Raw genomic sequence first — 61288 nt, forward strand, 5'->3', positions numbered from 1 at the left:
TACTAAAAAAGGAAAACTGAAAATTCACATTGCTGTGGTAGCTCCGTTGAGACTCCGCTGGACTCAGTTATGATATCACGCTCCATACATCAAACTGAGCTTTAGATCTTTACTTCAATTTATCTCTGTCAGCTCTGCGTCTGTTCAAATGTTTTATTTGATAAATGTAGTTCAGCTCGCACATCCTGCCCTCATATGCTCTTCAAACCATGAGTTCACCTTCTCACTTTCACATACATGCACACACAGACACACACACACGCTGGGAAATTACTGAAATAAATTTGAGTCATGTGAAATATCAAGCAGTTACATTAATATTAAGGGTATTGAGCGGAAGAGTCTTGACTTGTTGCACCTAACTGTAATCTTGTATGTTTAGTACTAGTGTTGGATGGGCAGGAATACAGAAATATACTGATTAAAGAGGGTAAGACAGTTTTTTTTTTATTGGAGTCAAATAAAACTGATACAACAATAAGAACAATTAAAGATATTTCATGTATAAAATGTAGATGATTTTCCATAATAGTAAGCACTTCGGCATGAAGAGGAAGACAACTTCCATAAATGTTCAGCTGAACGATAATAATAAATAGTGCTTCTAAACTTTTCCATAGCCGTTTGCTAAATGTCCTACACACACATACATGCACACTCAGTTACATGCAACATCAACTTTAACTCCTTCCTAACGACAAACCCCGTAAAAGAAATCACCTCTGAGGAAACTAGCGTCACAACATTTTTCCAAACATGTCCAGAGCATTAGCCTCCAGTGAGCTGTTACACAGCTTTACACCCGAGCTCCAACCACCAGCTAATTTATTGTCTTCCATGTGGGTCCGCCAAGCTGAACAGGTTAGCAAGCCAAGCAGCAGGACCTGTAGCCCAGGTGGAGCAGGCGCAGCCCAGACTGAGTTATGGAAGGAGAGGGAGCTCGGTGGGGCGCCAGCGCTCCCTTTACTGTTTATTTACCCTCCTGTTTAACAAGCTCTATGATTCATAAGCCAGAGCTAACAGCCTTTATGGGGACCAAATATTTATGTAAGTTAGATCCCTGGTCACTAGTGAGGAAACTGGCTATCAAACACACACACAGAAACACAGCGATCTATTTTTCAATCTACCCAGGAGCTATTTCTCATTTTGAGCACGTGGCCCCAAAACACCTCAAAGCAGGCAACTGAGATTAGCTGCTGATGAATGACACTGGTGTGTGTGTGTGTGTGTGTGTGTGTGTGTGTGTGTGTGTGTGTTTGACTGACCAATGGAAAAACAGACACGACAAAAAAGAAGGGAGTATATAGTGACTCTGTGCATAAGTAGGATAAACGGTGAATGCAGCAGGAGCGAGCCGAGACTCATACGAGGAGAAGAAAGAAAAGAGAGAGTGACGGAGTGACACAGTGAGAGAGTGATGGTGCTGCCGTCTTAACTGGTGGCTGTGTGTGATTAGCTAAGGAAGCTCTGGTTTGCATTACCACGCAGTTCATTTCTCTGGATCTGGTGCACGGGACGATGACGTGGGCAAGAGCGGATTCAGTGATTTGGGGGCCACAGGCAAACTCAGACAGGAGGCACCTTTCAGCCTTTCCTCTAAATGAGAATGTTGGAACTGGCAGTTGAGAAATGTAAGAAATGAAATCAGGAACTTAACGTGTCAGTTTGACTTCAGCGGTACTTTTACAATTCATTCTCATTGCTTCCATACTGTAGTTGATGGCTTGAGCTCATTTAACAAATGTTTCCCTCAGGAGATATTAAAGAGCAACATGGGAGTGAATAATGGACTTAAATTCAACAGGTGGCCAGAAACACTACTCCAAATGAATAATGATATTGAATGATGGATGTGTAAATAAGCAACTTTGCCTTCTACATATGGACCTGCCTAAAACATTTCATTCCGTTGATCATGGTATTTGACTATACAAGTACACAGAGGTCGATTCAAGGGGCTGTAAAGTAAAATAAAAAAAGCATTGTCTAAAACACAATTAAGATTTTAAGAGTAGTAAATATTTTGGTTCAATAACCACTTAAAGAAAATATTATCCATATCAGTTTCCAACAAGGGTCGAGTCTCAGTGTTCTTTATTCTCTATGCACAAAAACAATATTATTTCTTCCACTACTGATGGAAATTTTCAAGTTTAGGTTGATGAAATGAAACAGGGTCTTCTCTTAATTTCAAATTGACAGTCTTCACATAAAGACCAATCACACATTAGATGTTTTGTTGTAAAGCTGTTACTTTCTTCCTTTATATTCCTCTTCACGACTAACGCTGCTATGTATTCTGCATAGTCAAAGTACAGTTGCAGACTTCTCATCCTGCCCATCTTCCAGATTTTACTTTCAAAGACAAAGCACTGGCACAAAGTTATTTACAAGTTTATTTACCTAACTGACGCCATGTCTGTCTGGTGTGTAAATCCGTGCTGTGGAATGCGAAGCGGTGTTGATTTGACTGGCGGTGTTGGTTAATCTTCTCCAGACCTGCCTGTATAAGCCTTTCGAGGCCTTTATAATCCCTCAATAACCTCTCACCAGATCCCACTATATGGCTTTAATGGTGATGGCGAGGGTCAATCCACTTAGCACCAATCTCTCCTCCATCACTTCCTCTTTACTTCCTCTTTCATCTGGCCATCATGAGGGTATACAAATAAGAGCCCTGGTAGTTCTCCCCTATCCGATTTCTGATCAAGTTGTGAGGTCTGTCTTTCTTTGCAAAGGTCTTTAGATCCGTGATAATGGCTCAAATAAATTGAAATAAATGTATCTTTATTCTACAAATAAAATAAGAGCTTTATTAAATTTGATCAAACTTAAAAAAAACCATGAATAGCAAAACACACGGTTTTCATAGAGTGGTCCTAAACATACCAGTACAGTTCAGGATGAATGTGGAGATTCCTAAAGCATTAACAGTAGATTTCAGTGATTATTATTAGTATTCAAATGCTGCTTTGGGATTATTACATTTACACACCAGGTGCACTACAGACCCAATGCATTACAATACCAATGAATGGTCACTGTGGATTTTATTTGTCCAGAATGATTTATTTTATTTTCTCGCTCTGCCAAAATCATTTACGTGTGATTAGCTTTAACAGAAAACACTCGGCTGTATCTGTAACCAGTCCAAGTTAGCTTAAGGATCATTAGAAACATCAACAAATCCATATTGTTTTAAGAGTTCATGCTGTGGTAGAGGAGATATAATAGACATAATGAAATAACCTAACAAATATGAACTTTTACACGTAAATAAATAGAAGATTATTACGTTTTTTATGTAGATTATTGTGGCAGTTTGTATCTTCTCTTATTTTTTCTTATACTTTTTTAAGTATTTGTTTTTGAGTCTTTTGGAAATGAACACCATCAGTGGGAGAAAACTCCCTCAGGCAAACTGCTCACACTTAAACACATCATTTACACTCCAGACAGCTAATGTTCACCCGTCCAGAGGAAAAAAGCCAAACAGAAAACAAATCTTAACGTCTCAATCACGGTGTCAATCTGTTTGAGTTTAGACTCAGTGTGTTGGGAGTCTCGTCATGTCTCCATGTCTGAGGATTAAGGGGTTTGTTGGCACACAGGCTCTGTACGCCTATAGTCTTCCATACTCTCCTTTTTTACACCTCAATAAAGGCCAGTTTGCTAGAGGCTGAAATCCCCCCCCAATGTGAGCCTCCTCTATCACTCTCAGATATCTACGACTTACCACTTCGCTGCCTGTGTTTCTCACTGGTAACTCAAGGTTTAATAAAAAAGTCAATCAAACATGTAGATTGAGTTAGCATTACCAAAGCAATGACTGAGCAAACCCAGACCAGTTAGGTCTTGTAAAATGAGTTCAACAGAAACTTTATTCCCCACTTGGAAAGACGTTAAAGAGATGCATGGACAGATCTGCAGCTACAAAAGGGAGAGACACAATGTTGTCATTTTATAAACAAATACATTTAATCACATCAGCAGGATTTTCCAGTTATAATTTCATGATAATTTTTAACCAGATTCTTCCCAGAACTATGTGAGCATGGTTCGTACAGGTGTATTGACTCTGTGGAATAACTGTCTATATACTGTTTCTTTGTGGAGCACATGGGTTCAGTAAAACAATCCACTGTGATAGAATCCTGCACTGGGTCGGGTGAAAGTTGTGTAGCTGGTAAAAATAAATAAATCTATGAATTTCAACGGACTAAATGCTTGTGGGCAGCGAGAATGATTGTGAATCCTTGTGAGTTGTGAGTATTTGTTTTATTTTGAAAGCCCATCTTTAACCCCTTCACTCGCACTCAAATAACCGTTACTCCTGACAGTAAACGAGCAAGTACATCAAAATCAAACACATAAAGACAAAGATAATACGTCAATAGGTGAATGTGTTCTCATTAGCCAGAAAGTAAGAGCTTTTGATAACCACAAGCTGTGCACGCCATCGATGAGTGCTGCGATAATTCACGGATGCTTTTCTAATAACACAACTTTACAACCAAAGCAAGAGGACAAGGAGGACATAACCCATTTGATGTAAGTGACTGTGTGTGTAGCATGTGGTTAATCATGGGGGACAGTTTAGTCTCGGTGCATTTGTTAATAGCGGTTCCTGATTTGAGTTGGAGTTGATTGTGGGTAACGATCCGGTACGAAGCTTTGCAGCTGTCGCTAGGAGCGGATTTGTAAATATGGACCCGTGCAGGTCTCTGTACTACGCCTGTCCCAGCACTCTGTGCCTTGAATATGTCTCAACTGTCTTAAGTGTCTTTATACTTCAAGGACAGCGCACTACAGATCAAACAGCATGATTGACGGATTATTGCAGTTCCATTCAACTTTATTTCACTGCAAAATTTAAAACTGTTGTGTTACCAGGCCACATGAGAAATCGAATCTCAAATCATGTAATAATGTCAGGTTGAAGGAATGTAAAGTTCACACAACATATCAGCAGTGTTTAAGTTCTCAATTCACAAACTGACACTGTTAGTTAGCTGTTAAGAATTGTGTTTCCTAATTCTTGTACAAACCCAAAACACTTGTTGACTGACACTACCTTGCGCACACAAGTAAAATGCATAGACACACACACACACAAGCAGAGAGTCAACAAGGACCACTTCACCACACAGAACAACCAACTGGAACCCAGGTCGCTCCAGAATAGCATTAACCCCATGACTTCCTGAGACAAAAACATTGGCCTCCATAGAAACCACTCCATAGGATGTTAGTTTTGTGAAGTCTCCGTGCAGATCACAAACAGGAGTCCTCTCTTGCCCTCCTTTTCACCACACATTTTTACCTCACACAAACGGACAGCCATCATTCAAAACCCATCTCGTTCCAGTGGCTGACCCACAAAGGCGGAGAACCTGCCATTCAGGGGTGACAACATTGCAGAGAGGGAGAGTTTTCATGTGTCTAAGTCCATGGTCAACCTTTGAGCATCGGACTGTGAATGAGCCTTTGGGGATGTTCAGGCTTTTGATGAATGTCATTAAGAACGTCTTGAGCTGCACCCAGGTCCAAAGGCTAGCGAAGGCCACCCCTATTCAATCTTTAATCATAAAGCGTTTTGCTTTCCCTCCCCTTGTTTCTAGATGACCAGGTTCTCTGTTTTGCGCCTGAGAAATGCGATTCGGAATCAAAGTAACTCACCCGCACAGTCGGTCCATCTGCCAAACATGCCTTTGCTTTAGAGTAACACTCAAACAACTGAGTGTTCGACTCACAGATGTCATCTTGTGACCGCTTTCCCATAAAAGGTAAACATGAGAGATTACGGTCGACTTTGTGCTGTAGTAAAAATCCACAAAGGGTGGATTCTGTTAGGAAATAAGCTCTGCAGCGCATCTGCTGCAACGCTTTAGGATGGTCTCCTTCATACCTCTGGATCTGGGCAACACAGAGGCAAAGAGCATCTCAGTAAAAAACTTAAAGAGGCACGAAACCCTGATGGTTTTGCAAAGCAGAGGGATTTCACTGGGAGCATTTCTCATTCAAGTCTTTCACTTATTTTGTAAGTGTGAAAACCAGCATGATGTCAGATTCTCTCGGCACATTACTTTTATAGACCAGGAAGTCCTTGTTTTCCTAAAGCAACTATCAGTTTATGTCCAATTTAATGAAATGAGTATAGTAATTTTGCTTGAAATGCTGTTAGGGGTGTGTTTAAATATTGATTTTAGTGCAGATAAAACAAAGGATATATGTGTTAAAGTGATTTTAATAGATGTTTGTAAATTAAGTAAATGTAAATTTACCTTAAAGTCTTTACTCTAAAGATAACTGTTTTGTAACTTTAGCTACATTTAGCATGCAGATATCATCTATATCATCCATTCATCTATTATCTACATCACTTATCCTTTTAGGGTCACACAGCCAATCCCAGCTGACATTGGGCGAGAGGTGAAATAAACAACTGATATACAAGCTGAGGAACATGGAGTACCCAGAGAACCTCCTGGCTGTGAGGCATAGATTGGAAATAAAGATGGCCGACATGACAACTCCCTAAAGGTGAAGCCAAAGTGCATTGATTACCACCGAGTGGCTGACTGCAGTACAAGTCATAATCCCATCCTCCTCCATGTTAGTGGATGGGACATAAACTAAGCTTAAAAGTCAAATTACACATGAAATACGTTTTTTCTTAAAGACGGTTCCTATGATTTTATGTCATGGTTATCACATTGCTGTAAGTTCAAGTGTTCAAGTTTGAGTTTAATTGATTATTTGATGTTATGAAAACAGGGTGAAACATTATGATTAACAGCTGAGACTGACTCATGATTGGTCAAGTGTGTGTATTAGCAGGACCTATGGCTCCATCCTCTGATGCTATTGCACAGAGTTTAAAGGCGCAACATGGCATCGTCTGTATCCAGGATATTTTAGCTTCATTTCTGGATAGTGGGAGGAAGTGGGGACACTTCGTACTGTAAGGCGACAGTCATCAAAATATTTATTATATTATTCAAATATTACATCAAATCTTTTGTAAGTTAGCTAGCTTTTGCTAAAGCTGTCAACTCAGCTGGTCAGATGATTGACAGCAGCTGACTTTGTTCTTGTTCAGCAACAGATACTTCAAGTGTGTCTTTCCTCCTCAGATTTCTACAAATCACAGCACAGCGATACACCTCATGTCCTCAAGTCAATATATGACCTTGTTTAAATTTGTAAATGCACTGCAAATATTAGTTTGTTTTTAATCCTGTGAAGCACATGAAGGTCAAATGTAATCAGCCACATTCAGCCTCACGGAAATTGCTTGATTTAAATTGTGACTTTAGACTACACATAGTTCTCTTTTGGGTTTCAGTGTACAACAATACATTTGAAGCATTGTCTCAGAAACATCTGGATGCAAACAATATACAGACTATGATCCCCAACTGTCTGTTTATATGTTGAATTAAACTTGATTGCTCTGGTCTAGTCCTTGACTTCTGGACATGCTCCGGACTCAAACTAATCCACGTAATTTGATTCCTTCCTGTGTGAGAGATTTATAGCCAGTTTAAACAAACCATCGCCTCAACTCATCACCTCATGTACTTAAACATCCTCAACAACTTCTCAGCTTTTCTCTCTGAGCTGTCTGTTTCACTCCCTCCTTCCTCTGTATCTCCGTGTCCTTTCATTCTCTCTTCCCAAACATGTTACCTCCCTCCATCAGCTCTTCATCATGTACATAGATCAGTGGAGCTCTCAGGCCGACAGCTCCATCTAATCTTATCAGCGAGTCCATCTGAGGGCCGTCTTAGATCGCTGTTATACTGTTGACAGGCTATGATCTGATCCCCTGTCGCCTGTCTGAGTATCCGTTTGTGTCTTCATCTCCAAATGGAATATGGTACTTGTAGATGTAATTGTAACAGAAATTGCATCTGAAGCTGTTTGCCAGTCACCAGCACTTTTTATATTATTGCTGATACATAAAAGACATATTCTAATAGGCATTAGAAACTTTAAACAAAAGTTCCTATTCGCCAGTCTCTTTCATCCCATTGCTCCATCTTTTCTTGTTGATGTTTTGTCTCACTTTGTGTCACACTTGTCTCATCTCACCAGTACATCATGTATCTGATCAACTTTACAGGGCTGCTCTGATTGGTGCAGATAGTGATGGACCTGACAGTGTTACATCTCCTGACCCCCTACAGGCTTTAAAGCCGACCAGACGTCTTTTAGATGAGAATTATCGTCCACTTAGAGGGAGCAAAGGGTCGGGGCTCAGGGACACACACAGACATTTAGGAAAGTGTTATCAGGGGCCTGGCATGTGTTTATCGAGGATTTAGTTAATGGATGTGTGGATTATGTTCTGACAGCAGAGGTGCTGGCATATCAGAGGCAGCTGTGTTTCCAGGTCTCTGTGTGTAGGGTAACAATTTGGGAAATGTCAGCGGCAGGACAGTTTATATATAATTGAAAATAAATATTGTGTTGAAAATCCAAACCAAAAGCCCAGAGGTATAGAGACATGGATTTGTTGAAAACAATGTGTTGTTTTAAAGATATGTAGCTGAGGGGCTGTGGTTGGCAGAGGCAGGTTTCTCCTGTTCAACACTTCTGAGAAATAAAGTCTGTTATTTTATAACCTTATTCAAATATGGCGTGTTGAGAGCTGACTTCCCCTCTGCAAAGTATCCGAGATTCAAATTTGACATGAACAAAATGTATTATATCCTTGTAATCTCTAGTGCATGGATATGTTGATGTTACAAGGGTATTTAATTCCCAATTACAGCTTTACATTACATTTGACACCATTCATAGACGTTAGGCTGCATATTAAAGGGATATGTTGTAGCCTACTTGAAGCTTGGATCAAGCAACAGGTGACAAAACTAAGAACATTGATGAACCAAATGTATCCTGAAGTCCATCCTGAATCAAGCAGCACTCACCTAGGTCTCCTCTCTTCATCAGTATTGTATCCACTTCAACTCTTTTTATTTTCATTAAGTAAAAGAGAACATTGTCCTCATCATCTTTCTTTTTGTGATGCAATATTCTCTATCCTATCTGAGGCGCGTTGAAATTTGCCTCAGAATATTTTGCTATATTTACGTCACTGTTGATGCGCAAAGACTTTTGCAGTGGATTTTTGTTTATTGCTTTCCTTATTTGGGAATTGAACCTGGGCCATTTAACATCACTGTCTCCTCTTCTCCAGCGGTTAGAATGGAAAAACGTTTTAGTTGCACAGTACATGCATCAACTACATCTGTCTTTAGCAGAGAGACAGTGCTTTTATTTTTAATATATACACACGAAGTAGTAAAAATGTTTACAGACAGCATCTTGAGGTTTGGCTGCAGCAGACAGCCTGAGATAATTCATTGAAGTGTTTCACCAACACAGGGACTGAAAAGAGGAAAGAGGGAAGAGTCCCCAAGCGTATAGCAGAGAGACGGTATCAAATAAATCAGAAGGAGGATATGAACCCATGGGGACAGTTTTTTCCTCATCATTTGATACTAACTTTACTTAAGACTTGGCTGTGTTCATGAGAAATTCATCCAGTGAATTATGTATCTCTTAAAAATACTACAAATATATAAAAACACAGTGGTTGTTGCATAAATGTAAGCAGGCCTCATGCACACAGTGCTGCATCTGTCCACATCCACGATCATTCTCACCTCTGTTCCCAGGGGAGCATGAATATCATTTGGAATAAATAGTCCCTGAGTTGAAGCCAATGCTTTGTTTTTACAGCTGCACATGAGTACGAGAACCTGCACGAGTGAAACAACATTAAAACATTGAATCCCTGCTCTCCTAAAAGCCTGGACCAAGGTCGCTTAGTGTTCCGAGGAAAGAGAAATGTGTTTCTGCTCCTGAATACAAAGAAAGCAGGTGAAGAGACTTCCATTTCATGCCTCACACACAGCAAAGCTACATTCTGTCATACTCACATTCAGAGAGTGTGAATTACTATTGAGCCCAAAAGCTCTGAACCTTTGAGTGTATGTAAACATGGACGACATGACCGCTCCCAGAAGAAAAGCTAAATCATCTTGATTGCCCCCTGGTGGCTGGCTTCAGTACAGGTCATAACCTTTGTATCCTCCATGTTAGTGGATGGGACATGGACCAAACTAAAAAGTCGAAATTCACATTAAATATTTTCTATTCTTTCAAAAATGATTTCTGTCATTTTAGATCGCGGATATCTCATTGATTTCTTTAGGTAATTTTGTTTTTTCAATTTGATGCAATAAGAAATGGCTGATACATCATGATTGACAGAGGCAGACTGACGTTTGATTTGTGGGTTGTGTGCATTGGTGAGACCCTCGCAGCTGCAGCTCCATCCCCCGGTCACTCCAAAGTCATTATTGCAAGATGGCATCTTTATTTATGGATAGTAACAGGAAATGGATTTTGATATTGAAAAAGATTGAAGAATGAAGTTTAGTCGAATAAAATTGAAAATTGCAGTTAAAAAAAGTGCAATAGTCATTAAGTGCATTCAAGTTCCTGAGTTGAAATAATTACAAAAATGTAAGATATGGGTGTTACGCTGCCACCGAGTGGCCCAAAAGTTTTCGGGTTCCTTTATTGTTTTTCTTCAATTTTTTACATTAAAACATTTCAGAATAAAACTGTAAAACAACCTTTGAAAACAAAGTTGAACTACTACCACAAGTTAAAATAAAAATTGAATTAAAACCTAATTAAAGCCAAACACATAGATGCACATCTCCAAACGATCCCATCCAAGCCAACACAACTCCCTGCATTGATGTATAGTGGGAGACATGTTGCTTTAGCAGTAACTTCCATCAGTCATATAAACCATAACCAGGGATGTAAACCCACAGTGAGGACCCCAGCAGCTTGGTTTTATGGATGCCTCCAACCACGTTGGCTTTCCCATCCAGATCTGTCACCTCCAATTTGCAGGCCAGCGAGTAAGCAAACAGGGGATTGTGTTTGCTTTGATGGACATTGTGAGAGAGGAGAGGTCAGCTGCTGTAAAGTTTGAACACCGAAAGAGATAAAATAGATCGTGAAAATGCAAAGCATAAAATGTCGCCATATGGAAAAATGCTGTTCGTGAATGTTTATATGTTTAGGGAAGGCAGAGAGAGTGGTAAAGAGGGAAAAAAAACAAAAAGGCAGGAGGCCTGATCCAATCCGATCCATGAATCACAGACCGAACAACCTCCTCACTTTGTTGTAGACTGATAAACTCTGCAGGAATTTAACGGCAGCATCTCTAGTGTTTGTGATGGATGTTCATTGGCATTGAACCATTCATTAAAGAACATGGCTGGGCATTGTCTCAGCCGCTTTTACTGCTTCGCTACAACAGACAAGACACTGTTTACATTTCATGTAACGTTTGCTCTGTGATGTGTTTGGAGCTTCCGAGCTTCTCATCAGCCAAGTTACCAATCTGATAAAACACGTAAACGCCTGGGAAATGTTTTCTTCCTCGTCGCTATTTGATTTTCTTATTGTGCTTGGATGGTTGGAAGTTATGTCAAGCAACAGTTACCGCTCTGAGAGGATGATATACAGAGGGAAAGAGACACAGAGAAACAGAGAATATTTTGGTGAAGGAACACAGCCCCACATAGAAGGGAGATAAGATCAGATGAGATGAGGTGCGATGAGATGCAGTCTAGCTGCAAGGGAAGAAGTATGTGTCAACTCAACAAGAATAATTTAATTAAAAATGAATTTGGCTCATATCATTCTACTTTGTATTGTTTAACCTGAATTACTAATGAAATAATATATATTTAAATAACCCAATTTCAAAATCATAATTTTAAACGTTTATGTGTTGGAAGTGAATTCAAATAAACCTCAAACCGAATGCGATATAGAACTGATTCACTTTGCTCTAAATCTGTATTTGATCCTAACTAAAAGTTCAACTCTACTATATCTACATGACAGCTTTGTGGAGATAGAACACATGGCCAACATCACCACAGAAAAGCCAAAGTGTTCAGACTGTAAATGGATGCAAGGGGCATATGGAGAATTTGGGGAAGGGTGGTGAGTTTATTGGGGTCTCCTCTAATCTTTGGTGGGAGTGAACTGGGGGTTGAGTTTGAAGATGGGAGATGAGTTGGGGAGCTTCCGAATCACAGCAGCGTTTTTACTGTCGCTCGTAAAACCCTGATGATCCTGGGGCGCGCAGGTTACCCATAAACCACCATTTAAGAGTGTCCGGGAATGCTCCGAGCTGAGACTGCAGCTAGCAAGGTAAAAGGACACCACTGGGTCCCAACAGGTTTATGAGACACCCTCCCTAACCCTCTTTAAAGGCTTTAAGCTGTCTCGGAGGAGCGAGAGGATTCCTTTCCTGTTGATCTGAACGGGGAATTCCAGACATTAGTGAACCAGAACAAGAGGGATCAACGCTTCTCTGCCTCCAACCAATAGGTTGGAGACGTGGAGGTGAGGTGGGGGTGTCAGGATGGAGTCAGGAAGACAGAGGGGAAGAGCGTGTTTACCTCCACACATGGCTGCACGACATTGTCGGCTTGTCAGTTGCTTGAGAGCGGTCAGGACCTCCTGCCAGTTACACACAGTCGAGCTTTACCATAGTGCGCTGCCTGTTTGTGTAAATAAAAACGACCCCATAGATTTATTTTGCTTTTAATCGGACAAAACTGAATGAATCAATTTTTTTTGCAGTAAATGTAGTCATGCTGATGGGATTCAAAGGAACAAATATTACAAAATCAAGGCCATTGTTTTATCAGCTTAATGAATACATCTGGATATTTGAGAGTCTTAAGAGGAAACTAATTGTATTCAATCCCTGTGTGTTTACATTTCCTGATCACCGTTGTCTCCGTCACCTCTCAGCACCCAGGCGTCACATCCACTCGGTTTCCCTTATCGGAGGCAGCGCACATTAACCTCCTTTTCCTCAGCGCGAATGAAAGGAGGAAATCATGTCACATCGAAGTGCTCTTAATGGATCTGTTATCTAGATGATCCACGCGTGATACTGTGTGCAAGCAGGCAACCGGCCATGATGAATGGTTGTGAAACATTCAGCTCCAGAGTCATTTAGCAGACTTATCCACACACTGCTCGTTTATCAATCTCTCACTCAGGCCAAAGCCCAAAACACAGGGAAATCACACTTTGCCCTCAGAGACATCACAACATCAACTAAATCAACAAAAAGGCTCAGCATTTAAAACATGTGATACGTCTCTGATTAAAGGGTATTAACACAAAAGTTCTGCGATTTAAGTTATTAAAACAGAATGTCACAGTGCTAGTGTATACATAGTGTCTGATTTGTTGTTGTATAACATTTCTCTCTGGAAACATGGAAAAGAAAAGAGCAGTTTAGAGGTGAAATTCTCCTTTTGAGAGTTGTCAGACAAAAGGCAGAAAAGCAACATTCACTGTATGATGAACATTTCCTCCTGCAGTGCTGGTGTGTGCAGTAGACATTTTTTTTGTTTTTCTTTCAAGTGAGGGAACCTGATACACAGAATGAAAGCAGCACTTTGGCCACAACGTCTGCCATTATTCAGGAGCAGCATTTACACCATTACATTCCTGCTCCATCGATAGGAATCAGAGGTGAAAGAGGTGCAGACTGCCCAAGAGTACAGGAGAAATGGAATCAAAATCTGAAATGTGCTGTTTCCACACCCTCCTCTGTTGTATCATAAAAAAAAAGAAAGATCTTGGTTTAAGTCCCAGGTTTTACAAGTTGGTTCGGGGACACATTGCACAAAGACAATCAAAATAATACAACATCATTTATTTTTATGTTAGGAAAGTCACGCTCAGGTTGTTCATATAATGTGATGAGTGATGGAGGTGGACCAGAGAGGACGACCTGTGAGTCAAACATGTGGGCTCATATCAGCAAATGACTGTGTGCATGTCTGTTTGCACACACTCATACTTTGGGAGTAACAGACAAGATAACTGAAAATAGATTTCTGATTTCTTTTTGTAAGTTTTTTAGGATAACCTTTCCGACTCCGGAGTAACTAACCTCTTTTACAAATAGTATACATTTTACAGTAGGTACACCATATTTAGATAATCTGAGTATTAGTACTGAGTTTCAGTTCTTTATTAATAAATTCACTGACACAGTAAGAGATTCAGCCTTTTGTAGAGATGTGTCGTAAGGTTTTGGACATACTCAATATTAGGGCTAACCCTACCCAAACAAATTGTGTTATTATAAGTTTCACAAAGGTTCATTCTTGTATTATAATTATTCTTGCATAATTATAATGATTATTATTTGATTGAACACAGGAGGGAAATGTTTCTCTTGGCTCATTCCGGACTGGAAACACAAGTAGGTCCAGTTGCCTGTATATCCTTATAGGACTCCAGAAAGAAGCCTGATTCTCTCCGGCCGAAGGATAGCATCTCTCACCACAAAGCTGCCACCAATAGGCTGCCAACTTGTAATATGTAAGGGTGCAGTGGGAGGATGTTTTATCACTTCTCCTGTGGCGTTGACGAGAGATCACAGAGCGCTCCTCAGTGGAAACAGAGCCACAGGCTGTTTATTGTCCCGTTAAATCCACATGAGCAAGACAGCAGACAGTCAGCACCAGATGGACACACACAGCACGGCCTGCTCAAGGTGACTGGATCTGATTCTAGTCCAGTCAGCAAGATCACACTGTTCTGTCAATATACTAAGACAATAATTGAACTATGGAAAAAAAACTGTAAATCAAAAAAGGATGTTTACAAAAAAACTACATATGAAGTGAATATATGTGCATGTTAAAGGTTAAGTGTTAAACCTTGAGTGGTTATATTTATATTGCAACCAACTGAATACCAGTCGCTTCACTTCCCACTTCCCAAGAATGGGCGACGCATCTGATAGCTGGACAGAGGGGAGGAGAGGGGAAGAAAGGGACGGGCGAGGGCAGAGGATCTGTAAGAGAGAGAGGAGGGATTTGGTGTTAGTGAAGTAACTTCAGGTTTTACAGGGGTGGTTCCTTTTTTCACCAAGTTCATTCGAAATGGTGACGACGAACATTGTTAAGCCCTTTGAGACGATTAGTCGAGCGTGTGTATCGGCTCCGATGACATCAAAAGTGCAAGATGGCAGAGTCCATAGTCATCTGTGTCTTATTACCTAGGTATGTTATTAGCTAGTTAATTAGACACCAGTATTCTCCTAGTTTCTCTAAAGAAGATGTTTGTGATCTATATATATTTTTGTTATATGTTGTTGTATATTTCTATTTCTTTCTACTTCTTCACCCAAGTACTGCATGTTACTTAAGTGATGTCTTCTGCTGCTGTAACATTGCAAATTTCCCCCATTACGGGACTAATATATTACTTCTTATCTTATCTTATATCCGTGATGATGGTGACAGAAGTCTAACCCTTTCAGATTTACCACCGCGTTGGTCAGTCAGAGGAAACACCATGTAGGGTCCTTCAGGTCTCGGTCAATACCTCATTTCCTAACACCTCTGCCCCCTCACCCCCACACTGTGGTCATCATGAGTCCATTCACTGACGGAGCTTTTAGCTTCAGGCCGATGGGGATATTTACACTTCCTATGAGGTCGGAGGTCAAGTCTAGCTCCCTTAATGGAAAGTTCTCCTGCGAGCTGCCAGTCACGAGTGCGTCTTTCTGAGTCAATCCTGACGTCCTGTTGTCCCCACTGGAACTGGAATTAGGTTCAACCTGAAGCGCGTATAGGGAGCAGTGAATGGACTCAAGCTGCTCGGGGTAATAAGGATATAATGAGTGAAGTGCTATCGCTGTGGAGACATGTGCTCATGGGAACACTTGCAGGATCTATTAGTGAGTTATTGTTATAGGAACATATTTGTCTCACCAGGTCATATCATGTGATCAAGGAGTGTTATGCTGTTAAACAAACCTACATTGTTTTTTATCCCATGTATTTACCTTATGTTATATCAACATCATACTATAGGCCAAGCCGCAGAGTCAGTACATCCCTGTGCTGCCTGCACATAAGCTTCTTACACAGAGAACAATAAACATCATATTGAAGCAATATTACGTCTTTGTGTAAGCTCCAAGGGGGGCTTTCCTAAAAAAAGATTAGCCGACATGCATTCAGTGCCAGGCTCAAGCACGGGTTTAACTTTTAATATGTCCAGAAACTACTGAAAGTCGGCCAAAGACCTGACGCACACGAGGATACGAATGTGTGTCTCATTTCACGATACAACAAATCTATCAGCTCACTTAAACAGGAAAACACATGAGAATAAATTAATATCTTACTTGATAAAGAAGCCTGCCAGAGTCTAATCTAAAACAATTGTTGCCCAAGTGTTTTCCCCCCAGCTGCAGGCTGTGATATGGAAGCTCACTATAATTCAAACAAAACAGAGCAGAATGACAGAGCCTATTTGAGTGTTTAGAAAACGTTTCACATTAAAATAAATGAATCAAAAGTTTGTTGGACAGATGTTTTTGAGATTTTTACAGAACTATTAATACAATGAGAGATTATAAATGTCAGAAGAAATTTGATTCAAACACAGACGTGGACATTTTAAAGAAGCACGTTTTCCCAGTGGTGAAGAGAATCAAACGCCCCTAACATCTGAATACACACAACCAAACGTGTGTGTGTGTGTTCTTTAGAAAGCAACAATTCCATCAATCATAATTTATGGCATGTGACAGATGTCAAGCAGCTTTTATTGGATCTTTTCAAAGTGTCCAGGATAAAAAAATATGTACATTTTCAGATATTTGTTGTACTTTGAAAAGGGAGAGATGTGTGGATAAAGTTTTTAAACTCAACTCAGTAACTAAAGCTGCTCTCAGACATGCACAGATAATCTCCAGGGGGCTGTACTGTATGTGAGGAAACAAATGTCCCAGTGAGAGCCTGCGGACTCTCCTCAGAGCTTCTCCTGCCAGGGCTCATGTAATAACTGTGGATAATGTCTGAGTCCGATGTGAGAACAAAGCAGGAAATCCTCTGCAAGATTCACAGCGAGTGAGTGGGTGTGTTGATGATGTTTCTAAAATGTGACTGCAAATAGGAAAAAAACTAAAAGAATAAAACTACAGCAGTGCCTTACCTAAAGGCCAGTGACAAAGTTGTCAAGTGAGCTTTTGGTGATATGGTGCCGGTGTCATTGTGCTGTAAACAAAAACATGTGATCAGCACAATTGTTATGATACCTCTACATGCTGCGCCACCCGTCGCATAAACGCTCCATAGAAATCTGAGTTGTTATGACGGTGTCTAAGTGAAGAATCTCCTGCTGCCTTGCAAGGAGAAACTCCAGACCCACCTCTGTGGACATCCCCTGGAGTTCATGTCTAAAAACTGCTTATTTCTAAAGTTACTGAAAATCTTTTGCATTATGAATCATTTGCCACTGATCTGGACTGCACCATATGGTGAAATCTGGAGAGTGTAAAATTGTTAATGTATGGACTGCTGGACTGAAATTATCAGTTTGGATCCCGATGAGGAGGTGAGACTCTTCATCAGACGACGATAACTCAAAAAACAAACATGTCTTCATCAATTCAGTGGTGAAATGCTCTTCCTGAAGTGCAGTGCACTAACAGTAGTTCCTGCTCCTTGATAGAGAGCAGCCATTGATGAATGATCTGTGGGGTGGATACACAAGAGCCTTATACCAACACAAGATTACAATCTGGGATTTCTGCATTAGCCAGAGCAGCGACTGTAAACTAAATAATTCAGAGCATTAAAACCCACTCGAACATTCAGATTTGTCTATTTACTTTTGAGCAGATGGAGAGCTCCACCTCGTCTGTTTGGTCTGATTTATGGTTGAGATCCGATCTTGTCTGCCACGCTGCTCTGGATTGTGTTGACGGCTGCTCCCCTCTGTGATTCCTGTGTTACTGAGCTCTGTCTCACTCCACTGCAGATCCGATTCTGTTTGGTTGGTCACAGTCGAGATATTTTATAAAATCTCCAAATCAGGTGCTCAGACCACAGTGCTGCATCAAAGTCTATAACTTTTGACTTCTTGTTGTGACTGGCTCGGAAAGCTCAATATACTGCAACTTTACGAAATAACTTTCATCTAGAAAGAACAAGCTAATTAATACATCTGAGAACAGATGCTGCAAACACATCAAATTGATGAAGACGTTTTCTGGATTTGTTTGTGTTTTGTCATGACTTACATGTTGAGGGTCATGTACAATTACCTCCGTCAAAGATGTTATGTTTTGTGTGCGTCTGTTTGTTTTTATCTGTTAGAAGACAAATTACCAGTTCTCAATAACTTGGTGGAAGCATGAGGTATGGTTCAAGGAAAGAACCGATTTAATTTGGGTTCAGATCCAGGATCTTTTTTTCTCACTTAATTTTCCCTTCCTCACTGTTACTCTCTACATTGCTATTATTAAGTTTTGAATAGGGACACTGTATGAATACAGAAGGAAATAAGAGGGAAGAAATTGCACAAACGAAAATAAGATAAAAACAAAAAAATCTGTAAATCTCATCCAAATGTTTATCACTTGTTTCTATCCAAAGGTCTGAACTTGCATTAAGAGCAGTGTCCTCGCATTGTAGCCAAATAATCCCAGTGAGCATTTTTCTCCTTTATCCAGTGTGACTTTTTTCTGCACAGATTTCTGCCAAAAAAGAGAGTGTCATATATTTTGTCACCAGTGTTGTTGATGGCAGCGGAGCAATTGGGAGGTGATCACGAGGAAGGACTGCAGAGAGGGAACCTGCCCCAGACAGTCATTTATCAAAGGGGCAGAAACATCATGACACCATGTCCCGAGGTTGAAGAAGAGGTCTCTGGGATATGTTGCACTAAACAGAAGGACTGGTTATTATGAAAGGAAGAACAGGAGAAAAACTAAAGCCACCCCCAAATTCTAAACTACTGCTGACTAGGAGCAGGAACAGTGTGCTGCATCATGAAAAAGAGCGAGATGGAAACCAACTGGCCCCAGAAGAGCCCACCCCTCTACAGAGCTGGGTCCACTGGGTCCGGATTCAGAACATAAATGTTTATCGACTCAATCAAATTAATACTTCTGGACCGCTGTGATTCGCCGGATGTTTTATTTCATTACTGTAGTCACGCACCCTCTTCTGGGTGTGTTTGCATTTTAATACACCAGGGCCAAGGTTAGGATGTATGCATATATGCTGATGTAAGGGAGCCGATATGTGTTTGCAAGTTAACATGATTGGATGGCATGTGTGTGGATGTGTGTTCAGTTGTGTGTTGCCCCTGTGTGTAGCCCCTGTGTGTGGCCAGTGGAATGAGGTAGGCAGGACAAACACCAGCTCTGGTTTATCTAGTGTAGTTAACATATGTTGCCGTGGCAATAAGAGAAGCCCGGTGGTTTATTTCAATGTCTCGACCAGTTTTCCCGCTTTCATCCCGGCATTATTTTGATAATGTGTAATCCCGTCACGCAAATTAAAAAAGACCCAAAATATGTCGCTGCAACTTAATATGCAGGAGTTCATTTAAAAGAGTTCCATGAGCCTGATTTAGGAAAATAAGAGAAATAAGATGAAGACAGAGATAGAGAGCAGAGCCAAGCAGCTCCCAGCCAAAGCCCCACCATCACTGATTCACAGGCAGGCTCAGAGGACACCTCCATTTTATCACATGGTCCTTCCATCAATGCATTTGTTGTCTGTGTGCACTGGTGTGACTGTTTTGCCATGCTACTGAGCTGTGGACTGATATTTAAACTGATCCACCCTCACACCCTCATACTCCTGCTGCATGTGCAACCAATCAGCGTCTTAGGGCTCGGACTGTCTACACGCCACATGGGATTCCCCTCAGTTTACTGTCAGATCTGTTATGCTGGTCCAACAGTTATGTACGGTGAGATCACTGAGATGCTCCTTTTACTATAAGATTGAAATCTTTATGTATATATATAAACCATGATTCCCAAATCCTTGTAGCCAAGATGGTGCTTCTGCAGTTGACAAGTGGGTGTGTTGAAAGACTTTGGAATAGCTCAGTTTGGAAAAACGTTTTATTGAAAATATCTTTGTGTTTGGGATGGGCAAATAAAGTTGGTGCTTTGCTGACATTTAGAGAAGTATTTACTTACTCACTGGTTTAGTATTTACTGCCTCTGTGGCCATCAAACTACCAGGCTGACTGCATGAAGTCAAGTTTCACATGAGCACTACACGCTGCTGCTGAGAGCGTGCGTGAAAGCAAGGGAGTAACATTGGTTGAAAGAAGTGTCATCGTTTATTTAGCATTTTTCTAGTCTTGATGATCACTGTCGGACATCACTCATACACTGCAGGTACAGTCAGGGGGAACTTGGGTTTCAGTATTTTTGCCGAGGGACACATCAGTACACAGAATGGGGAAGATCGATCTAAGCCACAGCTGCCCAATTTGCAGGTTACATATATAAAATGATGTAAATATAATGTCAATGATAAATATTGAAATCAATTATCCTCGGTCATTTTATCAAAGGGAAACTTGATCATACAGACGTGATCGTTTGAATTTCAAGATTTTATTTATTTTTAAACTTTTATTTAATTAAATCCACCTTGAAATGAATTTAAATGAACACATATGGAACATGTCAGATGTTGAGCGGTATCACTTGATATCATCCAATGGACTGTGATGGTAGTAGGCTGTTGTGAATTACTGGTAAATGTAAACATTTATAATAATTCAGAACATCAACTCGTTAAAACTAAATTTTCTCCTGCTATCTTAACCTAACCCACATGTAAACCCAGCCGCTTATTTAACTGTCTCCAAAGGCTCATTAACCATCACCAGGCAGAGTGATTATCATTTTAAATAACATTAGTATTTATTCAGATGTTAAAAATACCTTGTGGTCTCATCAGTGGGATTCCAGCCTGTTTCGTCCAGCTTTTATCAAGCCCTCTAATTGTTTTCTCTGAGGAGCCACCTATCAGAGTTTCACCTCCACAATAATCACTGCTGCTCAGTTTATTAGCCGCACAAAAAGTTTATGTTAACTTTTAAGTGCCAACCGTGCTCAGCTGGTTTCCATTAATGTGTCATGGTGTTTTTTTTTGCGTTTAAACACACAGATGCTGCAGATCCTGGCAAAAACGATACGTTATGACCAAACACCACGATAATTACTGGTGAGTACAGTTCTGGAGAAGATCAATATGTCCTCCACTTCCTCCTCGTGGTGGAGATGATTTTCATTTTCCATGTTGTGATTTGCGGATGTGACCGTTACTACAGCGACAACATGTTTCTGAAGCGACCCACCTAGTGGATGTATAGAACTTGATAATAACTTACAAAGCCAAGTGTCTGTCGGATTCCATCCTCGATTAGTCTGATAAGGAAATAATTAATGAGCCTCTTTGCCTTCCCCTGAATGAAATACATTTTGGTATTTGGGTGCGGAGCTATGAACGGGCCCTCCGGAGGATCAGGTTAAGCTCTAATTGAGTAGAAATAATAAACTCTCCCCAGGTTCAGGACTTTGGCTGAGGGGGGAGGTGTGGTTAAAGCTAACACAGCCCTGGGCGTCCACTTTTCAAGTTGAGCACAGTGTTCGGCACCATGAAAACAAGTTTGGGGCAACACGTCGCACTCGTGAGATGTACCGTGACCGGACTCCGGGCGTCTGAGAGTCCTTGTTTTTCCAGCGCGAGTGGGCTCCTGGTGAGGTGGGCCCCGTGTCTGAGCGATGTGGTGGGAGTGAGACCCCTCGAATGCAGAGGGTCACTTCTGTTTTATGTTCCACCAAAGCTGCTTGTGTAGACCTCATTGTATTCAGCAGAGGTGAGGATCCATGTGATGGCTCACTTGTCCAGAATGAATCATGTTCTGTAGCCCCTTCCTTCCATTTACAGCCCCTTGTGTACGTAGCTGAGGCACGTTTTATAGATGCTCCCCCCGTCTCCCTTGACAAGATAGCGACATGAATTCCCGTCCAATCTTCCAGTTATGACGTTTGGCCATTCAACTATGAACTCATGTTGGAATTTAGCCTTTAGAACCTGATGTGTGACCCTAGCTTCTCAAAACAAACCCTCTAAGTGGAGCTAGTCATCATGTGGGGCTGCGGCAGCTCTACACTTGTTGTTCCAGTGGAGTGTGAAAGGAGAATAGTTACGGCTAAACCAAACCACCTCAACTGAGCCCGCAAATTTATGATTTCATCTACCTCTGATAAATCAGTTTAATGTGCAGAGAGCACTCAGTAATGTACACAGAGTATTTCTCCCTCTATAACAATCAGAGTGATAAAGCATTTCTATTGCCACATTAAGCATGTATTCAACATCTTGGCAAAATAAGCCGGCTACAATCTTTGACTTCCAACAGTTTCCTCTCTGTGTCGACAAAAACACTGTTTACAATTGACAATTATGTGAAGGACTTGAACGTGGCCGTGGGCCAGATGGAGCAGGGGGCAGGAGGAAGTCACACACTTGGATTTACTCACTAAACTGTTTTTCTCTAAGAACTAAGATATATTCTGATTGCAGATGATATAAGTAGATATCTGCCAGTAATTGTAATTGTACTTGTAAGAGTACTTGTCTCTGTGGATATGACACAATCATATGACACAATCAAAAATGAAATGTGCTGTTTTCTAGAATAAAATTGGGGATTCTCTGGTTGTGAACATTATTGGAAACATCTTGGATAATTGGTACATGGTATATTATCTAAAGGACCAGTGTAGGTCTTACAGTCGTGGCATGAGGTAATGAGGACGCAGATTGCAACCATCTGAATAAAACAACCTTCAACCCAGCTTTTCCAAGCACATAGGAGAACAACCTGTGGCCGACAGGTAAAGGCCCTCTCTGAATCCCTCTCTGAATTGTCTGTTCTGGGCTACTGTAGAAACATGGTGCTTCAATATGGAGCTAAGTGCTTCTTCTTCTTCTTCTTCTTCTTCTTCTTCTTCTTCTTCTTCTTCTTCTTCTTCTTCTTCTTCTTCTTCACTGCATGTGGTGATTTTAAATCAAAATTCTCAAACTCACATAATAACAGAAATGTTATTCCTTGGATATTAGATGTTTTCATACTGCAGCATGAAAGCAATTATAATTCCACCGATTCGTGTTTCAGCAACCATCATCAGGCTGATGATGCAGATTGGGGCTAAATTCTCCATGAAGACAAATATGTTCTCAGGCTGCAGTAATTCATCATCACTGATTGTGATCACGTGAAGGACTCTGTAGGCAGCGTGATAACAGTGACATGCATTTAGAGGTGAGGGTTTAAAGGTCTCCCTCTGTTGGAGCTCTGCGATGATTATACATGTTCAGTGCGGTGAAACGTGTGTTCCTGATCGAAACTGTCACTAGTTAAGCTTTGCTCACCTCAATGCACTTAATGATAGAAAACAATAATGACTGAATGACTGATTGTATTTGAGTGTGATGGCGTTGAAGTGATGTTTAGGCCCAAAGTGACTTTTTTTGCAAAAAAATGTTCATAAATCAAAAAGAAAGGATGTGTTATCCACATTTATATCTGTTGACGACACCATTCATCATTACAGGCCAAATGACGGACTGTGACAATCTCCACCTGGGCCTCAAGGAAGGACACATACAATTCTGCATTGTGTTAATGTGGGTGTTCAGATTCTATGGCCTCCACCCCTGTTAGAGTAATGGACACAACAATAGTACAAGACTATTAAAGAATTTGATTTAAATTGATCTCATTGTGACAAACACCATGACAACTCTTCCCCCATTCCAAAAACCAAAGCATTCTTTCAAGTCTCAGTTTTCATGATCGAGCGCACTTAAAGGTTTTTCTTTCATTCATCTATTTTCTGTAGACGTCAATGTAGCAACTACCTTAAATTATAAATGTATCCCGAAAATGTAAATGAATTTAGAATTATTTCCAGACTCTTTTTAGGTGGTTTAAAGGCTGCTTTCAAAAGCTGTGTGTGTGTTGCAGTACATAATAAAAGATGTGTTACTACACACAGCAGTAAAAATACACAAAGACACAGTAGAGCGTATGCCTTCTTCAAGCCGAACAATCATACATGATTGTTTAGTACTTGTAGTACAAATTAAAATAAGGGTTTGGTCTGATAAACCAAATGATTTAAAACATAGTGAAATAAAACTAAAGCATCCACACTAAAGTTGAATGGGTTCTTCTCAGGCCCCCTACATCAAACATGTTTGGTTGAAATTGTTTTAGCAGTTTCGCAATTTTTCGCAAGATGAGAGATTATATATATAAACATATATATATATATATATATGTGTTATACTAATGCAATTACTACCATCTCCTATTGTTGAGCTAAATCTGCCTCAAATTTGTCCTGGCCAAAAGGTGGCTGTGGTGATAAACATTTTTGAATTGGACTAATTGAATTACTAAATAAATATATTACATTCTCAGTGTAGGCTCACTTGAGCCCCCCCAGTGTTCCAATCCGGGAGGAGAGGTGGATCTCCATCACAGAGGCCTGTACAGCTGGCTGAGACCTTACGAGCAGAGCGCCTCCGGTGCATCTGATCTCCGGGGAAGAGAACCTAATACCTCCCTCCCTCCTCTTTCTCCCTCCACGCTTGGACGAGTGCGTTCACTGTACCATGAGCCGCGGAGTATGTGATTTCACTGTTTGGGTTGGCAGCCCACAGCAAACTGTCTGTGTGTTAAAGAGCAGCCTGCTGGACTGCGAGGGGAAAGACAAGGCATCACGGTGGAGCTATCTGAAAAATCCCCTGTTTGGTTCTATGGAGCTGTGCATTGTGCCTTCAGGTACAATAGATGCATATTTCATAACAATCACTTCAGTGCCGAGGCATTTCGATGGTGTTGTGTCATGAGCTGCTCATGTTTTTGATGTTCACAGCTGAATCCAGTGAATGTAGCACTCAGGTCATGTCTGTATGTGGAGAGGATCAGACAGTTTTTCTTTGTAACGTGCTCAGGCCAAACAGCAGCTATCAGTGGTTTCACATGTTTTATCCCGTTGAAACCAGTCTACTTGAAAAAAGCTTCTTCCTCTACAAAGGAGGTTATGTTCTCACCCCTGCTCGTCCGCTTGTTTGTTGGATTTTGTGTTTGTTTGTAAACAGGATAACACAAAAACTTACCTAACCCTTCTTTTTGGGGAGGGCTGAGATGATGAAGATAGAGAATGTTTTGTATATTTGCATTAATTTCCCTGAGAATAATTAATTGATCTTTTAAAAGATAGCGTGTGAAACTTGGTTCAGATCGCTGTTTTTATTTGTCTACAGTCAGTTTATAATGCATTTATTCATTTTCTTTACCATCCAGTCTGTCCTGGTCACCTAACAAACAGCAACCTTTTATTTCAATAAACAGCCTCAGAGTACCACATCCACCTCAGAGTGTGTGACTCTTCAATGTTAGAGGTCTGGACTTCCTTCAACATGCAAACAATGAGGTCTTTCACAATGGACCTAGATCATATCAGCATCACAACATGATGACGATGCAGTTTTAACCAATGGATTATGTTCACTTTCATGGATGATTTATATGGGTCATCACAGAGTGAAATTTTACAAATTTGTGATATTGCGTAATCCCTCTATCTATCTATCTATCTATCTATCTATCTATCTATCTATCTATCTATCTATCTATCTATCTATCTATCTATCTATCTATCTATCTATCTATCTATCTATCTATCTATCTATCTATCTATCTATCTATCTATCTATCTAAAAAAAGAGGTTTTACAGTTGAACTGTTTTTAAATCAAGAACAGATAGTTTCTCTCTCCAGGGACGAGGCCTGGAGAAATTTCCCAAATTAACTAAACTTAATATGATGTGATTGAATGTGACTGGTGCTTCAGCAGGATCTTTGCCTTTTCCCCAACTCAATCCTGTGAAAATAAGTTGTTGGAGAAGGGAAGAGGAGGGGGGGGGCTGCATTCCTCTAACCATCTCCAAACAAGAGGTCTGTATTTATTTTTGGCACAGCTCCTGTGTCCCACACATGCACGATTCCCCTGGAGTGTCTGGCGACATCTTTTTCCCAGAGATCTATGTATATACACGTGTCCTGGGTCATCTTTACTTGTCATGAAGCCACTTCTACATCGAGTCTGTGGTTCCCAGAGACAAGGTTTACCTTGTGGGCCATGCAGGAGATCTGCAGTTAGTGTTTGCATTTAACAAAATCAATCCGCAAAATGTAGCTTCTGATTATCCTCAATCACAGTTTAGATACATTTAGCAAACTGAGCCCATTACAAGGCAAAGCAGAGACTTACTAAGATATTACTGACTAATCAGAATCAGATCTTGTGATCTGTAGAAAAAACATCAAATTCTCAGCTTCTTTTAGGTTTCCACTGTAGTTCCAAATCCACATGTGATGTTGACTAGTTTTAAACGTGACATTCACCTTATGGTTGACATTCATCTGACTGAGTGTCCTCTCCAGAGGATTGTGGTGGAAAGTGCAGCGAGGATCTTCTCCAATTAAATGTTCTGTTATAAAACACGTGTCTCAGATGCAGGAGCTCCATGTTTTCTGCTTCAAAGCACGATGAAACTGTCACAGATTTTCACACTAGTAGTAATTGTTTAAATTGTTTTAATTAATTTACGCATTACTGAACCTGCTGACTTAAAAGCATACTTCACCCAAAAATGAAAATTCACTCATTATCTACTCACCACTGTGCCGGTGGAGGGGTGGGTGAAGTGTTTGACTCCAGAAAACACTTTTGGAGTTTCAGGGGTAAACAGCGTTGCAGCCAAATCCAATACAACTGAAGTAAATGGAGAAGGATTCTTCAAACATAAAAAAATTAACATGAAATTCATAAAATGCCTCGATACTGCACCTCTGGTGTCATCAAAGCTTTCATAAGCACCGACATTCAAATTCAATTCGGAAAAGCATAATTTATGATGTGTTTCTGATCACCGCAGACATTTGGGCTAGAAACACGGTGTAAATGAGGCCATTACGAGTGGAATTTGAATGTTGATCAAAGTAACTTTGAGCTGAAGTTGATATATTGTCATTGAGTATTACATAGCATTTAATCTGATTAAAAAAAAGTACAATGCTTACTTTTAACCTGGGCTCCTTTGTCTTCAGATAGAAGATGAGTTGAAGCTCCAGGCACCACAGAAACCATCTGTATTGTTCTTTGCCTCTTCTGCACATTTTCTTCTTCCTTAGCACTGCAGACAAAATGTGTTTTCTCAGCCGACTAAGATAGGTCACCATTTTAAGAGCACTTAAAAATAAACATGCACTGCAAGCTGCTGCAGATGTTCAGATAACTGGACCGTTGAACAGAATAAGAACAAATCCACTAGCTCCCATTAACATATAGAGTTTCAGGTTAATGGTGGCAGCAGATTGTACATTTTTCTCCAGGGCTTGGTTGACAGGTCTGTGCATCATTTTCAACTCTCAACTCGGAGCCTTTCAGTGAGTCAGCAGTCATTTTTCGTACTTGCAGTCAAACATTTGGATTGTGTCTTCATTCTGGCCCTGAAACAATGAATTACTGAGAGACTGGTTTTTGGCCTGAATTTGATGTTTTATGGACTTCTTACTTTATGGACATTTCCCTTTTTTTTCTTGTGTTTGGATTTGTGTTCTGTTTGGTTGATCAACTCTAACTTTCTCTCCTTGTGTATGTTTTACTTTATTTCCTGCCTTTGTCCAGTGTGCGGTGCCGCCCTTGTGATCGTCTGCACCTTTTCCCAGCATTTCACCTGTTCTCAATCTCCCCTGCCTCCCTGGTGTTTAAAGTCTCTGTTTCCTTTGTCACTTTATCTTTTTCCACGTGCCAGCTTTTTAGTTTTCCAACTGTTTTCCTCGTATTGATTATTGGAACTCAGGCTATTCAGTGTATCCAGCTTGGCCTGAATTAAAAGACATTTTAGTTTTTCACTGAACCTGCAGTCTTATGCCTTTGGGTCCTTTGTTGAAACTGGCAACAGACTTTTAATTTAGTCTTTAGCCAACGCAAAGTTACTGGAAGAAAAAATGTTTTATTCGATACAAAAATAAAATCATGAATGAAATGATTATTCAGCTGAGTTGGAGTGAATCCAGAGCCCCACTGATTGATTAGGGGTTTGTTAAATAACAATATAGCTAACTTGTTGCTAGGTAGGGTCATTGTTTTGCAGGCTTTCTCTGCAGGGAAGATTGATTGTGGATATGATAAATAGTTTTCAGATAACACATCATAAAGAAGAATAATGACTGCATAGTACAAAGCAAAGAGAACAGTAGAATATGATTTCAGCTGCTTATTATTCACGGCCAGTCATTTATCAGCACGAGGGCGACAGCCAAGAGAGGAAAACAATTTTCTCGATCCAAAAACCACTCAATCACTCTGACTTGTTTCCTGTAACAATATGAGTTGTTACAAGTGATTTTGAATTGGAAAATCTCTCAACAAGCGATTTCAACAGAAGTGGTTGAAAGGGATGACAACTTAATGAAAAAAAGAGAACTACCGGCTGCAGCATACCTTGTTTTCCTCATCCTGATTGTAGAAACTTTGAGTGTTTGTAAAGTGTAACTGAGCAGCAGTGTGTCCTCCCGTCTCTGATACAGTACAGTCCCCCCTGACGTCATTCACTAACCTTTTAATCCCTCGGTGCCATTCAATTTGATTGCCTCTTTAGACATTTCAAACCTTTATAGGCCAAAGCAGGCAGCAGGTCCTGGTCTTGAATCCCTGCAAACAACATGGAAATGATTTCATTTGAGTGATTGATCCGGTTTAGTTCAATAGATTATTTCACTGAAGTCTTCCTCACAGTCACTGCAGCCTCCACCAGGAATTAACAGAGTGACTGGGGTGTAACAAAGTGAGTAAATGTCGTTAATGTACTAAGGTACATTTTTTGCATCTGTTCTTTTCTTAAGTATTTAGATACTTTTCCCTTTTCTCGACTACATATACCAGCAAATATCTGTACCTTCTACTCCACTACATTTATACAATGCATTGAGTTGCAAGTTCACATCGAGCTTCATTCACAACCCTCTTAAGAACAAAAAGTCAAATTGCTCCACTGATCCAATCATAGTGGAGAAGTAACATTCTGTAGCAGACTGTTGCATTAAGGAACAGGCTAGTCTCTGCAAGAACTTTTACTTTAATTCTTAAAGTATATTTTAAGAGGTACTTCACTCAAAAAGTAATGTGACACTTTAACTTTTACTTCAGAACATGTTTGACTATTTATTTGCACATGAGTCAAATGTTTGATTCCTTCCTCCACCACTGTTGAGTTGAGTTAGCAATATGAGCGCAGCAGCTAAAATGATTATTTGTCAGTTTCACACATTTTTAAATCATTTACTTATTTTCTCGGAGGCAGCCACAGGTTTCCTCAGCGACGTCTCAAAGTGGGGCTTACCAGTCAGCTCCGTTTTAACAGCAGCTACAGCATTCACATTTGGTCAAAGAGTTGGGAGATAAATGGAGCTTAGGTGGGTCAAGTGACACTGACCTGTGCTGAGTGCTGAAAATTGACAGCGCTGTCAGTCAGAGTAAACACAATGACTCTGATGTATTTCGTATTTACAGAGTTAACTTTGGGGCTTTCCAGTCACTTCACTACAGCAAGAGTTGTATTTGGATGCAGCTTCCAGAAGCCATGAGAGGAATTCATATTCACTGGGTTTACATCCATCGCAGATGTCACTTGTTGCACTTTGAGACTATGGCGTTCGAGATGTCCAGTACATGATCTGAGATTTGCAAAGTATTTGACTACTTTAAGGTCCAGTTTGTAAGATTTAGGGGAAGGGATCTATTGGCAGAATTTGAATATATAATTATTCTAGTGATATTTTCACTTGTTTGTGATCATCTAAATGTTACAATAGTTGTTGTCTTTACCCTAGAATGGTTCATGCCATGTTTTTTTTACATTAGTCCGAACTGGACAGGATACACATCTTTTTGAGTATGCTGGTTGTATAACAGATATTTAGCAACACAATGTGGTGCTATTTATTAACACTAAAATAACAGCTTTAAAATGATTTTTATTGTACACAAACTTATAATAGAGATAGTGGCATCTCTGTCATTACCACAGCACTTCTGGAACACCTGGAAGTGCACCATGTAACTCTGGTCATGTGTAAAATCCTGTAACATTACTTACTCTGTCAGTTTTCTGGTTCATTTTCCGTCTTGCTGTTCCCAACAACACTAATTAAATACGTGAATGACACCTTCTTCCTCCAGGGGGGCCCCGGGTGTACCCAAGAGCTATCCTTACATTGGGTTGCTTTATGACCCAGTCACCTAAAGACTAATGAATAGCATGGCGGTGAGTATAATGATGATTCCAATCTTCTAAACAGAGGTGGTCTGGACTGTGGACCTGCTGCGGTGTCACCAAACAGTTTGACATTAAACTGATCCATCACAATGAGGTGAGAGGGCGAGGACAGTGCTCCTAATACAGTGCTAATGTATAATACTGAACATGGCACAGTGACAGAATGACAGACCACACATTCTACTTGACAACATTAATGTAAAATGTTCACCGATTCGACAGTTATGTTTATATAGCCATAGTAATTTAAAGTTATTTAATAAGCTGATAGTTGAATTTGATGCACTATAAACTCTTTGTTCCATTATCCGTTTGTATAAAAGTGTTTGAAAGTCTAAATTAGTTGTGAATAGTAGAAAAATCTACTTGAACACAATATAATTCAAAATGACTGATTCTCAAAGGTGTTTTCATGCACAACTTGCAAGACTGCAGGTAACTTAGAGTTAAGTACCTTTTATAAGTACATTATACAGGGTATGCATTGAGTTAATGTTAATGTATCGTGCATTTTTTCTGAATCAAACTTTTATGTATTTTTGCTTCACACCACTTTTTTGTCTGAGACATTAAACAGGTTGCTAAAAGTTCAACATTGAAACCCGACTAACAACATTTTTCCTCACAAAGTGCACTGCTCATTTGTCTATCTTCAGACTGATGATAAATGATGCATTAATCTCAATACAATCTTCGCTAATGCTATTTAGATTGTTACTTCACCCTCACTGTACATTTTCCAGCAGGGTTTCTCCCCCTTATCTCATCCGGGAGCCGGTCAGAATGGATACCGTTCTTTGACTTGATGGACTGCAGATAGTGGTGGTGTTATCGTGCCCAGAGGTTAATACACTCAAATTAGTGGTGGATGATCAAGACAGACGCGGCCCACTGCCTCTACAGGCTTGATAAAGTCACATGTCAAATGTAATAAATGTGCTCTCTAGAGGAAAAGAAAGTATCAACTGAAATACTAGTGATAAAAGTTCAGAGAGGAAAAGTTATGATGAAGAGTAATAAAGAGAAAAACGTCAAAATCTCGGACTCTCACTGTCCTTTGTCAAACTTTAAATGTACTTTTCTACATTGGCAACATATATAAAAAATTACACTTCTTAATTAGTTGAGCTCATCTTGAGTCAAATTTTTGCCATGTGATGTATTTTACTCCTTTTCTCCAGAGAATGGATCTTTGGCCTCAGTTCCCCTCCGCAGCCACTCCGGCTCAGACGTCTTCTGTCCAACAGCAGCTTTGACAGAAGGAGTTTGTTTTGAAGAAACTGTTGAACTAAGACTCCCCAGCCTGCTCTGACACACACACCAAGATAAATAGATGTCCGATGGGTTCTGTTCAGATAACAGAATTGACTCACTGGGACCCTGCAGGGTCGACGCATACACACACACACACTCACTCACACACACACAAGTGCAACCAGCGAATGCACATGCTCAACATAATGATCTCTCTCAATGCAGACCACTTGTCAAGGATTGATGACACAAAACTTGTGTGCAGAATGAAAAACACCCAGAGCTCTATGACCCACAGAAATTATTTATGGCCGTTTTCAAGGCAAACCCTGTGAAAAAAGCATAGCGCTGGCAGTAGCAGCCACACTGCAGAACTGCAAAGCGTGAATTTAAAACTGAGAAACTAAATATTGTGCAATGAACAGATACTGTAAATACAAATAGTTTTGATTGAATCGATATGCCTACCGTTAATGTGAATATTGTAACAGAAATTGCACAAAAAAACTCCTATGTGTGTTTTTTGGATGATATGTTGAAGGTGGTAGATCAGGGCTTACATTTTTGAGGTTGAGATGGTTGGTTAGCACTGCTCTAATGTTAATAATACAAAGCAGAAAGTTAATAAGGCCAGAATATCTACAGTCCATGAGCCAAGGATACATGGAGCAGCTCAATCCCTGTTACAACAGCTGTGCAACAATAGACAATGCAGTCAGTAGGGTTGTTGAAAAATGTCTTTGCTTTGATTTATTTAATTATTAGATTTAGTCAAACTTTTCTGTCCCCAAAAAATTATAATCCGACAAAAGACAACCAATGAATACCAAACTACTAAATACTTTAAAATAGAAGCGCTAACCGTTGTAGTTACTGCACATAAACATTTTGTACGTATATGTCAATATATCAAATAAAATCAACAAGTACAATAATCAGTCTGCTCTCCAGCATTGACCTCAGTCTTTTCAACTGACAGGTTATTTATATTATAATGTTGCTTTAGAGGCTGAATGTTGCAGCCCCCCCTCTCTCTGTAGAAAGACAGTTGGTGGTTTATGGGAACTATTAACTATTTTGCTCATCTTAAACTTGCACAGATCAAAGTGAGCAACATATATGGATGAGGAAAATCTTCAGGTGACCTCTGCTCTTCATTCGCTCTGGCGTCACAGTTACCTCAAGTATTGGATCACTGTCGAGGTTTTATGGAGAGCAGCCGCTGAGAGCATTTCTAACCTGTTTCAATCAGTTACTCCCCAGTTGTAAAGCAACATAGCTTAGTAAAGTCTGAACTTGAACCAAATGCTTCAGGGTTTAAGAGACATGAGAAATGTTGGGGGTGAAATCTTTTTAACTTTTGGACATATTATGGTTCTTTCCCCCCAGTTGTTTCCCTTTCCTCTAGTGTCTTATGGGGTTTTTAGACAACACTGCTCCTGAAGCTCCTGAAAAACCTTGTCAATTGCTCGGATTATACTTCACCCTAATATAATTAGCATAATACACACCTTGCTATTAGTCTGGATTTCCCCCCATCAAAATTCTAGTAAAGCAAGTGTGGAGACATTACCTACATGTGCTGGAAGCAGTTGACCAGAGAGAGCCAGCTGGCCAATGAGAGCAGAATGGGCTTTAAAGGGAGGGAGGCCTTAAAGAAACAGCAGCTTAAACCAAATGTTTCAGACAGAGGCTGAACAGAGGAGCTGCAGCAATAGAGAGCATGAAGTGTGTTCTGAACATTAGAGCATGGAAACCGTTTTCACGTAATAACCCAAGTAAAAAAAAGTGTAGCCTGAATATGTCTCATTTAAATTTTTGACTGATAAGGGTACTTTAAAACAGCCAAATAGTTAGCACCATTCATAAGCATAACTCAGATGTCCCCCATGCTTCCATGTCATGTTGAACATTTTTCTCCTCTTACTTTTTATATCTTCACTTGCCCATTATCTCAGTGAAGATTGTTACAGCTCCTTTCCAGCTCCTCTTGCCTGAACTCCCAGCAACAGTGCTTTACAAGTGAGTTTTTTTTACCCTTCCTTCCTCTTCATGCCTCATGTGTAAACACTGAATTCCCTCCTTTTACAGACATCCAGCATCTCCCAACAAGCACTTGTAGATAACTGTCGCTTAAGACTTAAGACAGAAACAGAAACATTCAGCAACTGTGCTGCAGTTCCCACACACAACCTCCAAGGCCCGTTTGCCAAACTGTATTTTACTACTGGCAAGCAGAGCCTCCGGCCTGGATATCCTCAGTGGTGCAGCAGCTTCTTGGTGTCGGGCCAATGGTGCACAGAGCCTAGCTGAAACTGAGGAGCGAGGTGCGGGGGATGGCGGACCATCCTGCACCGTCATGTTGACTTACAACGGTTTGATTTGGTGACAGCTCTGTGATTTAAGTGACCACTGTGAAATAGCAGGTGGTAGTTTCAGGAGATAGGCCGTGTATCAGTGTGGGATTATTGTTGAGTTCCTCAGCAAAGAAATTCTCCAAAGAAAATCAAGATGTCAGCTACACAAAGTACAGTACTTATTGCAGTACAATCTTCCAACAAAGATTCATTTATAAAGAAATGGTTTGAAATTCAAGAAAATATGTTTGTTTGTTTCACAAATAATCTCTATGTTTGTAGTACAGAGTGTTTAACCTAGTTTAAATCATAGGCTACGAGGAAGCAGCAAATCTGTCAATATTTAAGAAACAAGCTAGTTTTGAAATGTTGAAGCCGTTCCTCAGCAGCTGGACACTGTGACTGAACACAAGGCTCCTGTTGTCGGGCTTGACAAAGGGTTGTGCCGACAGGAGATGGATAGTCCAAGCGATCAGCAATGGCTGAAGGCTGCGCCAATATTGAGACGATATTTAGCTGGGCAGACATTATCATCCCTTCGAGTCTCCTTGTACCGTGCAGTATTACCCTGCTGCATGTCCCCCCTCCTCACTCCCCCACAGACCTGCACTCACTTTACGTGTTAACGATAAACACCATCACTAATCAGAAGTTAGTAGGACTTGTACAGTACTTGAGGTTTACTTTGAGTTGGTTTAATCCGATTCATAAGAAACAACTCGTTTTGCGAGCACACAACTTGAGACTTTTTACGAGGTACATTATCACAACCTCCTTCACCATCGTTCGTTGTCAGAAACTCTTGTCTCTTCTAATATTTTCAGGTTGTAAAGGCAGCGTAAATTAGCCTGTTAAGTGTGTTTGTTCAGCTTCTGAATAAAATAACTCATCAGAAACTGAAATTCTTTCTTTTTATTTTCCCCTGGTCTTTTCAGTTTTTTTCTCTAATTTATTTATAATATCAGAATATCAGATTCAGTAACCCCCGAGGATTCGTGCAGATTTGCTGCTCAGGTTGAAATATTAAAGATATGCGCCTGTGAATTTCATTCACATTTGACTGTGGTGATCTAATGTCCAGCAGCAACCAGAAACAAATATGAACGTGATTTTTTTTTTTTAAAACAATCTTTTTACTAATTGAAACTCATAGTCTCCTTCTCATACTGTGACAAGTTAAGCCAAGCCAGAGGCTGTAAAGGCCACCACATCATAAGCCAAGCTTTGACTGCACCAGGAGGCCAACAGGCTCAGGATCAGTGAATTCCTGTATGGAAGAAGAGATTTTATATACCCCTTAAATAATACTGTTAGATATTAAGAGAATACCTAAAGGCTACACTGGCCATGGCAAGAGTTTGTTTTCATAAAGGAGAAATAAAGAATGTTGCGTAAATCTCTGCTGTAAATCTTTGACTACAGCTTCTACATAATGAACCTTTAATGTAAACTTTGAATGAGGCACCAGGTCAGAGGGTTCCTCAGAAAAGTTACAGCTTTAGTTCTCTGATAATTCGTGACAACCAATGACAAGAGTAGTCTGTGTCATCAAGAGAAAGTGTGTGAGAAGGTTTTCTTTGAAACAAAGTGTGGGTGCCCCTGAACTAATTATTTACATCCCTTTCGAATGTAACAACGTGCGGAATCAAACTATTCATCGTGACCGTGAACGGCCACATCTCAATAGATCAGCTGCTGTGGCCTGTGAGGTGCTGTCAGTAACAGCGGAGTTAACTTAGATATTTTCCATTTGTTTAACACATTTAAATCAAAAGAGCTTTGGGTCTCTCTGTGTTAACGGTTTTGGAAAATGTTAGAGCCATATAAAAACTGTGAACCCATTGTTAAGAAAAATTATCTGCTGTGATGAAGATGATGATGAAGATCAAGTGGAACCAGTTTCATCAATTGTGAATTAGCAATTTAGAAAAACGGTAGGGATGAGAAGTATTCATATAGATCTCTTAATAGAATAATATTAAAGTTTTGTTCTTTATACAACAGCATCAGTTGTAGTCTAAGTTCCTCAGTGCTTTAGAGAGAATATCTGAATTCATTCTCAGTGGGTATCGAGTCACTTTCAGAAACTGTGTGAAGTAGACTAAAACTCAATTAATCCTCATTCAGATCTGAACTTAGTGCTGATTACTGAAGAATCACTCAGGGTGGATGTTAATACCTTTGGAGGCCCCAGCTTAAAGGCCCCAACTCTGATCCAAACCAGAAACATGCCAGTCAAGAAAACATAGGATACCAAACCACATGATGTTAAAATGATTCTTTAATGATCAAAATGAAAAACAAAGTGCATACTGTGCATTTAGATGTAAGTACAAACAATATCTATTATATATAAATATATATATACAGTATATACATTCATGCCACTGCTGAGATCAGGTGTTTCATCAGGGTTAGGGGGCAGTGTTTATTTCAGCCATGGGTGAAGCTGCAGCTCTGTCAGGGTGGGACGCAGCTTAGGGTCCTCCTCCAGACACAGCTGGAGGAAATCCTTGAGGTCTAGAGTGACAAAGAGAGAGGGAAGATGAAGATGACCATTGAAGTGTGTTTGCTGACAGGTTTGTGTACCTGTGTGGTTTTCTTACCTTCGCGTAGTTTGCTGCTGATTTCCAGTTTTTTGCTGAGGAAGCATTTGGTTTTGAATATCTTTTTGTGGAGCATCTCATATAGGACTGTGCCAAGCTGCCACACTGTGCTGGGACCAGCCCTGTAGACAGAGTAGCTGCAATACTCTGGAGGGGCGTACCTTTCAGTGCCTGGAAAAACACAGACATGATTATGAGACAGTGAGGATGATGAGGAGGAGAAGCTTTGTGTTCATGTTAAAGTCACAGATTAGTAATCAGAGTAGAAACCAGGCATCTTACCACAAAATGCTGTGTAAATTGTCCCTTTCTTCACAACACAGCTCAGCCCAAAATCAATGAGGCGAACCCGTGGGACACTTTCGCCAGTCTCAATCAGGATATTTTCAGCTTTGATGTCCCGGTGAAAGACTCTGTTCTGCTCCAGCCCAATGGCTGCGTCCACCAGCTGCTTCATTATAGTCTGCGAGACAGAGAGAGACAGCAGTTGAGATGTTGAAATGCAATGAGTTTATAATGTCAGTCAGAGGGGATTATAGAGAGAGAGAAAGGGAGTTACACAGATCAACCTGTTGACCAGCTCATGCACAGTGAATAGGATCCTGCAGCAGCTTACCTTGGCCTTAGACTCCCGTAGGCAGCCTCTTTTGCGCTTTATATATGTGGACAGGTCAACGGCAGGGACAGGTCTCTCCATCACCACGATCAACTCATGGCCCAGGTCATACCAGTCCAGTAATGCTACTGGTGCTGACGTCCCCACAGAGTCATTTTTTGCTGCGCTTAGTTTCATCATTATGGCCACCTCTGTTGGGAGCATCTTTCCATTCAGGCACTGAAGGGTCACAACAAAAGCAACAGTTCATCCATAATACATTCAGAAAGTGAGTGAGGTGAAAGCCACAGTGGAGTAATCGGTGTTGGTCACTTACCACTTGTTTGGATAAAAGATTTTTCCGCGGTATGTGCTTGATCGCCACCTACAAGACAACAACACATGTTTGGTTATCACTTTCTGGCCCTATTGTGTGTGTGTATGTGTGTATGTGTGTGTACAACTGTGTATTACTTACCGGAACAGAATCTGATTTGCGGAAGCCAGCAAACACTGTTCCAAAGCCTCCTGCACCGAGCAGATCTAGCTCAAAGTATTTGTTCTTAAGTTCAACTAGACGACACAAATATTTAGTGTCAAACACACGTCGTCTCTTCCTCTTTTCTGGTTTTCCCTCCTCATCCTCTCTGTCTTTCCTTTTCCTTCTTCTCACACTGCCAACCTCCTCACAGGGTCCACCTGCAAATGGGATAGTCGCTATCATCAGTTTGTCTGGATTGAGATACAAACTGAAACACTTGCCATTTTATCTGATCAATAACATTGGTGAAAGCAGGTTTTTGCCTGAATTTACTCACCTTGATGTTTCCTGGGGACAGTATTACAGACACTATTCATCTTGGAGGAGTCAGCACACACAGTGAAATGAAGTTTCAATGAAGTTTCAATCACAAATATAAATCCAATGCTTGTAGGCGATCGATTTTCTTGGACTTGTGAATGCTCTCAAACAAGAGTGACTGATTTGGGACTGATATGTGCCTTAGATCCTTTAATGTCGGCTGTGAGTAACTGTTGTTTGGCTTTAATCCTTTGATGTTAGGTCAGTTACCAAATATCATGTCAGATCTTTGTGCATTATTTGAATAAGCTTGGTTTAACCAATAAATGTGTTGAGTTCACATCTCAAGCTATTTGTACAATACAAATATATGTAATGGGGGTACGATTATTTAAGGTACACCGCTCTCTATGTAGCGTGGTGTGGGCACAGCAGCTGTGGACCCCACTTGTGTTGTTGTAAAAGACATTATTAATGTTTTCTACTTCACATGACACACACACACACACACACACACACACACACACACACACACACACATACAAATGCACACAAACACTCACACACACACACACACACACACACACTCACACCTTGTTTTTACTTGATGTTGTTAATTTAACTGGGGCTGTATTGTGTTTGTTAGTAGCGACTTTTAAATACACTGAACTTGATCTGACTCAGAGCACATTTCAAGATTCAAGATTCAAGACTTTTTATTGTCAAATGCACAACAATAACATTAAGCAGTCGCAGGCAGTGAAATGCTTGAGTCTCTCTTCTAACAATGCTTAAGTAATTAAAACCTATAAAATAAAATAAAATAGAAATAGTATAAAACAGAATAAAATAGAATATCAACATTTAAAATAGAAAATAAAGTATAAATATATATATAAATATATATATAAACAGCTGATGAAAAAATAAAATAACAAAAGTGCAAATATGCAGATATGTCACGGAGAGGAGTTTAAAAGTCTTATGGCCTGGGGGATGAAACTGTCTCTGAGCCTGGTGGTGCGGGCCCGGATGCTGCGGTACCGTCGGCCAGATGGCAGCAGGCAAAAATGTTTATGGCTGGGGTGAAAGGGGTCTTTAATAATCCGGCTGCTCTTCTTCCTGCACTGCTGGGTGTAGAGGTCCTCTGTGGATGGTAGTGCCATCCTGGTGATGTGCTGGGCAGACTTCACCAACCTCTGTAAAGCCTTACGGTTCATGGCGGTGCAGCTGCCATACCAGGCGGTGATGCAGCCAGTCAGGATGCTCTCTATGGTGCATCTGTAGAAGTTGCAGAGAATCCTGGAGTCCATGTGGAGCTTCTGCAGCCTGCGGAGGAAGAAGAGCCGCTGTCTGGCCTTCTTCCTGATGGAGTCTGTGTGATGGGTCCAGGTCAGGTCATCAGTGATGTTCTATTCATCATTCATTCCTGTGAAGTACAGTTTGGACGTTAAGGGTCGGACAGAAGAAGGTAGCAGGTTATCATGTTTTATGGGTCATGCACCATGTACGAGCCTCGGTCTGATACGACTCGGTAAAGGCTCACAGCCGTTCACTGAGGGCCACACGAGCCTGGGTTCAAGTCCAATGGGACGAGAGTGTTGAGAGCAGGAATCATTAAATCACACTTGATGTCTCCCGTCTCAGAAACTGTAAATCCATCCTCCTCACGACCAAAAGTTTCACCTTCATGCTGCCAAGAGAAGCAGATCATTCTAAAACCCTTTTTTCCCCTCAGATTCAACCTGTAAGACTTTTCACAGAAGTAGAATAAGTACGGTCAGTTTCAGTGTAATTTATCTCATTGCAGAATGTTCTTTTAAAACAACCTGAAAACACCTGATCGACGTGGCGACCGTTTGATGTTTGAATTTGTCCCACTGTTTTCTTGTCAGTCACAAACAATACAACAACCGATCAGATCAGATCATGAGGGAAAAAACAAACCAATATACGGCACATAGGTTTTGTGTCTTAAAATTCATCTCCACGTGTTTAACTGACAAGTGCAATAAATCAAGGCGGGACCTTCCCGCTGAACCACATCAGAACAAATGGACCTCGCCAGAAAACTAATTCCCCCCCAGCCTCTGTGTAAACACCAAGAGGGGGAGGCAGAGGAGCAGATTGTACCAGAGGGTGAGGAAGGGTGAGGCCGGGCGATGAGGGATGGTCAGGAATTCACTGACCAGTCAGAAAGAGATGGGGAGGGCTTTGCAGGAGATTATAGGAGAGATGATTGATCAATGCATTTTTATGAGAAAAAGAAAATATGAACTATAAAGGATTCTCTTGAAAGGTCCAATGCAGAAAAGAGCCCCCTTAGTGGAGCCTCTCTCTGAAAGCATTCGCATGGTCAACCAAGAACTTGTAACACCATTACAAGAAGCCAACATTTAATTTAATGGCGCCGATCACTGATTGTGTTGGAGCGATTCCAATGTTTTCAGTAGAAGTTAACACGAAGAGGAGAGAGGAAAGAGATAGCGTGTGAGGAAATGAGTGAAGGAAATAGTGACTTATGGTGAGTGTGTCTAATAACTGTGAGTCATAGAGCAACCATCTCACCCCTTCGTCACTCGAAGTTGCAGAGGATAGAAAAACCTTACAACGCATAAACCCTGGATATAAAAACACAGAATATTGATTCTTGTCCTGACAAGGGACCATAGGTTGTGTATGGGAGAGACTCAAAGTTGTGAGGCAGCATGTGAACAGTGTGTTACGCTGATGCATGAGGTGCTGGCTGTGGATGGGCTGTGAGAATGAAAGCATACATTAACGCTGACGTTAAATATTTTATACACTGTGTTTCCTGATGCTGACACGTCACAGAAGCTCTAGGTTATATAAACAACATAAATATCTCCCTCCTCTATTCTGGATTTCTGTCCGTCCCATAAATGCAAGCAGCTGGCAGATGTGCCAGATGTGTAGTGATTGTGAAAGGTAGTGCACTAACATTTTTTATTTCTATTTTACTGCATTATAACTGTTTTTATGTATTTGTAGCACTTTATATTACTATATAATAGTTATATAAAAGTACTATGTTACTACAATTTATAATTATTAAAACATGATGAAGTTTTTTCATTTAAAAAAAAAAAACTTGACTCATTGTGACTAATAAAATTATCTGAGGATTTTATTTTATTTATAAATTTATAGATGTATTATCTTGTATTGTGTTTCTTTCCCTTTTGCTGTCATTTTATTTATTTTTCAACTCCAAAAAGTGCAGCAGGTCAAATTGCACTCATTAGATTTATAGACTTAAATGTTCAAATAGTAAAATCTAGTTGGATCTAACTGCTTTTTCCCGCCTTTAAAAGTGCAGGAGGTTCCTGCCAACCATTTTAATTGAAGATCAATTCAACAATGTTTGCAAAGTAAAAGCACATGACTGTCATCAGTTTAAAACTAAAGAGGAGTTTCCCAGCACCAGTGTTCACTTCATGTTGGGTCAAAGTCAAAACCAAATACCAGGAAAGGAAAAGAAAAAGTAAAAATAAATAAATGTTTCTCCCACCACAGAAACGGGTGAATTCCGCAGGTTTAAACTTTGGTTCGTGGGTGAAACTCAGTTGGGAATATGCCCAGTCTTGTAGCTGCCACTGACAGAGTTGGTTTATGCAGACTGCACTGCTCAAATAAACCATACCCTCCTAATGCCACCCACATGCCCCTCAAATCAAAACAGCTCCAGTCTGCTGAGAACCAGGATGGATGTGAAAATTACACAGACGACATTCAGGAGGTTAATAAATAGATATTTCAGTATGTGTGTCATTGCTCATTTCCCATTCAGTCAATCTCTCTGTCTTTGATTTGGACAAATACAACATCCTTCACCGAGTTACACTGTGACTGTTGACTGAGGTACAGTCTTACAGGCGAGTGCTGACACCTAGTGGAAGGATTTGTTAGACAGAAGCGAGTATGTTGCAGTTATTGAAGTAATAGATACTTAGACCTGGAGTTGTCTGCGTTGAAAAGCTGTATAAACTGTTAGTTTAAAGTAATTTGGTTCTGTAACGCACAGATCTTTACAGTATTTCTCCAAATTAACATAATTTTCAGAGTATCTATTCCAAACAAACACATCATAAATCAATCCACTGTGCAGCAACAGGAAGCAGACCTGAAAAGAGAGAGACTCAATACTTGTGTTGTTTTGAATTAGTTATATGCTTTATTGATAATGTTTACGATATCATGTTGTTATGTTTCAGACAAGCTTGATGTTAGCTGCCACCTGTCAATAAACCGAAGAGAAGAAGAAGAAGAAGAAGACTGCTCTGTGTTTCCCCTCCTAATTAGGTGTGGTTACTTTGTATTTGTCTGAGTCTGCTTGTTCCTTGTTTGTAACTTTGTAATTATTCAATATATGCTGACCAGTACTGACCAGTACTGGACACAAATTTTTTTACCTCCTTGTTATGCTGGAAAAGTTATTTGTACCACATATGCACCAAATATTTACAGCGATTCACTCAAGACTGACTTTGATCCACTCAGCAGAAAATAATGTCTGTAAGTGTGTGTAGCAGGTGATAAAAATATCAATGAGTCTGAAGAAAAAGACTAAATGTTAACACTAAAGTTGCAATACACCGATGTTTAGTAGCTTATCTTTGCCTTGTGGCCTGGACCACATATAAATGCCAGATTTGTATTTTAATCAAGATTCATGAATTAGTCCCTGGGAAACTGGAAAAAACGTGTTCTTTCTTGGCCCATGTCCCATATTTCACCAAGTTTCATGGAAATCTGTTCTGTCATTTTTACGGTCCTGCTGCCATGTAAACAAATCAAAGGACACAGGCAAAAACAAAACCTTCTTGAAAAGGTAAATAAATATTCTTCTTTGTACAAAAGTAACATGTCTTCATCAGGACTGGCAGATTTTTATAGAAGTGCTCTTTTGGACTCCCCTCCTCTTATCTGAAGCCTATAGCCCACATAGGGAATCAGCCTATGTACTAACTCCTCCCAAACACTTCTAGTGGGACACAAAGGTCGCTCAGAATTCAATTCCCTCTAAGTTCCCTCTATAGAGCCGCTCGTCTCGTCCAACAAAAAAACAAAACTCTTAATTAGATTCTCCACTAATTGCATAATATCTCCCATGGTGCTGTGGGGTGAAGCGAGACATGGGGGGGGGGGGGCAGAATGATGTCTTTGTTGCTGTTTTACTGGCTTCGTTTGTGAAGGCACTGAAAATATCATCTTGTGGAGGTGGTCCTGGTTTTCTGTTTAGTGGGTTCGGTGTAGCCCTGTCCTGAAAACACCCAGAGCGCTCAGAACAACGACAGGTTTAACAACAGAGCAGACACGACCAGAAGGGATTCACTGATTATTATAGGTGATGATCAAAACTTAGGGCTTCCCATGTATGAGGGTGAACAAACGTTGCAACACTTTCGTCTACATTATTCCAGTATGGGGTGCTTCTTATGATATTGCAGTTTTACATCTTCATATGTGGTTTGGGTTGAGTGGTTCATTTGCAGAGATAGGTTTCCAGAGTATATGCTATGCTTTAAAGGTCATGAGCCACAAATGTTAGGGTACGATCAGGTCTTGGCTTTACATTGTTATTTTGCAGCTCGTTGACATGGCTAAACTTATTTATTCAAGTGTTTTGTAAAGGGGCAAATGGCGCGAATAAAATGTCATGTTATTACATACTTTCTTTTGTATTTCAGTATTGTATTCTTTTAACAGGTTCACCTAAAAACTACCTATGAATTCCTCTTTGTTTCCCTGGTGGTCTCAGCTGAAAGCCTGCACCCTCTGTGGTTTTGGGTCACCACTCAGCGCTTATTACCGGCGCAAATGAAAGGCCCAACCACCCCCACCACCCCAAAAAAGCTGCACAGAATAATGAGCAGTAAACAAGGATGACTGGCGAGGAGGGAGACGGGAGGGGAGGGGGGGCTCTGTGCCACTCTGGGGGAGTAGAACAGGGGGTGACAAAAGAGGGGGTGTCTCCGCAGCAACTGAGTCAGGCTGCTTCGAGTCACATGGGCCCCGAGTTTCTATTGAGAGCAGTGAGAAGAGGCTGGAAGCTCCTCGGGGCCCTCAGTGCATGTTTTGTTTTTGTTGGGGGGGTGGAAGGGGGGGGGGGGGGGGATGCCAATGGCAGCAACATGAGCGGAGCCCAACAGGACCGAGCCCTGACGGCGGGCAGCCTCGTGAACGGGACCACCGCTTTGGGTCTGCGCGACGAGGGGATGGACACGGCCCTGTTTGGTGTGTTGTGATGGTCAAGTTTCTCTCCTTTCACTTTTTGCAGACAGTGGAAACAGAGTGTCTGTGTGTTTTCGACTCAGGAGCAGGTCTCTCTGCGCACTGGTTTGCCACATTGTCTGAGTGTCATTGAACAGTTTCTCTGAGCTTGCCGTGTTTGAGTTGTTCTAAGTGAAACATGATGTGTTGTTTTCTCTTCTGCCTTTCAGAATTCAAAGTGTTTAATATTGTCATCATCGGTCTGGCCGTGTGTATCCTCACCATCACCGGGCTGTACTGCGTCACTGCCTGCTACAACCGCACCAGGTGAACATCACACTCCATGGTTCGATTTGTGTTAAGAAGTGGCACCGTCACTTCTGAGCTGTTTCCTCACTTTGAGTAGAGTCCATGGAGGTCGCTATGTTGGTTCATCCCCTGGTTTCATATTTTATGGGATAGCTCCATCACATACTGTAATACTGATGTGTTGGTTATTAGAGAAATATATAAATATAAATATAATAACTCTACTATGAATTAAGAAGAGCCGTTTTCAGACATGATCTCTGATTGTCAGTTTGTCTTTCACACATGAGACAAGAAGCAGGAGAGTCACAACATCAGACAGATCTCAGGTGAGTTGTGGTACCGCAGGCAGAGGCAGGATGTAACATAATAATTCCAGTGTGGAGGTCACATATTTTAGTTTACAGCATATCCACACCGGAGTTGAGCTTCATCACCAAAAGCTCTCTTGACATATTCGGAGGTGTGATCTGGGTGCGCGGCTCAGCTTTTTCAGCCTGAGATGTTTCTTTTCTTTTGTTTTCTTTCACTTTTGAATCGGGGCGGTGTGGCCTAGGGGGTAGAGTGGGCGTTCTCCAACATGAAGGTTGCCAGTTCAATCCCCACTCTTCCCCATCTGCATGCCGAAGTGTCCTTGGCAAGATTCTGAACCCCCAAATGGCCCCTCATAAATGTTGAGTGTACTAAAAATGTAAGTCGCTTTGGAAAAAAGTGTCAGCTATATGACATGTAATGAGTCGCGTGTTTGAAACATCATTAACACGCCCACTAGCCGTGAATCCTGCAGAGAGTCTCCTGCTCGCTCCTCACATCGGCTCATTCAGACATAATCTGGAGTTCTTAGGCTCCGGAGAAAGTCCAGAGGCTCTCACTCGGATATTAGCGGTCCCACATAGAGCTCCGGATAATGTCGAGAGATTATCAGTGCATGTCTGAAAGCAGCTGTAGAGTACAAACTGATGTGGAATTCTATTCAATTCCTCATACCAATTAGTGCCATATCCTTCATCAGGCAGTCAAAGCGAGCCCACGTGTACGAGAGCGCAGTGACCCGAGGGGTGCCGGCCGACCCCGTGGCGGTCAAAGCAGTGAAGAGGTCGACCAGCTTCCTCAACCCTCTGACCTTCTTCAGGAAGCCGGAGGCAGCGAAGGACAACTCCAGGATCTATTACATCTACAGTAACCCGCTGCCCGTGGGCCTGAAGGAGGAGGAAGAGGAGGACACTAAAGTCCAACAGAGATTTCAGGAGAAATGTGCAATGTCGCTGCCGCTGTTGATCCAAGAGTACGCCAGCGATCCGGACAGTGGCGTCCTCCTGGACCCTCCGATGTTTTACATGCAACTTTAGAGGGGGGTGGGGCTTTTCTCCAGGCTGAGATTTGCAGCTGTGGCCATGGGATGTTAAGTCACCATTTGCAGGGCCATTAAAGGGGCACTCCACGGATTCTTCATGTTAAGTTTATGTGTCATAGGGAGAATTAGTAAGTATGTGAAAGTGGTTGTATGATGTCTTCTGGGGCTTTTCTGGAGGTTAGGAAAGTCTAATATATGAAGTCACATCCATGTCCTGAGGATTAGCTCTCATACCATAACATAGCCTAACTTTATGAAAGTTCAGAAGTGAATCGTCGGAGTACACTACTAATCTGTCTGTTTCTTTGTTTATTTAGCAGAATTACGCAAAATCCTTCCAAGTTTCAAGGAAATCGGTTCAGTAGTTTTTGTGCAATCATCACCATGTGCACAGACAACTTGACATGCTTCTGTTGTCTCTGTACAAATATACACAACCTGAAGATACCGTGACCTGGATCAGCACAGACACAGTTACTCATGAGTAGTTTGTAGACAGTGAATGGTTTACAGGCTCAGCCAATAGGAAGTAGTTCAACATTTTGTAATAATAGAAGTGGATGCATAACTCAATTAAATAGATGCTAATATCAAGTAAAGGTTTAATGCCATTGATAACAAATAGGCCCTATAATTTTGCATATGACATATAAGGGTTTTAATGCATGTTAGGATACTGTGTGTATACTATGTCTAGGCTCTTTTATAATTGAAATTTGTATTTGTATTTCTGTTTTGTCTACAAAGCCCCTTGTAACCTCACTGGACTCTCATACTCCTTTCAAAACAGTTTTTTTTCCTGACAGAGTAGTAAAGACACGCTGTGGATTCTTTAGTTTCACTGATCTTTAATAAAACTGCTGATACAATGTGCTTTACAAAATTAAGCCGAGTGTGAGACAAAGAGAAAGATGAGAAATACAAACAATTATCACTGCAGAACAATCCATCGCACTCCTTCGCAACGTGATCGGATCCGTCCTCAGACGATTGGCTGGGTCTCTCTGACCAGCCACTCCAGCGCCCCCCTCTTGCCCTGCCTCTCCAGCTCTGCTCCAACCACCTCCCGGCAAGTCCTGTGGTACTCGTTCACCCAGTCGCGCTGCAGCACAGGGAAGGGAACATTAGACCATGAAGAGACTTGTGTTTGAGTATGTGCACCGTGTACTAGGAATAGCTGGATATATTATCATACTTTCAAATCCATAGTTAATGGTTTTAATGTAGGAAATATTGAGCTAAACTACTCCTATTGCTCCTACACAATGTTATGTAGGCTACATTCAATGTGTTGCTGTATTTGAAGTGTTTTACCAATAAAATGTATTTTTGCTGGGTATTCTTTACCTCCTTCTGGGTGAGCAGATCTGTGTTCATCATCTTGACTTGGATAGGGACCAGGGTGAGGGGCTGAAACGTGAGACTCCCTCTGTTTCTGAAGTTGTACTGCACACAAATCAGAACAAACATTTTTTATTAGATTTGAATTTTCAGCACATTGGGACTTAGATACAACAACAGATCAAACACAGGAAAGAAGATCTTCATGAAGCAACATGGCTTTAAAATAGTGGTTATAAAAGCACATGTGGATCGCAAGAGAAAAAATATAAATATAAGTCATCCTTTTTGACTACTGAGGAATATTCAAATTCATGAAGTATCAGAGTCTGATCAGCACTCTTTCTCTTCTATGTTTTTGAAGTTCCCTTGTGATTTGGTTCTCAGTGTAATGACTTACTTTGGGCTTTGTCGGAACAACTAGGACCACGTTCTCGATACGAACGCCAAAAGCTCCATCTTCATAGTACCCAGGCTCTGGAAAGAAAGAAAGAAAGAAAGAAGGTCAAGAAATGTGATGAAGATGTAAGTTTTGGAGAAATTAAATGTTTTTGTGTTAAGGTGTTTATTGCTTCCACTAGGGCTACAGTGATTCAAACATTAAAGACAGCTGAAATATTAGAGGGACAGCATTTTTGGGACTTCAACAGAAGCTGCCTCAATGTCTCTTATTTTATAGGAAAATGAACACATGTGTCCTGTTCTTCAGTCTCTCACTCCAGCCACTGACACCACTCAGCCTTTTGTAATGGTATTATTAAATTACAGCCTGCTCTCAGGTCACATGAAATGCTACAGAAGCCTGTGGCGACTCATCAGTCAGACCTGATGTGAAAATGGAATCAATGAAATGAAGAACAAACAAATCAGTCAGTTGAAATATTAGGCTAAATGTTTAGCTAAAGTCTGTTGCATATAAATTGTGGAAAAATATAAATATTAGGTAATGGTCATACCATCGCTGACGATCATGCCGGCTTCCAGAGGTTCATCAGCGAAGGTCTTGTAGCTGATGCCGCAGGGCCCCTCGTGGACGTTCAGGAAGCAGCCAACGCCGTGGCCGGTCCCGTGGAGGTAGTCCAACCCCGACTCCCACAGCGCCGCACGGGCAAACGAATCCAGCAGGTGGCCTAAGAAGAGCCCAGAGGTTAAGTACTCGAGATCACACGGTAATACACTATAATGCAGATAAATAATATACTAACATATGTTTAAAAAAAAAGAATCCATTCAAAACTTCCACATTTATTTATATGGCACAAGATTATTCAACCATCATTTTGCCTATATATGAAATAAAGGTAATGTGGTTAGGCTGTTCTGGCACCCTGCTTCCTGCCCTTAGTCTAGTTCATGCTGGAACAGTGACAACAAATGCATGACTGTAAAATACCTCTTTTATTTCTCTTGATCTATTGGAAGAGCTATGATTCGTCTCCATCAGATCTAATGTGTCAGAAAACATGTTGGAGATTTGACTCAACCTCTGTGACTGTATCTGTGTCTTGACCCCGTGTTTCCAATGTTCTGAACTGATTGCCTCATGTGACTGCTTGAATTAAAAGGTCGTCTGTATGTTCAATTATATTAGCTCAAGGTTTAAAAACAGCCCACTGTCCTCTCCTCTGAAGAGTGCTTGTGGAGGAAATTGTCCTCCGAGAGCAAGAATGGTTACAAACTTGTGAAAAGGACACTTCTATTACTCTTGAACAACAACATGTTTACTGTTTTTTTTTACTGAAACTGAGAATAAAACAATACTTAAAATATTTAACACAAGAAACAAAGAATCAAGGAATACTGTATATCTGTAACACATAAACGTGTTCTGATACAATAACAAAAAGCACCTTTAGTTCCATTGGGGAAAATAGCGGCACTGACAGCTATGTGTCCCTTCAGAACATAGGTAAAGCATTCCTACACGGGGAAAGAGAGAGAGAGAACGCACTATTAAAAACAGTTTGTGATCAATTTCACACGGCACTGATTCTCTGAATAATTTTTACTTAATTAGACAACTCTGGTCAAATGTGAAATAAGATATAATTTGCGATCACAGAAATGTACCTTCTCATAAGCAGATGGTGTCCCAAAGTGCATGGTGCGTGTGACGTCTGTGGTTCCATCACTGCCAAAGACACAACGTGGATATAAATGGATGGGTATAATGCAGCTGATAATGTCTAATACTGGATTTAGTCTAAATGCATTTGTTGTATATTATAAGTATATTATTTACACATATTGAGCTCCAGAATCAATCAGGTAAACTTCATTCAGGGTGAGAGTCCTGTTGGTTTCAGGCAGTGGTCTAAATAAAAAAGGTAAAAAGTCAAGGATGAAAGATTAGTTTGATATTTTTTAAAAGAACAACAATAAAAGGCAAATATAGATACAACAAAAAAATATATATACATATATATATATATATATACATATATATATTTTGGCCACTGACCTGTAATGTATGATTGCTCCATTTGGACCAACGCTGGAGATTGTGGGGAAACTGAGGCCGACAAAATCTTTCTGTCGACTGAGAAAGACACACACATGTCAACAAAATGAATATGTACATTTTGTTATGTTTTTGACATTGCTCTTTCTCTAAAGACAGCCCCGTGAAAAAGTAAAATATTGAAACTGAACAAAACTTGGGTCAAAATTGTTTCAACTGCATGCCCAGCAGAGGGAGCTAACACTCCACAATAGTCACAATCAGAGGGAGTGCAGCCAGAGTCCAGACAATGGATCTGTTATCTTATGAAGATTTTGAAACCTGATTACCCTTGTTAGCCAAATAAAATAAAACATCATGGCTTGAAAAAACATCTGTGTAAACAAAACCTACCTGCGTAATTCCTCAGCCTTATCAGCAGCAGAGATTTCTGTCACGGTGCCTTTAGGGATCTGTAAAACAATAAGAGCAGCAGACAGTCACGCAACCGCTTGTTGTAGCATCACACTATGGGTCAAGTTAGAGCAAGAGTTTCCACATTGACACAGTATGCCAAGACTATAAGAATACAAAACAACGATTACTGGTCTTTTTAAAATGGTGAATCAAAGTTCTGATTCATTGATCATTAATTAAACATTGCCTCTAAAAAACGGTTGTTGTATCAACACAAACATCTATAAACAGAGGTTTCCTCAGATTTTCCTTTTCAGTCTTTAGAATCCAAAACGGACAGTACCTCCTTTTCCAACCAAGCAAAGAGTTCACAAAGAGCAACTGCATCCTTGATCTGTTGGGTGGAAAAACACAGAGGGTATAAAGATTTGTTTTTATTCAACGTCATAAACCAAATAAAAGATTAACAGATATTCATTAAAGATCGGAGGTTTATAGGTTCTTACGTGGGCCATTTTCATGCCTTGAACCTCAGTGGCATTCTTCACAGCCTTGGCGAGGCAGAGCGGAGTGTAGGGGATCGGAGTCCTGTGCTCCTGAGGAGGTTACAAGAAAAACTCTCTGCTTAAACGATGCATGTCGTAGATGATTGAGAAAGTGCCTGCTTTGAACAGTGAGAAAATGGGCATTCATATTATTTGAAACTGAAAGTACACATCTCTGTTTCCCACACACAAAACTGTTCTTCACGCATTTATTTCTTGAAGCTTAATTAAGATAAAGTCACGGTCAAGCTATTAAATTCTCTGCTGTGTAAACGCTCTTCTAAATGCTGCTGCTTCATGAGTCCGCTCTCTCACCTTGGGGATGACCTGTGTGAGAGCACAACTGGCCTTGTCGCAGATCCACACTTTTTCCTTGGGGCCGAGTGCCGCGCAGATGGCCTGGAGCTCGGTGTGGACCGACTCGTACGGGAACATCTGGATGCTCAGCTCAGGCAAGCTGGGAGTGTCCAGCTGCAGGTGGTCTCTCACAGCGGGACCAGAGAGGCGGCTGAGGTCCAAGAAAAGCCTGCAGAGAGGAAGACGTCGGTCAGTGAGGCGTAAAAAGAAAATAAATACTTGCACCAGTTTTAATGGTTTTAATAAATTACTAGAATTATTTGTGTTTCCATAGATTTAGGATGTTTTAAACAATTTCCCATAGAAAAATACATGTAAAGACTGTAAAGGTAAATGTTACTTAACTTTTGTGCTCATCATTATGTACAATAAAAAATATTATGTATGGTTACGAATTTAGAGGGGACTATAGCCTTAAAAGTTAAGAAATAACACAACTTTATTTTCTTATTTATTATATTAAATATATATATAATTTAGACTAAAAAGGTAATTATCAAAATAAAAATGAATGGAAAAAGTACAGAACAGTAATATAGAAAAGCAATCATCACACTTTACAGATCCTTGTGGGGTTAAAATATATTCAGACATTTATTTAAATGCTCCCAAAAACAAGATAAGTATCTGTCACTTATTGAAATATTTATGAATTTTTTTGGAGAAGTACTGAAATTTATCATTGCAATGTATTCCTGAAGCCCTTCCCATCAGCTGGTAGCATCAATGTAATTAATAGAACACTGATCAGTCATGTTGTGTTATTTTCTCTTACCTCAGCGAGTTCATTCCCACGATGGAATATGCAAAGAAAACTGGGTTGTACTCGATGTCGGCACCACGGAGGTTATAAAGCCCTGAGAAAAGGAAACATTAGATTATAATATTTGAACTAGAAGAAAAATACTCGTGCAGAAATAACTGAATTAATAATAATTAAGAAAATGGTTCATTCCCCTAACAGCAATGACAATTTTAATTAGCCACTTGACTTTCCTACTTTGCCTTAAAATCAATTTGTATGATTCCTCTCAAACCTGCATTCACATCAATTGGTGTTAAATATCAACGTTATTATTAGACTGTCACTCCTCCTCAGTAGATGCCTCAGCAAATCCCCTTCATTTTAACGCCCATTGAAACTCTCGGCTCTAAACGCTACTTGATGACAATCAAAATCAGCATCACTCTAATTAACACAAGCTCTCAGACCAAACAATCAGAAACAGGAGCTCATTAGACAGAGTGAACGAGGTGCTCAAGCCGACCTGTAGAGGGACACCCGTGCATCCCATGGTCCTTGGATCGTGATCGTGTATCAAAACGGACTTATGTAACAGACGTGACCGAGGGTACAGCTGCCACTAGTTTACACCAATAACCAAATACTGCTAAAACCTAACACAATAAATTCTGCACATGAGTGATCACAAAGGTTTTTAAGTCTGTGTTCAGTTTTGATACAAGGTTTGTCCCCGAGTTTTAACACCAGTGAAGAATTAGGATAATTGGAATCCGATGGGTTTAAGAGGTATCACTCAAATATAATTTTAAATAAAAAAAACTTGTCTGTCTTCTAAAGATATAAAAGGCGGAATTGCTGAAAACATTTTGTGCATATTATATATATATATAGATATTATATTATTTATCATATTTCCAGATGGACAGTAACTAGGTACATTGGCTCAATTACAGTAGTAGTGGATATAAATGGTTAAAATGGCACTTATTTGACATAATAGGTTAAATCCTACCATTTTTGTAAAGTTGTGGAGAGCTTTTATATCCATTGTAGGTACAATACTAAAGTTCCTGGTAAATACATTATATATTATATCCAATATATATTCCTCACATTGCTCTACTACAAATTCTACAAGGTGTTGCTGTGAGTTAAGTGACTAAAACACATCATTACTGTCTTAGTAATTGACAGCAGTAGTTAATCTAATATGAAATATTGAAAAATGAACCGTACATGCAATCTCGTCCAAAGCCGTGGCAACAAACCAGCTGATTTTCCTCTCTGCCATCTTGGCTCGCAAAGTGGTGACCTTGTCTTGCCAGGACCAACCTACAAATAGAAGCATAAACGTGAAAAAGAAGATAAGACCAGAAGGATTAAACAGTTGAAGGCAGTAAATCTGCAAATTTCACTAGAATTAAAACAAATGGTGTTTCATGTTTTAATATCTCTATCTCTGAAACAAACCCTAATTAGCTACAATAACAAAAACGTGTATGTACTAGTGTGGATAAAGCAGAGGGGCACAGACCAGTGTAGTCTAATCCCAGGGTGCGGAGCTGAGTGCTGGGTCTTTTTGGACGTTCGCTCCAAACGGCATCGATCAGGTTGTCCTGCACCGCCACCAGAGAGTGGCCTGCACTGGTCAGCGCCTTGGACATAGTCTTCCACTGGTCTAAAACAAAACATCAGAGGAATGAGTTCAGATGCATAAACTATGGTTTAAAACACAAACATTTTGTCACCAACAATAGAAACGATGTGAATCACAGCATGTGAGCAACCGTTGGGAAATCGTGAATTTTCTATGTTTTTCAATAAAGTCAGACGAGGAAGAAATGAACAGGAACTGGGTTTTTACGAAATAGATACTTTTGAAAATAGATACTTTCATACCGAACATTTAAAAAATGCACTGAACACACAGTTCCTGCAGTATACCAGGAAGAACAGAGTGCTCACACTGCTCTAATTGTTCTGTGTGTCGTTTCTTCTTAATTCTGCTGTATTCAGGGAGACATGTGACCACAACCTACCAGCGCCGATGATCCAAGGATCTACTCCCACTTTGGAATTCTCCGGCAGGACGCTGATCAGCCAGTCCTCCTGAGAGGGTGTCTCTTTCAGTCCTATATGCCATAAAAAAATAAACTTGTTAACTGAATCACACACCGAAGACAAAAGGATGTAGTACATTACATTACATTACATTTCATTTAGCTGACGCTTTTATCCAAAGCTACTTACAATAAGTGCATCAACCCCGAGGGTACAGACCAAGAACAACAAGAATCAAGAAAGTACTATTTCTTCAAAATAAAACAAAACTATAAAGTGCTATAATTAAGTGCCATTTAAGTGCTACTATAGTGTTAGTTTCAAAGAGTTGTTAGTTTTTTTTTTTTTTCATTCATTCAAGGTAAAGTCGGAAGAGGTGTGTTTTTAGTTTTCGGCGGAAGATGTGTATACTTTCAGATGTCCGGATGTCAATGGGGAGCTCATTCCACCATTTATGAGCCAGGACAGCAAACAGTTGTGTTTTTGATGAGTGTTCAGCTCGCAGTGAAGGAGCAACGAGCCGATTAGCCGAAGCAGAGCGGAGTGAACGGGGTGGGGTGTAACATTTGACCATGTCCTGGATGTAGACTGGACCGGATCCGTTCACAGCATGGTATGCAAGTACTAGTGTTTTGAACTGGATGCGAGCGGCCACTGGTAACCAGTGAAGGGAGCGGAGGAGAGGAGTAGTGTGAGTGAATTTCGGTTGGTTAAAAACCAGTCGAGCTGCTGCATTCTGGATGAGCTGCAAAGGTCGGATGGCAGTAGCAGGTAGACCTGCCAGGAGGGAGTTACAGTAATCTAGACGTGAGATGACCAGAGCCTGGACCAGAACCTGCACTGCCTTCTGAGTGAGAAGGGGGCATATTCTCCTGATGTTGTACAGCATGAATCTACAGGACCGTGTTGTTGCAGTAATGTTGGCAGTAAGGGAGAGTTGGCTGTCGAGTGTCACACCCAGGTTCCTAGCAGTCTGAGTGGGGGTTAACACAGAGTTGTCAAGTTAATAGTCAGGTCGTGGATGGGAGAGTCTTTCCCTGGAAGGAAAAGTATTTCAGTCTTGTCAAGGTTAATCCTGAACAAGCCTGAATCATTCCACGGCAGCAAAGACAATAAAAACTTTATTTCACCCAGAACTCTTATCGTCACTACTCTGAAACCAGTTTGATGCAAAGAGTGCTAAGGATGTGTGTTATGTTTGAAGACCAACTTCAATATAACATTTGTAGCTGGGGAACCTATGAAAATAGGAGCAAGTTACTCAAAAATAGCCACAACTTCTAAAATGAGAACAACAACAATCAGTTTGTATTCATACTTTAGACAACAGGACTGAGGCAGTTATCATTTTCATCATGTGCAATAGAGACACCAAGTGGGACTTTACCCATCTTCATGACGGTCCAGTTGTTGTCCATCTGCTGGCTGGCCTGGAGGAAATAGCGCCCATCGGTCCACATCGCAGCATACTGCTCTGTGACGATGGCCGTACCTGCACATCACGGCACAGAATTTCCAATTACAAAAAAATGCGTTGGATCTTATTTGTACAATGGATGAATGTGAAAGAATTCAAGAAATTTGCGTTGGCCTTGAGATGGTGGATAACACTGGTCTATTACTGTCTCTTACATGTCCGATGTGTCAGTTGTATTTGTGCTAGAGGTGTTCCAGTTTTTCCTTCCCGACACACTTTGCGTATCAGCTAATACAAAGTACAATCCCAATACCCATGCATAAAAAAAAAAAACTGTATATTATGTATTATAACAGCCTTTGATTATTGTATGTGGTGACACCCCTCAAAACTGAAGACTCGCAAACAGTACATGTCACGGTTTTACTTCAGCATGAAATATTGGCAAAATGGTGACATTTTAGCTCGCTCTGGCTAATGCTACACTACCGCAAATCACTTCTGTTGTTTTGGAGCTGCAAGGAAGAAGAAGAAGAAGAGGAAAATTGCAGTTGTATCTGCGTAACACCAATATGCTTTAAAGACGTGGTATGAGATCGGTACATAAATTTGCGTACTTTCTGATGCCCACCACATTACTAGAATTATCTGAGGCATTTCCACTGTTTGTATCTGAACATTGTGGACAGTAAGAGACGGGGTCAAAAGTTGTCTGATCGGTGCCAAGCAGGACGTACTTCTAAAATTACGGCAGTGGACAACAACAGCCTGAGAGTGAGGAAGTTCTCCATCTCTCCTTTTCAAACTTTACTTGTGTCATCGTGAAGCGGAAGTTTTCCCACAGTGATTTATTACAAAAGTAGGTCATCTTGGCCAACATCATAAGAACCTAGGTCATGTACTGATGCAGCTAAACTGAACATGAGATGGGATGTGGTTGGCTTGCCCTGAATGGGTGAACATGATAGAATCTGCATAGTTGCTTATCAAATAGTCTACGCTAGAAATGAGATCTTTGCTCTTTGCCCAACTCTCAAAGTTTGATACAAAATTGTATGAGTTCCTTTCCATCCACACCCATGCAACATTTACCTGCAGAGCCATTAAATCCACAGATGAATTCACGTCTGCAGTCACACGGTGCGATGTATTCACTCTGAGAGACACAGGGACAGAGAGACAGGTAGAGATAAGTAAGTAAAAGTAAGTAAAATTTATTTATAGAGCACATTTAAGTACAGCATAACTGACCAAAGTGCTGTACAATGACAATAAAAGGCAAATAATACAATATAACAATACAAATTGACCATAAGTACTAAAAACCAATACAAAGTGCAATAACATTCAACAACATTCAATAACAGGAGGCGAACAGTTAGGGGGAAAGGAAGGCCAGGGAGTAAAAGTGGGTTTTTAGCCTAGATTTGAAGGCAGAAATGGAGGGGGCGGATCTAATGTTCTGAGGGAGCTGGTCCCACAGACGTGGAGCGGCGACAGCAAAGGCCCTGTCACCTTTCTGCTTGAGCTGTGAGCGTGGCACGTGCAGAAAACCTTTGCTAGATAAGCTTCATTAACAATCAGCGTGGAGTGGCCATCAACCAGTCAGCCATTTTAAATGCCACCTTCTCTGCTCTTCTCACACAACTACTGGTGCATGGAAGAGGGGAAAGGGAGGAGCAGTGGGCAAAGGGCTACAATTAATTGCGAAGGTCAGACGAGACGATCAGGAGTGACTTGACACACACGCATGAACTAAGACCGACAGGAGGAGTAACAGAGTTGATACGTGGCTGTCGTTGTTTGGATTTTAAGGTTCAGTGTGTAAGATTTAGTTGAAAAGGATCGATTGGCAGAAATGAATATAAATAATCCTAGTAATGTTTTCACTAGTGTGTGATCACTAGAATGGTCCCTTTATATTTAAATACTTCATATTTACACCTGGGTCCTCTCTACTGTTTTTTGCAGTCGTCCAAACTAGAAAAACTTAAAACATTTAGATTTGTAATGACAACTGAAGGCTACCACAGGTTCTCTTTCATGTTTGGAAGTTGGGGGTTATTCAGCTGCAACATGCAACTTCACCACTAGATGTCACTAAATTCTACAGACTGTACCTTTAAAAATGTATCGTATGTTGTGTGTGGTCTCACTCACCTGGTGGGCATCTCCAGAGGGAACGATGTAGGCCTGTATAGGCTCAGAGAAGTATTTGCAATTCTTCAAAGCGTGGCGAAGATTCCTGAGCAGCTCTCCAGTGATCTTCGGAGACATCGCTGTATCTGTACGGACAATGACGAGTGACATCATTCAAAATGACAGTACACTTCAAATAGGCTGATGTCACTTGATACCAAACTTTGCCTGAAGGAGGTAAAGTGTCGTTAATATAAAACAAAACGTATGATGTGGAGTACCTCATTGGCTACAGTCAGCGTTGCCGATAGGTATTTTATGATATGAAAATAATATTTTTTCTTTCCGAAGGCCGCAAAATGCAATTACAGACAAATCAACCATTAAAGCAAAAAGCAACGATAATTCCCACATTAATAATCCACAGATTACCTGACTTCTGAGAAGCCATGTTGACTTCAGGTGACTGCAGCTGGACGGTGACTGACAGTGACTATTAACGTGGAGCTCACAGTCCACACCTGGATCTTTAACCTGTCGTAACATGCTGATAAAGCAACCACCGCAGGAGCCAGGGTTAACTATTAAAAGAAGAGTGTAATTGGCTCCAGTGGGGTAGCACAGAGATATGACGCATTTCCAGAGCAATAACCTCCGTAAAAAAAACTGAAAGGGACACAGAACAATGAAAACACTGACAGTCTACAGCGGTGTAACTCCGACCAATCACATTGCAGAGATCCTCATCGATGAGCTCTCCCATTGGCCAAACGCTCCAACGAGAATGTTGTTTACAAGTTGGCTTCAGATGAATGTTAGATGTTCACAATCTAACCAACCAGCTGGCTTCGCAGCTGCAGAACCATTAACCAGCTGCTTCTACTGTATGTTAGATAAAGTAAAGGTGGTTGTTCAAGTGGACGGACATTTTCTTTATTCACACATGATTCTTGTCAACAGGCCGAGCATGAATAACTGATTCATTGAGTGGTGGGTGTGGTGGCGCGACGGTGGAATGTGTGTGAAGTTACTCGCTGCATTGAAGCGTCTCTGAGCTCCATGAGACGCCCCTCGCTCAGTTCAGTGACCGAACAACACGCTACAGGCGCAGGCGTGAGACGGGCAGCCGCTTCCCCCTCGACTGGAAACCGTCAACATCCCCCCCGAGCTCGCTCCGCATCGCCGGGAGACGTCAGCTCCACAAGCCGCTGAAACCCCCCGCAAGACCCGTGTAGCCCGTGAAACGATGGATACACACCCGCTGGTTCCGCCTGGTCAAAGCTGCAACTCTTGGGGGGGTAAAGAGGAGACAACACGCGGGGCTTCTCCACCAGCTCGGACCTTGTGTTAAATTACAAAACAGGGGGCTGCCATGTCACTGCCGACGTCAGAGCTCACGTGACTGAAGCTTCTGCCACTAGACGCGCAGCGCTCCAGACACGCCCCCTTATCTGAGCAGCCACACGGAGCCATTCATGTATAACCCTAACCCTAACCCATGTTTATAAAGAATCAAATGATCACCTAAAACAGATATCAATGATTTACCCTTCTCTACATGGACTTCATGTAAATCATTAAACATATATAAAAGCTTCAAAACTGATTAAATTGTTCACTACATGGATCATACATTACTAAATATAATGAAAATAATGATATATAACAGATAAATAACATATTTAATCAAATCGATAATAATATTTAAATGAGATATTTCTGATTCAAGTATTGGCAATTGAATTGAATTTGACTTATTTGCTGTGTCACTGTATACAAAGAAAATTGTAAAATATTCATCATGAAACATTATTCAGATTTTATGTTACAGTGAATACAAAGTATACGATTTTACTACTAACCTTAATATTCTAGGTGTAAAAAAGGAAACATCAGAATATAAATATGGGGAACTTGATCCAAGGTAAAACAATAATATATATATATATAAATAACACTTAATTTATAAGTGTTACATGTATTGGTGTTCTACATTTCATTATTTAACAGTTTTATTTATTGTTGTTATATTATTTCTGACTATTATTTAACTAGTAACTAGTGCTTAAGGAAGTGCAATAATTCAGATACTTCTAGGCACTTATCATAGTAGCAAAATGCGTAGAAATGTGCCGACCAATCAGAATGAGCCGGACACTTCTAGGTTCTTATCATTGAGGCAAAATGCCTAGAAAGGTCCAACTCTTGTGGTTAGGGATGTACATTACCTTGGACACTTGTAGGCACGTAACATTATAGCAAAAATGCCTAGAAATGTCTCTGTAACACTGTAGTTAACTCAATCTGTATATTTTATATGTTTATAAACTACTACTAGGTTTTATATATTTATTGAATGCATTTCATTAATAAAATAAACAATCAACTAGCTTTAGAGATTGCTTATACATAAATAGCAAAGGTTGAAAATGGCTTATAAATAAATCGATTTTAATCTCAATTTTCTTTGACACATTAAATGTCAAACGACACCTCACTGCATCCTCACACTCCCTCAGGGATTTGAAGCATAAAACAACAAACACAGTGATTGTTGGCACAAGGCATACAAACATTATGTATTTTTATTGAGAACCCTCTATATATTTACACAAAACTTGGATTTATTGAAAGTGAATACATAAAGAAAAGCATGTGTAAACTTGAAAATGTAACACGTTAATTCAAAATGAATAAAGCATCTCTATAAAAACACACCGGACAGTTATGAACATCACATTGCCGAAAATGTTTATCACTAAATTAAATGTTAAATGGCAAGATCTTTATTGGATGTCAGATGTTGTAAAAAGAGACACAATTATTGATTTGCTGAATGATCAGATGATGATTACTTGGTGAGCTATGTTTCATATACATATTCACAGATTTACAATAAGAAGATCCCCATATCCCAGCTTATGATGCAAGTCGTGGCTGAATGTCAGAACTATAAAGAAGCTGTCGATGGCAGCAGGCAGGCGGCAGCAAACATCAAGCCCAGAAGAAAACCTACTGGCACCAGTGGCACAACAGCATTTCCTGAGGGCATGGAAAGAGAGGTGTCCACAGCTTATTCAAGCCGGTAGTTAAATATTGAAAGAGGCCATGAGTCAATTACTTTTTTCTTTTATCCTTAGCACACATGCCTATTCTGTACTTTATCGATTCAAAAACACTTGAAGCATGACTAAAGTCTTTGTGTAGAAATATTTAAACAAGGGATAATGTCATACAGGTGAAAAACTTTTGTATTTGGCGTCATACCTCGTGTTATCTAACAGTATTTTATAGATGTATGAAATGAACTTCAATTCTGCTCTCTTTTACAAATGCTCTATCACTATCAAATATAAACATAAGGGTTAATAGAGCTGGTTGTTTTCATAAATACAGGTAAAAATGTGCAAGTGGGTAAACCTTCTGTTCAAAATGTACATTAACCATTTCACATTCTCAGTATGGAGCTTAGGTGTGTTAAAAGCTATAATAACAATATGGAGCTTACTTACTTGAACATGACTCTGACTCTCTGTACTTGCCCATCTTCTCACTGGTTTTGACAGACTTCAGCAGTTCTTTGCCGACGTCCCCTTTAAGACACAGAAAGTGTTCAATCAGACGAAGGCAATCCAAAACATGCCTATAGATTTCCTATACTCATAATAACAGTTGCTGAGTCCAAAGGCCTTTTTATCGTTAACTCCAACTATGATATACCAGAAATCCTGCAGTTAATTTCAGAAATAAAAAATGCAGCAATAGCAAGTAGTGTTTTCATTTCCAATTGGTCGTCAAATTCTCTGCAGGTACCCTTTCCCTCATACATATCATTATCTGTAATTTCTGTAAAAAAACCCAGCCCTTGAGATAATAATTGTTTTAGCTGTTCAGTTTCTGAACGTGCACAAAGCACCACCCCCCCCCCTCACTGAAGTCTCTTGTGTTTGTCTTTCTGTTGCCTTACT

General features: G+C 40.4%; 4 protein-coding genes across 7 annotated transcripts in view; 1 reads left to right on the forward strand and 3 right to left on the reverse strand.

Annotated features, from left to right (window-relative positions):
- Positions 1-36386: 36386 nt before the first annotated feature.
- LOC133953415 (serine/threonine-protein kinase pim-1-like) lies at positions 36387-38017 on the reverse strand. Its single transcript, XM_062387333.1, has 7 exons — positions 37978-38017; positions 37638-37732; positions 37497-37544; positions 37181-37399; positions 36847-37027; positions 36565-36735; positions 36387-36478 (listed from the first exon to the last, which is right to left on the reverse strand). The coding sequence occupies exons 1-7, from the start codon at positions 38015-38017 to the stop codon at positions 36387-36389; spliced, it is 846 nt and encodes a 281-aa protein (XP_062243317.1).
- Positions 38018-44047: 6030 nt separating this feature from the next.
- Positions 44048-46533, forward strand: si:dkey-246e1.3 (uncharacterized). Of its 2 annotated transcripts, none has more exons than XM_062388033.1 (3): positions 44048-44219; positions 44426-44522; positions 45499-46533. In XM_062388033.1, the coding sequence occupies exons 1-3, from the start codon at positions 44117-44119 to the stop codon at positions 45851-45853; spliced, it is 555 nt and encodes a 184-aa protein (XP_062244017.1). In that variant the 5' UTR covers positions 44048-44116; the 3' UTR covers positions 45854-46533. The 2 variants fall into 2 exon arrangements, with proteins under 2 accessions (XP_062244017.1, XP_062244018.1); XM_062388034.1 differs by having other exon boundaries at positions 44067-44219; positions 45517-46533.
- Positions 46534-46684: 151 nt separating this feature from the next.
- Positions 46685-58706, reverse strand: xpnpep1 (X-prolyl aminopeptidase (aminopeptidase P) 1, soluble). Of its 2 annotated transcripts, none has more exons than XM_062388032.1 (20): positions 58579-58706; positions 57342-57466; positions 56274-56337; positions 55152-55256; positions 53743-53835; positions 53238-53381; positions 52940-53035; positions 51734-51815; positions 50917-51127; positions 50563-50652; positions 50400-50450; positions 50054-50112; positions 49661-49738; positions 49442-49513; positions 49270-49330; positions 49050-49119; positions 48156-48329; positions 47600-47676; positions 47206-47304; positions 46685-46960 (listed from the first exon to the last, which is right to left on the reverse strand). In XM_062388032.1, the coding sequence occupies exons 2-20, from the start codon at positions 57456-57458 to the stop codon at positions 46841-46843; spliced, it is 1863 nt and encodes a 620-aa protein (XP_062244016.1). In that variant the 5' UTR covers positions 57459-57466; positions 58579-58706; the 3' UTR covers positions 46685-46840. The 2 variants fall into 2 exon arrangements, with proteins under 2 accessions (XP_062244016.1, XP_062244015.1); XM_062388031.1 differs by lacking the exon at positions 58579-58706 and adding an exon at positions 57753-57867.
- A 1151-nt stretch (positions 58707-59857) lies between these two features.
- The window catches only part of cusr (Copper-only SOD repeat protein), a 13295-nt gene continuing 11864 nt past the window's right edge, over positions 59858-61288 (reverse strand). The window contains exons 9-10 of one of the 2 annotated variants that reach the window (XM_062388817.1): positions 60833-60913; positions 59858-60362 (exon numbers count right to left, since the gene is read on the reverse strand). In XM_062388817.1, the coding sequence (XP_062244801.1) occupies positions 60871-60913 (43 nt within the window). In that variant the 3' untranslated portion in view covers positions 59858-60362; positions 60833-60870. The remainder of the gene's footprint in view (positions 60363-60832; positions 60914-61288) is intronic. The other variant, XM_062388816.1, reaches the window with a different exon arrangement.

The sequence above is a fragment of the Platichthys flesus genome, chromosome 5, assembly GCF_949316205.1.
Source record: "Platichthys flesus chromosome 5, fPlaFle2.1, whole genome shotgun sequence".
NCBI lineage: Eukaryota > Metazoa > Chordata > Actinopteri > Pleuronectiformes > Pleuronectidae > Platichthys > Platichthys flesus.

Bases quoted from the DNA above. Each gene is read 5' to 3' on its own strand.
- xpnpep1 (XM_062388031.1), bottom strand. The intron at 50,653-50,916 runs GTGAGAGAGCGG...TAACCTCCTCAG, and splicing joins TCACACAGGTCATCCCCAAG to GAGCACAGGACTCCGATCCC. The intron at 49,514-49,660 runs GTCAGTGGCCAA...TTTTTTATTTAG, and splicing joins GGAGCAATCATACATTACAG to ACCACTGCCTGAAACCAACA.
- si:dkey-246e1.3 (XM_062388033.1), top strand. From the start codon at position 44,117: ATGAGCGGAGCCCAACAGGACCGAGCCCTGACGGCGGGCAGCCTCGTG. The intron at 44,220-44,425 runs GTGTGTTGTGAT...TCTGCCTTTCAG, and splicing joins GATGGACACGGCCCTGTTTG to AATTCAAAGTGTTTAATATT. The intron at 44,523-45,498 runs GTGAACATCACA...CATACCAATTAG, and splicing joins GCCTGCTACAACCGCACCAG to TGCCATATCCTTCATCAGGC.
- LOC133953415 (XM_062387333.1), bottom strand. From the start codon at position 38,017: ATGAATAGTGTCTGTAATACTGTCCCCAGGAAACATCAAG. The intron at 37,545-37,637 runs GTAAGTAATACA...GTTGTCTTGTAG, and splicing joins GCAAATCAGATTCTGTTCCG to GTGGCGATCAAGCACATACC. The intron at 36,736-36,846 runs GTAAGATGCCTG...GTGTTTTTCCAG, and splicing joins AATTTACACAGCATTTTGTG to GCACTGAAAGGTACGCCCCT.